The sequence below is a fragment of the Macrosteles quadrilineatus genome, unplaced genomic scaffold (assembly GCF_028750875.1).
Source record: "Macrosteles quadrilineatus isolate MER2022 unplaced genomic scaffold, UCM_ALF_1.0 Scaffold_18__1_contigs__length_3160703, whole genome shotgun sequence".
Classification (NCBI taxonomy): Eukaryota; Metazoa; Arthropoda; class Insecta; order Hemiptera; family Cicadellidae; genus Macrosteles; species Macrosteles quadrilineatus.
In genome coordinates, this window is record NW_026542611.1 from 614,790 (window position 1) to 686,878 (window position 72,089).

The 72,089-nt window shown below is 30.6% G+C and overlaps 1 long non-coding RNA gene across 3 annotated transcripts; it reads right to left on the reverse strand.

Moving 5' to 3' along the window:
- Positions 1 to 36,952: 36,952 nt before the first annotated feature.
- On the reverse strand, positions 36,953 to 47,154 carry LOC129005270 (uncharacterized). Of its 3 annotated transcripts, XR_008491806.1 has the most exons (5): positions 47,093 to 47,154; positions 45,744 to 45,922; positions 44,605 to 44,769; positions 39,688 to 39,805; positions 36,953 to 37,302 (listed from the first exon to the last, which is right to left on the reverse strand). It is a non-coding gene; the product is annotated as an uncharacterized LOC129005270 (long non-coding RNA). The 3 variants fall into 3 exon arrangements; XR_008491804.1 differs by having other exon boundaries at positions 44,605 to 45,922; XR_008491805.1 differs by lacking the exon at positions 47,093 to 47,154 and adding an exon at positions 46,911 to 47,023 and having other exon boundaries at positions 44,605 to 45,922.
- Between the last annotated feature and the right edge of the window lie 24,935 nt (positions 47,155 to 72,089).

Below are 72,089 nucleotides of genomic sequence, written 5' to 3' on the forward strand. Positions count from 1 at the left end.
AAGCTTTCTTTTGAAGATTCGTGAGCTTCGATTCGTATACAGCAATGGTTATAGAATCTCACTTATCTTACTAATATTATAAATGTGAAAGTTTGTGTGTTTGTTTGTTTGAGGTTCAATCACGCATTATCTACTGGACGGATTGGGCTGAAATTTGGCATGATGATAGTTCACATTCCCGATTAACATATAGGCATATTCTTATCTCAAAAATCTTTTCAGCTCCGCCCCAGTGGCTCTGTAGTTCGTCATGTTATCCTTATGAGTATTCATATTTAAAGGAAATTAAAGAATTTAGTCACCTGTTTCAACTAAAAAGTTGATTCTATGATATGCAAAAGCATTAAAAGTTTATAAGATTTACAAACAGAGTGCAGCACTATATATTTTTTGCATTTATAAAAACAGCTAATTTGAACTAAGCAGCAAAAAAAAAAAACAAAAAAAAAACTGTAATACACAATGAAAACTAACTGTCAAAGTAGGAAGTTATGTTTATGTTTTTAATTTAATGAATAATTTGTGATATCTTGCAAATTTTTTAATATTTATTTTTCTCTATTGTTTAGGTGAAGTGGTAGAACATTATGGCTATGGTAGATGTGTAATACTATAGAATACTGTAAATTTAAAGAAGCAAATTTTGTCAAACTGTGTCCTCCCTCATTGCAAACGCAAAGCTTGAGTTTAACTGCAATAAGCATTTTATACTTATATGCCAACCCCGTACGAAGGACGGGTACTCTGCTAGTTTCCTATAATTAATACAAAATCACACATAGTTCTATTGAATATTTTTGTAATCAACCAGCTGTTAGTTATAACAAATTATATTGCACTAAAACAAGCTAAATATTTTAAAGACTGCTAAAAAAAGTTAGAACATCTAGTATTTTACTATGTATATTTAAATAAACTCTCATCATCTTACCGAATAAATGAACGTATCGATGATTATAGCATTACACATAGTATAAATAAGTTAATTCTACGTATGTCCGTTCATTTTCAATCAAATACTGAATTTGTGTCGAAAACGCTGAATGTTTACAACTGTTAAGTTAAACAAATTGTATTATACCAAAAGATTGTCTAGAATGTTAGCGTCGGCTGCTAGACTTTTTGAAAATTAAAACTTGATGTACAAAACAAACTGAACCCCTAAACTAAAATTATGGTTTCAACATTTTCTAGTTAAAAAAAAATTATCTTTCTTTCAACACAAAAAATGATGAAAATCCGTAAAGTGGTTGATTTAGAATCGTGAAATAAAAAAAACCCTGTCACGTTTTAATACATGATAATACTTAAAAAAAAAATAAGGACGGGGACTTACGCCATTTGTACTAATCGATAATTAATTATTACAGAACAAATTAAATTGAAAACAAAAATAACTTGAATCATTACATAGTTAGAAGTGATGTGTATATAGAAAATTATGTACATTGGCATTGTGAGTATGATTTAAATAATTGAGTTTAAAAAATAAACCCAATGATTTGAATCAAGTTAAATATACCGGTGCAGTAATAACCTTATAAATTATTCATAAGCCTTCTTACATATAGTACTTATTCGTTACTTATAAACACTAAATACGTGTAACGCATACTCATTGTATTATGTTTTAACTGAAAAATTATTAATTGTCAACCACGCATTTACAATACAATAATTGGTATTTGCAAATTATGCGTAAACATATTTATTGCTGATTATTAGAGATGTGTATGATATGATGCGCATCAAACAATGCTTAGGAAGTGTCAGACGGGGTTACTCCCCTCATACATGAAATATTATCTTAACAGGTGGTTACAGTCAACACCTGCGCTGGTGGTCCCTCCGACGTTGTATCTCCACTGTCTTCGTCATATCAACATATGTGGTCTGTAGTGGTTGACTAAATCCTCACTGTTAGTTCAAGAGTTGCTCAATAGGTAGCGTTGGGACGTCTCGGTTGGAGCTGATCCAAACGTATCACACTATTCATTCATCCTTTAGCCAAGAAAGTATCACCACTGCTCGATCAACATGTCGGACCAGGAACCATTATTTACCGACCAGGAGTTAATTGATATTGCCAATACAATTGAGGCAGAATACCTCGAGAATCAGCTTCGAGGTATTAGCGAGCAGGAGCTAATTCATATCGCCAATGCGTTGGAAGCTGAAGATATGAATAAAAAATTTCAAGAGATGACAACTGAGGAGCTCAAGAACCAGCATGATGATGATTCGTGGGAGTTGAATTGTAAATGGTGTGCTCAACCGAGGTGCCCCGAGGAATGGGCACATCTAAATAAATTAATGGCAAAGCTGGTCACAGTGGAATGTCTGCTGCAACAACGGGCTGAAGCGGAAATTGTATTAAATGAAACCTAATTCCTTAGTTTTAAGATTATTTGTATACTATATAAGTTTAGATTTTTGTAAATAAATAATATAAAAAACAAAAAAAAAAACAAACAAACAAACCAATAATTATAACTATTCCATACTATCTCAGCTTAGCTAAGACAGTGATGTAATAGTGTCTGCGATGAACCCTCTCTGTTGATTCCTACGCACTACTCCACGTGTCTAGACATCATAAATTATGTTAAAACATGTGGCGAGGTTGGCGAAGGGAGGGATTGTGGAAGCATCCCCTTTTATCTTTGTGAGAAGTTCACAACACTGGTGGTGAGGGGTACCCTCCGCCACTTACGCCATGTGTATTAATTGGTAATTACACATTGTCGAAAAAAAAACAAATTGTAATTAATCATTACCACCTCGGAGGTGGAGGCGGAGGTGGAGGCGGAGGCGGAGGCGGAGGCGGAGGCGGAGGCAGAGGCGGAGGTTGAGGCGGAGGCGGAGGCATGTGTGAGGCAGAATAGATATTAATTACCTAAAAACACTGCAATTACTCATTACCTTAAAAAAAACTAATTGTAAATACTCATTAACAAAACAACTAATTGTAAATACTCATTAACAAAAAAAACTAATTGTTAATACTCATTACCCATTAAAAAAAAAAAACTAATTGTAAATACTCATTACCCATTAAAAAAAACTAATTGTAAATACTCATTACCCATTAAAAAAAAAACTCATTACCCAAAAAAAAAAACTAATTGTAAATACTCATTACAAAAAAAAAACTCATTACCCCAAAAAAAAAACTAATTGTAAATACTCATTACAAAAAAAAAAACTCATTACAAAAAACTCATTACAAAAAAAAACTCATTACAAAAAAAAACTCATTACCCAAAAAAAAACTCATTAGAAAAAAAAACTCATTACCAAAAAAAAACTAATTGTAATTACTAATTACCGGAGGGGAGGCATGTGTGAACTCGGCTATTACCTACTACTTAGGCTACTAGGATTGACCAGAGCAAAAATTTAAGCTAGCAAAAGTTACAAGCACAAACAAAATTAGAACTAGCTCAGAAACTTTTAACATGATTGGGTCCAGACCAGCTCACAATTAAACACAAAAATTACACAAAATGACTCAAAATGACACAGAAATAATATTAACGCTTTACTAACTTGATATTTTAACCTTAAACATGAAATTATGCTCAACTTGAAATATCATTTGTACTGACCAAGTTAACTCAACTACATGCATATTGTGTTATCTAGTGGACTCGAAACTCTCAGAAAACAGTACAATAAACATGAATATAACTCTGGAAAACATATCTGAACAATTGTAAAAAAGTGAAAAATGAAACAAAATGAAATAAGCGAGGACTAGGCCTGGCGAATTCAACTTACCCGTGGATGAAAACCTCTAGCTAAATAAGTGCTCCATGCTGAGCGATGTAAAAAAGGACCTATGAAAACAAATCTGCAGGGTTCACAAGAAGAAAACTCTTCCAGATGAGGGCCCCGTATTAGGAACAATCTTGAACCCAAAAATCTGAGAAACGGGAGAAACAAAAGTGAACAGACGAAACGTCCGGCAGACACAGCCAGTGAGTACCAACCACGCAACAAATTAAACTGTGCCGTTGAGCGTTGAGCACGTACACACGGCACAACTTTGTCTTTGTACAGAAAAGTCTTTATTTTCGCAAACATATGGCAACTTGTCCAATGAAATCATACCCTCAGGGATTTGGTTTCTTTCAACTTCATATGGCACTGATTTTTTATGTTTTCTTTTACCGTAAAATCTCCAATCCCACACATACCTCTGAGTATTTCCTTTTGGTAGTATTTGTCAAGTTGGAATAACGACAAAGCTAGTACTTGGAGTCTTACTTCCCTTCTGTTTAGAAATCTTTTCAACAATTCATTGAAGCTCTCTGAAGTGTTGAGAGTAATTGTGCTCCTAACTAAATACAATCCTAGACTTTGCAGGATCCATTTTCCGGAAGAACATACATCTTCCGCAAGATGTTTGTCGAAATAGGTTTTAAATTAACATGACCAATGGACGGACATATTTAGATTGATAGTCTTCAACAGAATCAGAATCCATTAGGCCCCAGACATTGTTGATTAAAACTTTGTAATCAGATTTTTCAACAAGATACCTTTTTAGCCAGTTTTTACATCCTGCTGAATATGGTTCCAACAGAACACGTGTGGGTTATCAGGCAATACTTTTGAAATAGCCTTTTAGCAACGTGTGACTAAGGCCCAGGTACTCACCTGTTTGGTTGCGCAGACAGAACTGAGCGCACTGATGTTTGTTTTGTGTCTGAGTGAGAGGCTTATAAAGAAACTGAAAGGTCAACTTTCCACTTCCGACCATGGCTCAACCCTTAAAAGTGGCCCTCCAAAACTGCAAAGGCACATTCGAGCTCCAGCAGCAAGACATCACAGCTAGACTACGAGCTTACTTGAAGACTCAACTGTATCTCGAATAGTAAGTTTCTTTTCCGTATTATTGCCAGTTAAACCTAACATTTTAAACTTTTCACATTGAAGTTGTACTTTGCAAAAAGATATAATTTTACAAGGTGCCCTACACTCTTTGAAAATAACAACTTATGTAACTACTACGTACGAAATGAATCTGTCAAAGGGTTGACGTCACTGTATTAACGTGTAACTGTAGAACTTAACTTAATTACCTAGTAGCTTCATAACTTTCACTACTAGGAACACAATCACTACTTACTAATAATGCAAAAAACTTAACACAACCATGCAAACTATATCTAGTTTAATATTATTATTTTGTGATTGGCAGTAAATCCCAAGTCTTATTATAAATTTGTATGCAATAATTATTTAGAAATATATAAATAGACGGTTAGAAAAGTGCTTTACTTAATACATTTTATCACGAAATAAAGAGTGCCGACTCTTCATGACATTACAATAATAGTCTAAATAACAATGCGTACATCGAGCATGAAAACCAAGCACATAATAAAAAACCCCTTTATCTTCTAATGTTGCCTTCTTTAATTCATTGTTTATACTGTGAATTGTTGTCTCTGAGCAACAAACTCAACACTCTGGAGAAGGGGACATATCTACCACGAGTGTAGGTGTCCTCTCTGACTGATGAAGCGGGGTACCTGGTGGTTGCTGGTAGGGTTGTAGCCACCAGGTTTGGTCAAGCGATTGTGCTTGACATAGACATCCCGGAAAAGGGCGAGCAGTTCAGCACGTTCCTGTTTAAGAGGTTTGCCGAGGCTCTGACACCTGAAAAGCTACGGGAGATCGCCAGCGAAGGGCGATTCTTAATAAATTCACCAGTAGAGTTTTATTCACCCACTGATTGGTGATGCCGCCGACTCCTCACTTGGCCCCCTTGGTCGCCATCTCCTGATGAGCTACCCCTGGGTCCCCGTTACCTGTAGCTGTAGTGTTGTCCCTGGACCAGCACCTGTTCTGACTGACTGTTATTCTATCGCCTTCTTCACACCATCGGTCAATAATCTGTCGACGAACACACTGATGTCCACACCCAATAGTTCCTTGACCTTCGTACAACCGTCCTCAGCCCCTGCATTCAGCTTCCCTCCAGACCAAGTAAATTTAACATCTGCTATTACCAAATGATCAAACACTAGCTTTATTGATCTACGTCCTAGATGTCTCTCTAACTCTTTCCTAATGGCCATCAGGTAGCTTCTTTTTGTTCTAACTTTTTTACCATAGTCTCTATTTACAAAATACCCAGTTCCTACCAGGTTTATAGTGTCGCTCATAATCCAGTTAACATCCGCATCATCAGGAAAGTGTGCTATTAGTAGTCCGGTTGTCCCTAGGGGATGTGCACGATTAATCCACAGGTTATCATTACATTGTAGTCTGTTGATACAAAAGTTCCTTATAACCGATTTACAGTCCTCACCTCGCTTACACCTTAGACCCTTGAAAATTAGATTGTTTCCCGAGATCTAAATTCTGAATCGTCCAACTTGTCGATTATGTCAGCTTCGCGAGCTCTAACGGCAATTAACTCGTTATTAATTTTGATGTTCTCCTCTTTCAACCGAGTAGTTTCCTCATTAAGTCCCAGAATATCACTTTTTGTTACCAGAGGGGCTAGTTTATTGCCCAATAAGCCTCCAATAGCATTACTGATGACTTGCGTTAGATCTGCATACGTCATGTCGCCTACCTTGTCCGCCATGTTGTCGTCAGTAGAGAGTAAATGTCTGTTCTGGAACATGAAATTTTGAGGAAAAACACTGTCTTTTCTGGAACCGAGCTTTTTGTTCCAAAAGGTGAGTGCATTTACTTGAGGTTTTCATATAGGTTTGTTGGATTATAGAGTAGTAGCAGAGCGATTGCTGCGCAACCTAGTAGAAATATAACAAACTAATTGAGAATAAAGTTCACAATATGAATAGTAGAGCGCTTGCTGTGCAACCTATTGAAAATATAATGAACTAATCGAGCAAAAAGTTCATAAAATGAGATCAAGTGAGCAGTGCCTTGGTTCCCTACCTCTTTGAGTCTAATACTTTGGCATTGAGCTAACGTGATCTCTGATAAGCGTGCTCTAAACAGTTGCTAATATATTGCATTATATGGTAATTGTCACTTATTAATGAGATTTCATTGTGAACAGACTATAATGTCTCAGCAAGACAATCAGCAGTAGCCTCAAAGAAACCCTCCTGGTCAGGATTTAAGAAGGAAGCTTTACCTGGCTTTTCCTCTCCCATATCAAAGGCAATACGAACGTCAAGCTGATTCTGGTTCAGGGTGACCTGTTCAGAGTGGGTTTGTTTCCTCAACTAGCTGGTCACCTGGTGATGCAACGATGTACAAAGCACAGACAAAGTATGCACCGTCAGAGAGGAGTAGTGAACCATTACAAGATCGTAAAGTAACATTTGTTCAGGAGGAAGATGCTAATCATTTTGTGAGAGATTTGTTAAGTGATTTTTAGTTATAAAATAAAGCTTGTTTTTGGTATAAAGGTGTGTATTATTTGCTATATCATTTAGTATTGTTCTTGACACCCATTAAGAAGGATGGAGGAAGAAAGAATGTTCAATATCTCTGAAAACTTTAGGGTTTTACTGAGAGAAGTTAATGATAAAACATATATTGCTTTTGAATCTAATGGTGATAATTTTGTTATTTATGCTCAAGCGTGTATTTATTTATTTAGATAAGCATGCATCATAAAAGTACAATGGTCAACACTCACAAAACCCATATCGTAAAAAACACGCTTCAGCTTTTTGTTTATAAAAAACGCATGCATACACAAAACCATGTGACACCTACAAATAAAACCGAGCCGCGCAGTAAACATGATAAATACCGTTTACCGCTAACTACTTACAGAATTATGGCAGTAATTGGAAAAATATAAGCCTCTTGAGCTACAACCGCCAGCACAATTTGCAAAAGAAAAATACCCAAGCAGACTGTGGCAGTTCACAAAACTACTAGTACTAATTAGTAATCTAGAGAGACAAACAACTGCTACTCACCAGCGTGTGGAAGGTTCGTTGAGTACGAGTACCAAGAGTAGAATGAGTACTCCAGTAATCCTCAACAGGTGTATATGCATACCATGAACCTCGAGGTCTAGGAAGTTAATCCACTAACATAATAGGTCGATGACACGAAAGGGGGTTAGGTTAGGTTAGGTGACACGTTCACGGCACACACTCTAACAGGTTTATATGTTTCAGAACCATGTCCGCTGATCTCCGTACAAAACTGAACAAGCTGGAGGTTGTCGAGGGATCTTCTAGAATCGCAATGACCGACCCAACCCTGCTGGGTACATAATCACTGCGGCACCGTTACACAGTCACGCACAATACGGGATTAGCTCTATTCTAGAGATACTAATGGACAACATTGTGAGGATGGTTTTTCTACCAAAACGGTTCGGTCAAACTCTGTCCCAATCGGATGTGGATACGCTGGCTAACGAGACGTACAAAGTGAAATGTACTGGCGTCACTAACCGCTCTCCAAATGTTATAATTTTTCAATGAGACAAAATATAGACACATATTAACAGAAATTTGTTACTATTCCACTACCTAATTTACCTGGTGAATAGCTGGTGACGTCTTCTACCACTTCGTCCGTCTTCGATGGTACAACCTCGGCGTCGAAGCGTCGCCATAGCTTCTCTCCCCTCGGCGATGGACTCGAACTCAAACAGGATGTTAAAGATAATTTTTGAAACTGGTGTTGAGTTTTGGAGTACTTAGTCTTACTTAGCCGCTGGGAAGGCATAATGCATGTGTTTCTTCGTTCGTGCGTTGATTTAAACTATTGAGAGTACACGTTTTAGGTATGGTATATTACATATTACAGTATATTTCATATTAAAGTATATTAAATTTGCAATAACAATACTTACCACGTTCATGAGAAGGATATGTATGCTAAATAGCTGCAGCAGTCCTACTGAAAGTCGAGGCACGTACCTTGTATAAACAAACTCTTAGCCTCCGTCGGCTGGTCCCTCATCGCAGTTATCACCTGTCGACTCCCAAACCAAAGAGTAAATTGGGTTTACATTTACAATAACATTACTTACCACGTTCATGAAAAGGACTTGTATGCGAATTAGCTGTCACAGTTCTACTGAATGGTGAGGCACGACCTTAATGTATCATGTATAACTAAACGGTTAGCCTCAATTAAACATTCTCATTTTCGGAACTCGCAAACGCAAGTAAGGTCAAGATGGATGGTGAATTGATTAGACACAATGAAGGAGAATGAAGAAGCGTATGCGCCATTTGTCAAGCCTCATTCGTGGATGAAATAAATGGATCCTCTACTACTTCATGAAATAGTTGATTTTCCTAACCTAACCTACAAGTTAAGAAGAATTGGAAGGATATCGAGACTTGATACAAGAATTGTATAAAATAGGACAAGGAGAAGAATAACCCAAACCATCTAATTCAAGAGATAATGGAGAAGAAGAATGAAAACCATCCACTTCAAGAGGCCAAGAAGAAAAAGACCCAAAATCATCCACTAAAAGACCAATTGTTATTCATTACACACCTAAACTTTCAACTTCACCATCTCTAAGGAATATGGAACTACCCGCTCATGCTCTACCAGGTAAAGTGGTAACAAATTTAAAAAATTGACAATGCCACATTAAAACTGGAGGAATGTATTTTTAGTGCAAAAGGACTAGTGATTAAAACATTGCAAAATTAATTACAAAGATTAAATTTTATAAAGTTTGGACTATTGCTGGATGCTATGTTTACCAACATGCAAAATGAAACATCGCCTAGAGGATTCCTAACAAAAAACAGAACTTAAAAGTTTGGCTCGGATATTGAATTAATTGTATATAAACGTTTTGAAGAACTTTTGACGAAATTGCAAGAACATGAAGGCATAAGATCAGGATAAAATGCAGTCCATTGAGCATATCGGGCTTGGATGTAAGAGTGTATAAACAATAAACATAGATATGTAATGAGAGGAAGTAGCTATATTCCTCCACCGAAGAAAATTGCTGATACATCTTGTGTAAATGTACAAAATGGTGATACTGAATGTTTTAAATATTCAATGTTTAGAGTGTAAATTTCTGTATATGTTTGAGAACATGATTAGCTAATAAGAAAATATAAAATAAAATTATTTATTCTCTTGAATTTGATCCTGGCTAATAGTTAGTCCACAAGATTACTATTGCTGTAGACCTACTTTTGAAGAAAGACATTTGTACATCAATTTTTATTGTTTTTGGTTGTTGAAATATCAATTACGTTTGTCACAATGAATTAAGCAAATTATATTATGTATTTATAGTTAAAATACAAGTTTACGTTTTTATAGTAGTGATCTTGGTTGTCTTTACTTATCATGGAACTAGATGCAGGAGTTCTTCAGGTAATCATGTTATAAGGTTAGTAAAATGTTGGTGGTATAAAAATGCTAAAGAATAGCCATCCTCCATATAATTGAAACCAATCAATTTAGGCCTACTACTACATTTATACATTTTTGTTCCAAAAAGTACCAGTCACCTTGGTATTCTGGCCTAGTTCATGAACAGTAATAATTTCTTTGTCAGGGAAACTTGCTAAAAACACGTGTTAATTTTAAATTAGATATTATTATATTAGGCCTACTTACCAATCTTTGTTTAAAAGATGGCTTATCTTTTAATTGTGTTTCTAGGGTCCCAAAATCCTGTTGGGTTGATGCCGGCAGCTTGGAAAATATAGAAACTGCTACTTCTTGGCCACTTTTATTTGAGCCATTGTAGCAATGATTGGACAAGGTCCATTTTGCCGTCTAGTCGCAGGGCAGTGTCCTGCAACTGCTCAATAGCCTGCCACGTGAGCTCACTATTCCCCCATTGTGGAGACTCTAAAACAGACATCAAACCACCCGATACAAACAGTGTATTTCAATTTAAAAATAATTATAATTAAATCAATTCTAATCCCTGGATTTTTCGTCCAAAACTTATACTATTTTCCTCGCACAAAAACCATTTGTGTGTCTCTTTGAACTTAAAATTGCTGAAACTACCATTTTTTCGGAATGAAAAAAAACAACTCATCATGTGGTGACCAATGAATGCTGCCTTCATAGGTGGCGACCACTGCTATAAAAATACTTGAGGGTGGGGAGGTGCAAGCTGTTGCAGCACCAGTCCACTTATCTATACCGTAGCAGTATTTGTGTGTTTTCCTGTTTCGGGTGGGTGTTTTCTATCGATCGAATGTCTCAATGGATAATGAAAACGCGGGTAATATTTCTACACAAAGAAGAGCCAATTTATGAAAGAGTAAAAACTTTGCCACCACCTTTCCAACAACAGGTATGTAAATCTTTAGATTGAGTATGTACAGTATTATAATTTATACACTATTGAAAGGCTTCAGTGGTGATAGTTATAGTGGAGAACAAGGTACTGAGTTTAACCTAGATGTGTTTGATACTAGGAATTACAATAAAACACACCCATGTTTTTCAGGAACTTGTAAAAAGCAGGTAGGTAAGATGAAAGATGAGTTTGGAGGAATTCCTCTTAAAAAGTATTTAGGATTGAGAAGCACGCTAGTAGTTATGAAAGGAGATGGTTTTATGGAGAATTGAATTGAAATTGAAAATTTTGATGTATGTGTGATTGGAGGGGTACATGTGATTGAAAGTTGAGGGGTGGGTTTTGTTATTGTAATAGAATGAGAGAATGAAAGAGAAAGAGAGAATGGATGATGAAGAGGGTAATGAAAGAGAAAGGGATAGAGAATGTTTGGGGTTGTGTGTGAGTGAGAGTGAGAGTGAAAGAGAAAATGGGGGAGGAAGAGGGGTATTGAAAAGAGAGAGAGAGAATGTGAGATGGGAGTGAGAGAGAGAGAGAGAGTGATAGAGAATATGGGGGAGGAAGAGTGGTATTGAGAGAGTGAGAGAGAGTGAGAGAGAGGGGAGATAGAGGAGTGATAGTGAGTGAGAGAGAGAGAGTGAGAGAGAGAGAGAGAGGGTGATGATGGAGGGTGTTCATGATGATGTCATTGTGTTATGTGTGTGTGTTTGTGTGTGTGTATTGGTGTGTGTATTTGGGTGTGTGTGTGTTTTTTATTACTGCTTTATTCTGTATTATTTGGTATAGTTTATTATCAATTACTCTGTTATAGGTGTTGTACATTTTAATGGACAGTAGTATGTTTTTATAGTTTGTAAAATTAAAAGATTTGGGTAAATTCTTTAGTTGTGGTATGGTATCTTTCAATGTCCTGTACCCGTATGTTTTACTTCTTACTGTAACGAATTCTAGAATGGGATTATTAGGAGATGTATCTTTGAATTTACCTAAGAGAGTATTAGAAATGAAATGTTGATCTTTTGTAAATGAAGTAGTATCAGTAGTGAATACTTGTATTGCAAATGAATCGTTGTCTGTGTATATTAAATTGAACGGTGGGAAGTACTTTTTCAAGTTATTGTAATACATGTGGTACATGTATCTCTTACTTAGATCTAGTATTGAAAATCCTACAGGTATGGGTTTCTTGCACTGGACCCTTTTCTTTTTCATGAATATTATATAATTGTTTTCATTTAGAATTAGTCTGTCTATGAACGTGGGTTGTTTTATTAAGTACATGAGTTTCTTAGTGTTGTTGTACAGGAAGTATTTGTTTAGGTTTTCAGTTACTTTTTCTATTGACTTGCCATAGATTAAGTTCGATTGCAGTTTAAAGAAATTTGAGAGGGTTTTGTCGTGTGAGTAGGTTGTTCGTAATTGGGTGTTTATGTCTATGTAGGGTTTTAACCAACATGATTGGTTAAATGAAATGACTCTATGGACTTTCTCTAGTATCATGCCCATTGACAGAGCTTGTTCTAAGGTCTTGTAATGGATCACGTAATGTTTTCTATCTTTGAAAGAAGATATTAATGTCCTACCTCCTGTACTTTCATCGTGGTAAGGGCATAGTGGATAGTCTATGTGATCGGTATTGAAAGGGTATTTTAAATCTACTTCTAGAATGTAACCTGTACCATTATTATTATTATTGATATTGTATAGGTCAAATGTTGATGGTGAAATCCATTTGAAATTGTCAAGTGGAAGTGGTTCTGTTGACATTATAGTGGCGTATAGACCTATTATATCGTAAAAGTATATAAATGAATCTGGTTCTGAGGCATTATAGTTTGGAAGAGTGTGGTGATTTGATTTTGCATAGCTTTTAATTGCAGATGTATATCCACCTCTTATTCCTTTCATTATCATGTTGTACATGTCTATGTCGTTTAAAAGTTCTATTTGGACTTTAGTGACTTTGAGCATGACGTCGAAACAGTAAGAACCTATTGTCAGGTAGTGGAATATGTCGAGGTTATAGTTCTCTATACAGATTGATCGTATAGATTCTAGTTGATGGAATGGTATATCATCGGGGATGAATTGGAAGAAATCTAAAAACTTCATTGTCGTGTTCTTGATTCTTTTTGATATGCACAAGAACTTCTCTATCTGTCCCTTGAATGGGATGAATTTTATGTTTGCATTGGATATGGTGGAAAGGAAATGCACCATTTATAACGATTACTTATAGATTCATATTTGAAGTAATTTAAAATGTTATGGTAATCCTTTTTAGAATCAGCTAGTAGTTTACCCATTAAGGCTATTTTGAAGCATATGTTGTTACTATAACATTTAGTTTTCATACTACTTGTACAAAAAGGATTTACAAGAGATTTTTTACCATTTATATAAGAGGGTTATTTGATTCTTTTGTCAAAACTGTCTGTATAAAATATGAGAAGTATCAATAGAATCTGATATTCAAATGAATGGTTGTAGAAACTGTAGGGATATTTATATAAGGTTTTATTTTAAATTTGAATATATAAAAATGGAAATTGTTAAAGTCAGTAATAATAAAACTAAATCTACAAATCTAAATTTCAAAAACTAAAAATATGATATGGAGTTAGTTTTTAAAAAGAAATAATAAGGTTAAAGTAGTCATAAAACCTAAAATATAATTTATAAATACAAATTAAAAATTGACTCCATTTATTATCACTTAAAAGTTTTTCAACCTTTGTAAGGAATAAATATAGAAAAACAAGAAACTGTTAAATATTGATTTCATGAGTTAATACTTAGCAACGTACCATATTATGGTATGATACTTACTCTTATACAGGGACATGTGTTGGAAGTTGATATGTTTGAAGGAGGTTAATTGTGATTTACTGTATTTTATCTGATGTATTGTTTGTTGTTGAAATAAATGAAAAAATTAAAACAATATTAAATTTAATCAAGATTAAACGGTTTTGTATTTAATATATTTAATTTTGAACAGACTACTGAATCATAAATTAGGAAATTTATATTTCCTTTAAATAGTATAGTGGGGTTATATTCCTATTATTTTCATTTAAACGTGTCATAGTGATGTAGTACAACCAACACCTATAATACTCTATAACTTTATTAATCATAAAAATCTGCTTTCCTAATCGTAAAACATTCTATCAGGTAATAGTTTAGAAACAAAACAGTTTTGATGTACAACCAGCTATAACTTTTATATTTCAACAAGGCCATAGTTGATCAAAACAAATTATAGTATAAAAAAATATCAAAAGATACTTATAGTTTACAATTAAATTGACTGTTTAAATACAATAAAAGAACATCTTGAACCAACCGTGCTGTGCGCCTTCAGTTCAAGTGAATGCTAGAATTAGAACATGTCTGACTCATATTCTATATATATACTGTGAGTTGTGGTATGTTAAAACATCATTTCATCGCCTCTTGACATATAGTTTTTTTGCTCAAGATTTGTTGAGACACAAACCCGAATCATATTCCATTTTTTCCCAATTCGATATGAGTAGGCATTCAAGAGATATATTGCTATAAAGTATAATTTTAAAATCACCTTTTTTCATATTATTTATCATTTGTTTTTAGAAAAAATTTCAGAAATACTTACAATTTATATACTTTATTAAAATACTTACTTATATTTACAATACTCACTTTCTTTTATCTCATATTTTACATTGAAATGACAACCATACAAAATAGTTTTTCCAAGCTAAGTTTTGAAGAATAGAGATGAGTGGTACATTTTTGTAGTTAGTTTAGTGACTAATGCAAACATCTTCCTTAGATATAGTTTTTAATTAATAGCCCATAGAGCTAATGACAACTAAACAGTTCATGGTAGAATCCAAACCAACTGTTTGCCTATGAATCTCTTTTGAGTCCAAATTGTTTTTGGGCTCAAATATAAGTCTTCACGAGGTATTTTTAAACTGATTTTTTTTTATCTAACACATTTATCTAAAATTATTGTGATTGTACTAGCAAAAGTAATTGGTTAAAGGTTAGCAGAAAAATTTTCTAGACCACTTTTGTATATTAGAACAACTTTCTCAGTTTTAAAAATGTCTAGGAAGATACTTTGAAAAATAATGTTGTTAAAAATATATAGTAATGGAAATTTAAGACAGGAAATATTGTCTTAAACTATAGAGATGGAGATACCATCCAAACCAGGGGTGGAGCCACCTCTAAGCTTTCAACAACTGCAGATACAGGTTGAAGTTTGGAAGGAGGAATTGACAAAATATTCATTAAAAGAGTCTGCAACTTTAATTAATGTCAAGAAAACTATAAATAGGAAACTTGTATCTATTACTCTTAACCCCAGTCAATTCGTAAATATTTTCCCATAGAACTTTAAAGTTTCCCCTCGCATTTTCACTTTTATCCTGGTAATTGTGTTCTTCTATAACAAGCCTGATTGAAATGTTTAAAGTATTCCTGTAAACTTTATATTTTGGTTCATTAAGTTTATATTGAAAGGATGTTCCTTAGTAATTTATAAAGTTTGTCTCTGTACCTGATGGAACAAAGTAGACAATCTGTGATCTATGGCTTAATTTAAAACATGAAGGTTTTCGAAGAGAGAGAAATAGTAATTTTTAGATCCCAAATAAGCAAATTACAACACTCATTGACATCATTACTACTCATAACATTTGCCTAATCATGAGCCTGGGCATGAAGTGAAACTAGGTTTTTATCAATATAAGACACTGATTTAGTATTTTTCTATTAAGAAACTGGATTTGGGTTTGATTTAGCTTTAATTTCTGCAACAAAAAAATAATGATCTCTGTAATTTCTAATTGAATTATACCCGACTTAACCCAACTGATATCATTTATATAAATAAATATATGATCAACATAAATTTTAGAAAATCAGTGACTCTATTGGGGGCACTTAAACAATCAACAAATCCTACCTCATAAAAAACATTAAGTAACATTGAGATAAAGGGTCTGTATTATTTGTAGGCAGGATACAACAATTAATATCACCAACAATCCAATGTGTTCCTAATCTACTTCAGCTATCGCAGTATACAATGCAAGGTCAGAGATAAACTGATCTATAGGTCACCTACCAGGACACAATACTGCAAGTATCATAAGTATCTCCTTTTAAAAGTTGGACCTATCTTTAAACTTGTAGCACCAAATAAACTTACTTCTTTAGAGCTCGCACCTAAATGTTCATTCATATACACAAACACAATCATACCATCATTCTGATTCCTACTGACATAGATCGAAAATAATACATAACCTCCCAAGTCAACTATCTTAGCACAGTCAAACTGCTAGATTTCAGTTAAAACAATTACGTCAAATCTTTTACTACAACCTCAGAGTAATAACATAAAATTTATTACTTTTGTTTAATTACTCTGAGCTACAACTATTGAGAATTATAAACAGTTTATTGATATGCCTGCTGTAGCTCTGTACATTGGCGTGCAAAATACAGAGACCGAGTTGATTACCTATTCTAACATTATCTTCACAAAAAACGTCAAATAAACTAACATCAATATAGATCCTTGGACTTAAACACCTATATTTTTTAACTTCAACCATTGCCAGCCAATAATATATCCGGCTGGCCCACATCGATGTTTTTATGTTTTAAAAATAGATTATAGAAATTACCAAATATATTTTACAAATAACTATGCTAAACAACAATTACTATCCAAATGTAACCATTACCAGAGTTATGATGTTGTCAGTTTACATTAAATTACACTAAATTGCTGAAATTAAAAGTGGAAGAAAAGGTAAATTAAAATTCCTTAACAGTGAACATAAATGTTAATGATTTACATGTTTTATCTATGTTTATACCTATCACTAACAGAGGACATATGATCCTAGGCTATTTATAGAACAGTTTTTTTTTAGTAAAACTAAAATCTAGATATTAGATTATCTGTAAAGTAATCTTTAGCAAATACCCAGTACGATAATTTATAAATTTGAAATCCAAAAATATTACAAACAAAACTCTGCAATAGAAATATGTACAACCAATCATAGTCTAGCCAGCAGAATCTTTCTTTTATATATTTCATTTCATGGTTTTTACAAACCAAACATAGGCCCTAGTTATAATATTTCATATAACCTTTTTGCATTATATATTTATGAGTTTTATGAATTATGTTGAACAGTATAGATTATATTATCTGTTGGAGGGTGAGAGTAATAACCCAAGATATATGTATATAATACAACACATGCCAGCAAAAAAAGAAGTAAACGCTAACCACAGCGTTAGACCAGAATGTCCACCACATACATTTTCTGTTAACATTCTAGTCAAATAGTTGCAGCTTTAATATAAGCATATAACAATTTATAAACATTCTTTATTGTGAGTAGTAGCTCGAAGACTGCAGTGACGTCACTGCCTCAGCCCGATAGGCGAGGGGGGAGAGGGGCAAACTCTGTCTGGCCCACCTACCTCTTGGTGTGGCCTTTTGATGGTATGTCGTAACTTCTACTCTACAGCAATGTATTCTGGAGTCGGGACCGGTTTAATTGGGTGCAATCTGTTTTTAGTGTTTGGCTCTTGAATATGTGACCTTGGCATTTTAGACGCTAACAATTCTACCTTGCAACACTCTTTCTTGCACTAAAAAAAATATAAAAATTGCAGTCACAAACATTTGCCGAGAATAGCTCAGCCTATAAAGCCTGGGTAAAGTTGAGGTCAGGGAAACCACAAGGCCAAACACTGGGTCTAACTGGTAGGGCCGAAAATGAGGTTTTGCCGGCTTGAGATAGTTTTTAAGTTCGAGACGAAGTTAACATAATAATTTGTATTACGGTTGTCAATTAATTGTTTTGTATTCAATGAGGATAACATTTGGGAATTAAATTAATTTACCTAATTGAAATTTGGTTTGCATTAAAACAGTTTTGTACCACGACAAAAAATAAAATAAATATAAATAAAACGTAAAATAAAATATAATTAATCGTATGTATATTAGTTTGTCTGTCAGTACCTTGTATTACTAAACCATCCTTACAATAATTGTAACGCACCTTTAGAGAGGTTGATCTTTGGCTACAAATGTTAATTTTAAAATATTCAATTTTACTACAATATATATACTGAGAGTTACATTTTAGCTTATAAACAGAACACTAAAAACAATGAACATATGAATACGTAATGCTGGTAGTAGGTATGTTTAAAACAGCTAATAGAAAAACTTCCATTAGAAAATGAACTGATCTCTGACAGCCTCTGGTGTAGAGCAGGGGTAAGTTTTGACACTTCTGGTATTCTGATATAATTTTCCCCACCATCCTTGGATTTTAAGCTTTAACATGAATCCTCAATAGCCTTTTACATAGATCGAGATATTTAATGAGGACTGATTCGTTTATGGAATTGACAGACTTCATATCTATAATATGTAATATGACTCAAATTAAATACAAGCATTGACTGTTGGATACTGAAGTAGGTCTATATGAACCATCTGTACCAGCATATTTTTTTTTATTAAAAAAGAACGTAGTTATGTGAGCCAGCCACAGAATGTGCTAGTGACTAAAACTATATTTTCTACTTTTTTTTATTTTTATTAATGGTCAAAGATAAAAACCAATTCTATACTTTGTAGTAAACCTATTAGCATTTACTATTGGATACAGAAGTTGTTGTATTAATAGTCAAAACTATTAGTTGAATTATGAATCAAGAAATGTGAATTCATACTGAATACTTGTACATAAATACACAACTTTCATTATGCACAAGGGATTTAATAGAATTTTTATTTTTTTATGATTACAAAGTACAGTAATACGATAACTTGTGTATTAATAATTACAAATTACAATATTATAAACCATATTACTAATCGCCTCAATCCTTATTATCAAATTACTTTCTGAAAGTATCAAACCTACCAATTTAATAACAAATATTTTGTTATCATAAAAAGCTTGCAAGAACTAAGAAATACATACCGGTAACCATATCCTAATTATAAATAAAGAAATTACATTTTTAAATTTTAGAAAGCAACAGAGTAGCCATTCAGCCATCCCATGCAACGTTGCCACTTTGAACGAGAGAGCCCGTGGGCCGAGAGAGACAGAAAATGGGACATTCAGTCAGCTGATCGGGTATCCTCTCTCATATCCCACTGCCAACTAAAGCGGTGTTCTGGGTTGGGTATTTACACTGCCATATTACCACGTCTATGATAAATATTTTTGTGAAAACTATAAATTTCATTAATAACAATAGCAATGATAAATATTTAAAGTGAATAGCTACTGAAAATTATTACCAATCTAAATAATTTTTTTGTAGGCTAATTTGTTTCATAAATTATGCCATCATTTCAAAACCATTTCAATTCATCTTCAGATTAAGCAAAACAAATATAAATTGCCATTACAGACTGTTTTATTACTACACGGTAAGTAGGCCTAAATATGATTATCACAAAATGTGACGACACAATCAAAAATTCCAAATACTTATGTTTTATGTACTTTAAAATGTAGCAAATTCCCTAATTCGATTTCATATTTTTGTGAGTATGTATTTTGGTAACACATTAATGTCCTTATTGCTCGGTGTGAAGAAGATAATTAGGACCTTTGCTAATTAAAATTTTACCAGAATAAAGTGCACAGTAATAAGGTTGAAGTAGTATTATTTTAATTTTTTTTAACTAGTGTGAAAAATAACTTTCAATTATAGGTTTGCCTTAAGGCTATGCCTCGTAGATGTATAAAACATTTTTTTATCATTTGATATAAAATATGGACTAACATGATCGGGAGATGTTTAACTGCAAAGCATTTATTTTGGCTTGAAACTGTCAAATATTGTATTTGTGAAGATTTATATGTATTCTTATACAGTAATACAGTTTTGCCGGCATATACATGACAATAATATAAACAAATATGGGAAGGGAACTTTAAAGATTTCTAGGGTAGAGCCTCATGTACGTCTTTTTTTCTTTTAATGGCACATCTACAGTCCAAGACCCTTCTTTAGACACTTCTACCAAGTTTCTATGCCCATCAAGTTCTATCAAATTAGTAAAACAAACATACCAACATTCTTTTAATTAGGTTATTGTTGTGTTGAAGGAATGTTTAACATGAAATAACCACATTGACTAAATAATTAGCAATTCAAGATTAAATGGAGAACTTTCGCTTTGTTTTAAAACATATGTTTAAGATTTAATTCAATGAGGGCAACGAATACAAACTTTTGTATTAATTGTTTAATCTACCCTTTCTTTGTAAATTTACTAACATTTTTCATTTGAGATTTATTATAGTGATTAATCAATAGCCCGTCCTACATATAGGAATTGAGTAGTCAACTAAAACTGAAGTTGTGTCAATATATTCAATTTTAATCCAAGCAAAGTTTATGCGGTTAAACATTTATCGTAAACAAAAAGTTGCCAATATGAATTAATACATGTAAGAATTTTTATTTTCCTATTCTTTTTTATAGAAGTTGAACAGAAAAATAATTTACATATCCTTTCCTTTGAAGACTCAGGGACAGATTAATTTGTCAAATGATTATAAGTGGTTAAAATCTTACTTATTTCCTATAATCAAAAACAAAATCACAGAATAATATACTAACCTGATAGTTCTATAAAATATTTGTATATTCAACCAGTTGAAGTTTTGAATTATTGAAATGTTAAACTTGTTTTATAAATCTGAAACCCTAAAATAAAATTATGACTTCGATATTCCCTAGTCCATAAAATTATCTATCTTTCAACACAAAAATCATGAAAATCCATCAAAAGTTTGATATAGAATCATGAAATAAAAAACGCTGTCACATTTTAATATATTTGAGCTGTTGGCCCTCCTATGTACAGGAGTAGAGTAGTCTATTAAAACTTTATTTACCGGTAGCATGTCTATTACTAATTCAAGCATAGTTTAAGCAGTTCAAAATGTGTAGTAAATAAAAAACTGCCAAGATGAAGTAAAACATGTTTTCATTGTTATTCTATCAACCTTTCGTTAGTCAAGTAGTAAAAAAGTTTTCATAAATTTTCTTTTGAAGATTCATGAGCTTTGATTTGTTTTACTTATCTCTGTGGTCTAATTATTTCTACTAATCTTACTTATTTCCTATAATCAATGACCAAATCAGAGTAACCTAATAGTTCTATAGAATATGTTTTATTCAACTATCTGTTAGTTAAAACAAATTATATTACACTAAAACAAATCAAAGATTGCTTTAAAAAATAATTTGAATATCCTAGTATTTTACTATTCATATTTAATTATTCTCTCATCCTCTTACAGAAGAATTGAACATATCAATGATCACCATTACACATAGTATAAATGTCAACCCTTAGTATGTCTTTTAATTTTCATCCAAATGCCAAATTTGTGTCACAAACCTGAATGTTAACAGCTGTTATGTTAAGCAAGAAATGATATCATACTAAAAGCTAGTTTAGAATTTTAGCGTCTGCTAGACTTTATAGAAATTAAAACTTAACTTCTAAAAAAACTAGGAACCTAAACTAAAAATATGGCTTCAACTTTCCCTAGTTCTCAAAATTATCTTTCTTTCAACACAAAATTCATGAAAATCAATCAACTGGTTGATTCAGAATCATAAAATAAAAAATCCTGTCATGTTTTAATATTATAGACTAGTGTACATGCTGCTCGAATTCGAGCAATTGCAAAGTATTACAGGAGTTATTTCAAAACGAATAACAGTCATATTTACAATGAGTTTAAAGAGTCAGCTCAAAGATTACCGGTGTGTAACTCATGGAGATACTCACGATGTATATAACAGTAATTAAAATTTCCTGTAAATATTGTATCATATTTCATAACCCGGTATTGCTTTTTAATGTTTTCTACAAACATTTCCTGACTTATAGCCATATAAAGTTGTCCATGTTTATCTTCGTTATTGATAAACCTAAAACATTCCGGCTGGTTTTCTCCTTCTCAAATTGCCTCGCTCCTTCTCAAATTGCTGTACAGGCAACACAGGTCATTGATAGAGGGCCAATTGAGAACGAAAAGTCGTTTTGGGGTAGTGTTAGGACACATTTGTAACCTAATAGTTGAGATTGTCCAGGGTCAGGTACTGACTGTCCCGCTCCACTGTTCTGTAGCTGCGGTCGTTATCACGATTACGCCTCCTGTCTATGTTTCGTTGTCGTCACGTCGAAAGCATTTAAAAGAAGAAAAAAAAACAACAAATAAACAAATTATAGCTACACAAAACAACGATAAATGCACAAATTTAAGTTACAGTCATGCTAACACGATCCGCCCACTGAGCTATAATTCTAACTGGAGGTAGCACTGAATGTCAAAAATACGTGTCGCCAGCCGCCATGTTTGCGTGAGGTGGGTGTCCATAAGAAGCCATATTATTGATATAACTATTATTATACTTGGCTTAAAATACCTACTTTGTATGGTCACCATTTCAAAGAAAATTATTAAAGTATTAAAAGTATTCAAGTATGACAAAAATACTCACTGCTATACCAACCTAGTTATAAGAAGCCATGTTATTGCTATGGTAAGAAAACTTACTGCTATACCAACCTAACAAAATCAGCGACTCGCTTTTGACAGACTTCTGCCATGGCAGTGCTACCTCCAGTTATAATTTTAGCTCAGTGGATCCGCCATAGCGACAAAAAACAACAATAAATACGCAAATTTAAGATACAACCATACTAACACGATCCGTCTCGGAGGTTATGTTTACACAAACTAAAATAGTAAATAAATGTACTCAATGCATTTCAATGAATTGAAAGATAAATAACAGCAATTAAATTATACAGCTGATCAAAATGTAAACAATTATGTTCTTCATAAGGATAACATGGGAACTTTCAAAGCCACTGGGGCAGAGCCCAAGGGACTTTTTCAAAAATATAAGGCCAGTTTGCAAATCTACGCGACACGCTCTTTCCAATGAGACGTCAATGGATAAAATCGGCAAAGAAATGGCGGAAGAGTTCAACCGACAAAGTTTCATGTAGCATATTAATTATATAGATGATGATTTTGTATGAAGTGATGAACATATTATAATGGTATCATTCCAAAAGCTAGCTTAGAATATTAGCGTCAGCTGTTAGACTTAAAAATTAAATTAAATTGAAACCTTAAACTGAAATTATAATTTCGATATTCCCTAGTTCTCAAAGTTATCTTTCTTTTAACAAAAACATAATGAAAATCCATCCAGTGTCTGATTTAGAATTATAAAATAAAAACATCCTGTCACGTCTTAATATTAATAAAGCCCGTCCCATGTACGAGATTTACTTACTGATAAGTACACATACCCGCCCACCTTTATCTGAATACTAATAAGGGGAGACTGCTACAAACTAGTACTTTTAATGGACTATAAATTTTCTTCTTTACACGAAACATAAAGCAACAAAATAAATTGTCTACCTTGGCATCTTGAAGATAGGATCTGCAACAAACTTGCAAATAAATAAAGCCAGACAGGACACATAAATTCAATTAAACCTTGGCATCTTGAAGATAGGATCTGCAACAAACTTGCAAATAAATAAAGCCAGACAGGACACATAAATTCAATTAAACCTTGGTTAACTACGAGTTCCCGTGGGAAGGTTTTTGACTGGGTTTGAATGGAGGGGGTACTCTTGGGGTAACGCCATTGGCTGTCTCCAATGGTAGTGGGAAATGGTGAATTTTATTGGATGGTTTATTCAATGGTGGGGGACAATATCCAAGACCCAAGTTTCAAGTTCCAAAGACCATCGTCCAGTTTTCTCGTTCAGTTGATCTTCTTCAGCACTTCCCAGAAGGTAAGATTATTTTAGCTCCTCACTTAGTCAAGACTATTTTAAAACCTTTAGGTGAATTTCACTTTAAATTTTTACTAAGTTATATACTAATACAATTGAATTTATCTGCCTGCACAATAAATAACTCGATCAAAAATGCTTGTTTGTTTGTGTGGATTTTGGATTGCGTAATTTAATTTCATGGGAGAGATTACTAGCAGCTACTATATAGCTATGATTTTAAGATAATTTAGATAATAGATAATACTTTAATTTAGATAATGATATGGGTATTTTGGTAGTACAAACATCGATGAAGCGTAAACAGTAAAACATATGATTAGGAACTATATATGACCCTAAATATAGTATTCTTGGATGTGTTTAAGTAAACATGTAAATTTAAAATGTAAAATATTTAAATACTCAAACAATACATTAAATTGTAGTTGCAACTAATTTATTCTCCAATGTGGAGTTATTTTTGGGTAGTACAAGGAATTAAGCTTTCTTCACATGAAGAGTGTCATATTTAACACGTAAAAATTAATGAACATTTACACACGACACATAATACACATACACGGACACGAAACATTTCCGGTAACTAAGCTAGTCTCGGCAATATACTATATTAAAACCAGGGATAATGTTATCTATTATGGGGACTTTTTGAAAATTTGAAAACCAAAGATTTTCGTGCCAACTGTCAATATTTGCTTCAACAACTGGGAAATGAAACCCTATGCCACACACACAGCCGAACAAATTTTTACCGCTCAGCTAGGACGCCGCCTAAAAGTCATTATTAAAGCCGATTAAAAGTCATGACTGCAATGTGGGAGATGGTCGGGTGGTGGACTTTATACTTCTCAGATCTTTGTTCATCAGCTGTTCTTGGTATGTTATTACAGTTTCATACAGAGGGTTGGACTGGAAACTGATTTTGTCGTTTAATAATGTGCTAGGTTGGGTTTTGGTAGTTTTATAAATTTCGAATACTTCTAAGGCGTCCATACCATTATCTTTATTGCAAAAATGTAGAGAGGTTAAATCTATATAAATAAAATTAGAGTTTTGCCTGTACATTGCTCAGAATCATAAATTTTTAGGTTATTTTTACTGTCTGTCTGTCTGTCTGCAACACTCAATATGGTATTTTACGCAATCTTCTTCAGGAAAACGAGAGTACCTATCAAGATCCAAGTCGTTTTAATGTATTTACTGGATTGGTGAGAGTGCTTTTAGCCATTAAAATATGGTCTCACTACTTTGTAAATAAAATTACGGACGTTCAAAAATGCAGTTTTGTGCGATTTTTTAAAGTTTTCGTCCAATTTTTATCACATAATCATCTATGAAATAACAAACAGCTGTTCGGATCAAGATTATTTTTTCTAGCTGTCACTAATATGTTTACAAATGTTGTTTACAAATACCGCAACCATTTTTGATCACATTTTGAAAGCGAATCTCAACGAAGTAAGATTAAAAACGTTTTTCTTACATAACGGATTAAATTAATCATAAGTTCAATAATATAGTGTAATAGTATAACCGTAAATGAAATTAATAACTAGGTATCATCCAGGTCAGGAACCAGAAATTCTTTAGTGTATGAAATTGTTCTTGAGTTTTGATAACAAGAAAGAAGACCTTGAATCAGTGTTGTATACGGGTGGGAAACTTAAATTTAATAACGATCGTCGCCAATAGCTTAGAAACAAGATTTCCACTCAGTGACGGCGCTTCAATGGCGGTTGTGTAAAGCATAAAGTAAAAAAATCACAACTGCAGTAGGTGATTGTAACAGAGGTTTACGGATGATGCTAAACTCGATTTTCCAATGTGTCTCTTTCTTTTCCTACCATTGACTATATATATAGTCAATAGTTCCTACTCACCGTGTGATACAATCGCTGGACCATACAGCCAATAGGCAAATAGTCCATCTCTTGGGTACGTATGCCTAGCCAATTATTCATAACAACCTTTTTGACGACGATCTTTGATGCCGGTACTTTTTCTTAAGATACACGGCCTACCTACTTAAGAAATAAAATTACAAACGTCCAAAAACCCAACGTTGTGTGATTTTTATCACATTCCCTTCTAATGTTAATGGATAGCCTATACCAATCATTGTTTAGAGAATACGTAATCTGTTAAATAACAAAACAGTTGTTTTTATAAGGTTTTTTTTTTCAAACTGACACCGATAAGTTTACATTAAACGTTGTTTATAAAAGAAGCAATTAATGGTAAATAACTTTGACTGCCAATAACCTTTTTACGAGAAAATCCAAAACCAAGAGATCGATATCCTCGGGACTTGATTAACGCATACAGTTGGTCGGATGTACTACAGTTCTTAACTGTAAACGTTGGTTTTTGGTACTGATTTCCCTTAGAACGTACTAGTTGTAATTTACAAATTAGCTATCGTTGGTGTTGCAACTTATTTATTACAGGCATATTTAATTTAACTGTATAAGTTTTGCTTTTTCTATCTGGATTCCAAAATGTTAGTTTATGCTAAGAAAACGATAGGCTAACGCATTTTAGTAAAACTCAGTAAACCATCATGAATTGTTTAAACGTTTTACGTTGTTTATGCATCAATAGTTCGTGGCCTATTTTGGTAATTTTTATTATAAATTACCAATCTAAATTGTCTATAGTAGGCCTACTTCATTTCATAAAGTAAGCCGTCATTTCAACAGCATTATGGGTCATCTTCGGTCCAAGCAAATATAAATTGTTATGATAAAATTTGATGACATTAACAAAGATTTCAAATACTAATTTTATAGGTATGTACTTTATTATGCTTAAAGCGTAACAAATTCCCTAATTAAGTTCTGGATTTGTGTGTGTATGTCTGTTGGTAACGCATTAATGTCCTTTATTTCTCAGTATTTCACGGAAAGGACAAGCACATCTTGATAATGAAAAATGTCAACCCGAATAAAGTGTTAAATTGTGAGATTAATGCAGTACCTTATATACTTTTAACCATTGTGGAAAGTAACTTTCAGGCCTACCTTAGGGCTATGCTTCATAGATCTATAAAGCATTTTTTTAGTTTAATCATTGGATTTAACATATGGACCAACATGATCCAGGTGACATTTAATTGCGAAGCATTTGTTTTGCCTTGTGCTTGAAACTGTCAGATACTGTATTTGCGAAGGTTTATCTATAATTGTTTTGCCAGCATATCTGAAAATATTCAAATCAACTGCTGTTCTTAATATAAGAAGGTTTCAACTGGCTACGATAAGATCCCCGCGCGTAGAACGGGCACACAGCTAGTTTGTGCTAAAATAACTGTAGTTATAGTTTTCATTTACAAGATGAGCTATAAAATTGGACTTAAGATGATAATATGAGATGGCAAATGTTCTTTAAATCTCATTTGAAATGCCCTGCCTGTTTGCCCAATGTAAATTTTGTTACAATCATCGCATGATAACTTGTAAATACTAATTCTGTCGGCTGTATTATTTACTCTATTTTTATCAACACTGTTGAGTAGTTTTTGCAGTTTGTTTGAAGTTTAAAAAGTGATATTGATGTTCTTTTTTCCTAATTCATTTGCTAGAATATTTAGTAACTTGTTTCCAAATTCTGAAGTTATGAAAACTTTCCTTTCTTTTGGTTTATCTTCATTCCTATTGTTCTTTTTCTTTAGTTATTTTTTAATTATCTTATCTATTATAACAGGATCGTAACCATTTTTATATGCAATATATTTAATAGTGGTTTTCTCTTTTTCAAAGTTTTCAGCACCAAATGGTATTGATATGAGCCAATGAACGAAACTGTTATATACAGCCATTTTATGCTTAACAGGATGATGTGATGTTTCATAGATTGTAGTACCTGTTAAGGTTGGCTTCCTGTAAATATTGAACATGAAACGTATGACAGTTAAATCCAGGAAATTGAGTTTATTGTCCATTTCCAGTTCTATTGTTAACTGAAGTTTAGGGTGAATGTTATTAATGTATTTATTTAACAACTGGCGTTGTCTTGTATTGCCGTCAAAAAATATTGCTACATATCGGTGGAAAAACTAAATCTTGTCTTTATAGCGGTTGTTATCTGCTCAGATATGTTTTCTCTCAAAACCATTGAGGTATATTTCGGCTAATATTCCTGATTGCTAGTCCACCTGTCTGTGTGAAAATTTATTATTAAAGATGAAATAGTTTTGTTGTAAAACAATTTTTGTTAATTTAATCGATTCACAGATATTTTTTTTCATTGAGGTGGGAGTTTTGTTTCAAATAGTTTTCTAATATTTAAATAATTTCGGGTACTGGAACATTTGTGTACAAGTTAACTATATCAAGTGAAACTAATATATATCTGCTTTTCAACCCAACTGTTTTAATTTTCTCAATAAATCGGTACTATTTATGAGTCTATAGTTATTGTTCAGTTTCACTTGTACTTTTATGATTCGTGCTAGTTTTTAAGCAATATTAGTAACCTGGAGCGGACATATAACTAACTAAAGGCTGAATAGGAACATGGTTTTATGAAGCTTTGGTAATCCTTAAAATTGTGGATTTTTAATTGTAATTACAATTCCTACTAATTTCCCAATTGATTTTGATAATAGCCTGTCAAATTTAGAACAAATTGTATAACCCCTATTGCTAAAAAAATAATTGTTCAAAATTTATTGTAACTTATGTTATTTTCTTAGACAATTTTGAAAAATCAAATTATTTTATTGATTAAAATAAATTTTGTATGGTCTATATAGTTCTAAAAAATAGTGTACCGTACCTAATTATTGTTTAAAATCTTTCACAACTTTTATGTTTCCCTACATACCATAGTTATACGTGTTATTTGCCCATAATAAAGTTTGTTGACAAGTAAATGGGAGACAGTTAGATTGTTTATACTGTGTATTAAGTTTGAAAATTCACTATAAAGTGGAATACTAAAAAACAATTTATATCAAGGTGTCATATGTCAACTGTGAAGTATTTGATTGGGCTTCAACCTGACAGATATTGTGTTTGTGGGGTTTATATCTATAATAGTTTTACCCACATATCTGGAAAAATACAATCTAACTACTGTTGATATAAATTTAACTAGGTGAACCCCATCAAGTCTACACTAATTTATCCAACTGCGATAAATAAAAAGGAATTTTACAAATTTTGATCATTTAGCAGTGTTTAATGAGTAATAAGAGTAAAAACAATGATGAATATTATGTTGATTGTTCAATGAATAAAATATTTCAAATATTATACGTCATCGGAGTTATTATTACCATGTTAACTGTTTTTTTCTTCTTTTGGAAGAACCTTTAAACAGTATTAAAATCCTATTGGTAGATCTTTTGTGGTAAACACTGCCATGATTTTATCAGTGTAATGCAGATTAAATCCATGCTTTTATTTGAGAAAATATAAACTGTTTGTTGAGAAGGCACATTCTTACTTTAAAAGAAGGTCCACCTTTAAGCTGTGCAAGTTAGATTTTTTAATTCGACACGTTATTCACCATTGCTTACTCCTGTGCTGATAAATAACCCTCAAGCATAGTTTTGAGAAATTGGTCATGGGGTTACTGTTTAAGCTAGATTTCATTGATGTGGTGGATATCAGTTGTCTTCTGCCTAATCAATTACCTACATAAAGTTGTCAATATAACCTCTCTTCGAATGTTAGGTATAGAGTGGAATATACTTGTAATGAATCTGGCTTTTATTCTTGAACTGTTATGGACCTCATTCATATAGTTGTGCAACTTTATTGGCAATAAATAATACAAATGAGAAAGCAATGCTTCATTTCCAAAAAGGAAATTCTGTAAATTGTTACATAAATGGTGATGTTTACATAGCTTATAACAGATTATGAGATCTATAGCCTTTTTGTAATTACAGTTGCTGCTTAAATGTATATGTGTGAGTATATTACTCTTTATGTAATTTTTTCACAGTCAAAGTGTAGATTTATTTTTAAATAATTTATGAGCAAGTAGGCCACAACCTGTAATAGACCACAACAAATCATCTGTCAAACATAGGCACTATTTAAGATAGAGTTTCTTTTTTGTCTTTGGATATTATTAAACACGATAAGAGCATAATGAACTTCTTCTGCAGATTAATTAATAAAATTCTTCTTTATATACATATCTATATGATGTTTTCACTATATTGAACGAATACATCAAAGTAACTTCTCTAAAAACCCTGCAGTAAATTGCAATTTTACAGCTTATGCACATATTATTTCTATGGCCATTTGTTAACACTTTAATAATCAAAATCTGTCTAAAAGTGAAAGAGTTCTGTTCACAAAAATTGACTTAGTGTATTATATATATAGATAGATAGTATTTCAACTGACCAAAATTTCCCATCCATAAAACATATATACCCACTCCCTTCTATAACTATTATTATCACCACATTCTAATGACTCATACTATATGCAATTTTAAGTAAGTCTAAATAAAAAATTACCCAAAATAAAATTATAATATTCACAATCCACACAACATAGCGTTTTATGTCTTGACATCATTAAATAAATAAACCAAAACTATCCTTTAGGTTGTGGTTGTATCATGTCATCATGACTTACACAATGGGTTTAATCATTGCAAGTATAATAATGTGTTATCAGGTCAAAAATTGAGATTCTATGTGTATAAATTTCAACTCTACACTTATGATAACTAGGAATAAATGTTGTTTGGGACTGGGAAACTTACATTTTTAAACCATCAACATTAAACTCTCATGTTTCCTATCAATAACAGCATTTGGATGGCTATTATAATTATGAAGTAAAAATAATAATCACATGTGGTAATATAGTTTTGAATTTGATAAAATTTTAGAAGATTTTGTAATTTCATTGTGATTATAACTAACAAAGGCTTATGGAAGCTTTTAAACTCGCTTATAGAATAAATAACTTTTGGTTTAGACTCACCACTCATTATACTAAAACTATTGGTCAATAAGTCCATGGTTCATCCCCTATTGATAGTGGAACTACCCAATCATCCATAACCATATTTCAAGAACAATAATCACTACCAGTACTTTTCCCCAAGAACCAGTGTTAGTAAACATCTTTTTTTAAACATTAACATATTACTATTTATATCTTAGTTATCACTGACATTCCATCTTTCTTCCAGTCATGTTATATTTTTCCTATAGTTCAGGATTTTAAAAATAAATATCCTAATAATTACAATACATGTAGATATATTTTGTTATAAGATATTCTATCTAGGTTTTAAATGCTATTTGATACTATGAAAGGTTTAACACATTTGAGTAGAGATAGGTAGTAAAGGTATACAGTGTCACAGTTAGGACAGTCAATGTATACTGTATCAGAGTTAGGACAGTAAACTTATAGTTTTTGAGCATACACTCATAAATGTCTTCACATGGTTTGTATACAAATCGGTGGTTTGTAACCTGTGTATTGTTCCCTACCTTAAACTGTTATCAAAATTACCAAAGAATGTTAATCAAAATCTACCAAAGAACTAACAACACAAATCTCACCATCAATACTTAACTATTCTTGTAAACCCCTGCTAAAATTTTACCAAATGATTTTCAAACTTAAAGAAAAAACTTTAGATAAATCAAAGGAAAAACTTATGAAGAATCAAATCAATTTTATAAAAATATTAGTCATAGAATTTATGTTTTTCATTTTAATGGTTTAAACTTTAACTAAAATCATTTTTTAAACTGAACTTATTTAAGTTTTAACTTTTAATATTTCATGTATATCAACCCTACTTTTTAGGAGTATTCTTTTAGTTTATCTACTTAAAATTAATTGTATAGAACTAAATTTTACAACTGGAAGAGTTATGAAAACTGTTGTTCAAAATTAAAGAAAAAACTTAAGATAAATCAAAGGAAAAACTTATGAAGAATCAAATCAATTTTATAAAAATATTAGTCATAGAATTTATGTTTTTTAATTTAATAGTTTAAACTTTAACTAAATTCATATTTTAAACTGAACTTATTTAAGTTTTAACTTTTAATATTTCATGTATATCAACCCTGCTTTTTAGGAGTATTTTTTTAGTTTATCTACTTACAATTAATTGTATAACACTACATTTTAAAACTGGAAGAGTTATGACTGATGGGGTACTTGATGAGAAATGGTTTTTATAGACCACTTCAACAATTTCATTCTTATTTTTAAAACTTGAGATAAGGTATATTACTTTTAAGTCTTGCTAAATTGTAAAACTGATCAACAGTAAACATGTGGTTTGATTAAATACTAAATTCTAAAATAAAATTAATATAACTAAACTGTATATAAACTTAGATAAAAAAATATTATGCAGGTATTTATAATACTGTAATGATTAATGTTTGTGCACAATGATTTCAAAAACAGCTCAAATTATTTTCTACAAATTGTTAAAATATCCTAATTTTGGCTAAAATAGTTTCTATAGTACATTTTGACCCAGAACTATTGTTTTTTATTATAAATATTTTGTTTTATTCAATGTTTAAAACCACAATGATTATAGTCTAGTATTTATGAATTGTGGTAATGTTTTGTTTAGATCAAGTCAAATCAAATCAAATAAATTTATTGTCACAAAATAAAATGTTATATTAGGTACTTATAGTAGTACTGGTATCTCGTCAATTACATAAAGCTTTATAATCTTTTCAAAATCTTTCTTATTTTTATGGACATAATTTAGGCTTTCATAAATAAACAGCCCAGGGAAAGGTAATATGGACTGATTTGTAAAATTACAGTAAACTCTAAACTCTAACTCTAAAATGTAAATAGTTTGTTACACTTACTTGAACTGCTAACATTTATTTAATCTGTTCAATCAAATTTCAAAAGGAGCTCTCGAAGAAAGTTATTATAAATATGATTAGCATTGCCACGGGTCAATTTAAATTCTATGTTAAGGATATTTTTTGAGAACTATACTATTGATTGCTTATCAAAAATCCATTTGTTTACAGTTATTAGATTTTCTTTTTCTTTTTATAGAAATAGGCTACTGTTCCACTATTTGCTAAGATAAGATGCCCAAAGTCAAAGTCCATGAAAGATCTCCTGCCTGGGTAGGCCTAAGTTACTTATAATTATAATTTCTTATGCATTTGCTGGTCTAAATAGTAGTCATGCCAAAAAGTTTGGTGTGAGATTGGCACAGTTTTTTTGGGAATGAAGGAGCGTTTGAGCTGAAAAATGTGGAATGTTATATCCAGAGAGGGACAACCGAATGTGGCACACATGTCTTACACAATCTTGAAATAGCATGCTCCTTGATAACAAGTATTGATAAGTAGTAGGTAATAAACCATCAACAAGCACAATTTTTACCAAAGATTTCTCTGTACATAAATATTATGATGGTCTAAAACTACTTTCAGGAACACTCAGCTTCTGCTCAAGCCTCACTGCAAGACACTATAAATAATCAATACACAATATAAATCAATCAATATAAATAATCAGTTCTGCTATGGAAACTATATGCAGAGTAAATGAAAATCCCACTGTAATTCATAACTGTTGTAATGAGACTGAAACTGTTAAGAAATCATCCCTCAGGACTAGGAGGCAACCTAAACTTCCCAGGAAAAAAATTCTAATACTGGCTGACAGCCATGGGAGACACCTTGCACCTAATTTGTCATCTATCTGGCAAAAAAGCAGACATGACATAAACTGCATCTTTAAGCCCAATGCAATTATGAATGAGGTTTTATCTGATGCTAAAATCCTCACAAAATCCTTTACAAAGTCTGACACACTGGTTGTGTTAGGTGGGTCCAATGATGAAGTTAGTCAGGCAGAGAGAAATTACTGTGAAACCATCAGGATATTGCTTGAAAATACAAAGCACACTAACATCATTATATCAGCAATTCCCTACAGGCATCATGTCCCAAGCCTCAACAACAGAATATGGTTCCTTAATACTAATATTGAAAAACTGGTGACCCAACATAAACATGCCTCTTTCCTGGCCATAAATAAACTGCCACGACACCTATACACACAACACGGTTTACACTTCAACAAGCAGGGTAAAAAAAACAATAGCTTTTATGATAAGAGATATTTTTTGTCCAAAACTTCAGCCATCACTCCTAAACCTAACTCAGCATATGTAAGAACAAGGAAGAGTCAAGCATGTCAGCATCTGTTTCAAACTTGCCAGTAGAAGAGAAGCCAGCACATGGAAAGACAGTCACTACTGCAAATTCTAACATCAGTGCCAACAACTTGCACCACCTCCCAACAGAGACCAGTCCTTCACCATTGTTGACTCCTGACCACCGAAAATACAGTGAAGTAGTAAATGGTGCAGTGAAAAAGCAGAGCAATAAGCAAGTGTTAAAATTTCCCCAGTGTAACAATAGCCTAAATGTAAATAGCCATAACAAAAAATAATCTGTAAACCATCAACCTTCCACACCACTTAAAACTCCAAAACCACCTAAAACTCCTTTAAACTCTCTAGTAACACCAACAACCTCACCAAGATGACAGCACCAAACCATTTCCCAGCTCTACCCATAAATAACTGTTTAGTTAGTAAGAGAAATCAAAGCTCATCAAATATTAACAAGAATAATAATGTAAGTCATAAACTTTTTTCTATCTTCCATCATAATGTGTAACACCTACTATCTCGTCTAGATCAACTTAGGTAATGTTATTGTTGATGAGCTAAAACCAGATTTCAAAATAATTTTTTAAATCATTAAAAAAGATATTTAATTGAATCAACATTTTACACCATTCAGGAATTGTTTTTGTAATTGAAAATCACTAAAAAATTAAAACATTTAAATATCTCCATTGATTTGCTCTATGTTTATTTTCTGTTACTTTAATTTTGCATTTGATGTATTAATCAGCTGGACTTATTATTATTTAAAGAAATGAAAATCAATTTGAAGGTCATTAATTGCCATATATATTCTGTTTTGACTACTGTAAAATCCCTAGTTTTAGCAATCTAGATAAGAAAACTTATGTTGACACAATTTCATGTATCAATCTGTACATTTTATAAAATAAAGAATTTGATTGATTGATGAACTTAGAAGTTGTATTTAAAATATAGTCCAAAGGTTCAATCAATCAATCAATTATTTAAGATGGGGACGCCACTATGTGCGTATTTTAACCCAAATATGAGTGAAGGATGAGTGTAGGATGAGTGGCGCGATCTTGTAGTCTTGTTAGTGACTAAGGCCGACATAAGGTCAATTTAATATTTCATATTTGAAATAAAAGAACCATAACATAAATTTAAATATATCTATTTAGAAAGAAATCTATCTATCTAAGATAAATTTCATACAAGTAGTACTAAAAACTTAAGCAGGGTCATAAAGATATATCTTATGATTGTTTAGTGTATACTTTTATATTACAAATTTATTATTATTTTAAAAATCAAATGTCTACGGTTTATACAAAAATATATAACCTATTTTATAAATTATAAAATTCACCTGCTTATAATATTTGCAACAATTTAACCAAATTAATCACAACTGAGTAAGGCTTGGTCTTTTATTACTAATAATGTAAAGAGAACATCTATACTAATTAACACTAATCCTTTAATCTTATAACTAACGAATTCATAGATTTCGTTGTTGATTTAAGAACAATTTTTTCAGGACATGATAAGGGTTATCAAGGGGAAGACAATCCAACTTAATCATGATTTTTATGACTGGTTGGATAGGCAAACTACCGATAGGATGAGAAGAAGGGTATATGATAGGCTTGTCCAAGAATACCAGAGGCCGAACCTTACACAAGAGGAGGCTGAGAGAGCTCATTACCAGGTCTCAAAGTCTTACCCTGTGGTAATGTTAAAAAGAATGGAGCCAAAAAAGGTAATCATAAGTTTTATAATACACTAGCAGAGTATGGTATGCATTCGTTGTACGACGTTGGTGTGTAAGTATAAAATGTTGTTTGCAGTTATACTTGGCTGTGTGTTTACAATGGGAGGGGACATGGTTTAAGAAAATTTGGTTCTTTTAATTTATGGATTGCTATATAGTATAACATAGCACATCTACTATAGCCATAATGTTTTACCACTGCAACTAAACAATAGATAAGGTAAAGTCCTCATTGTATATCACAGCTTTTTGTTGCTAGTTGGGTCAAATTCAAAAAAGTCTAATAATGCTGCACACTGTTGGTAAACCTTATGAATTTGAACGCTATTTATTATCATAGAACCAACTTGTGTAGTTGAAACAGCTGACTAAATTCTTTTATTCCTTTCAAATATGATTATTCATAAGGTTAACATGGACAACTTCAGAGCCACTGGGGTGGAGCCTGAAAGGACTTTTGAGACCGACCCATATCTTTCACGTTTACTTGTCACAAACATACATCTAAACTTTCTCATTTATAATATTAGTAAGATAAGATTTTAGAAATGAATTATTGCTCCTAATTATTATATGTGCATTGATTTATAATTAAATTTAAATTTTTAAATGTTATTGTAGAGTGTCTTTAAAATTGATACTTTTTAAAACTTTAAGCTAAATACTTTTCTGGTTAAAAGATCTACTTGCCACTATTTAAAATGAATATATATATATCAATTTTTACATTTTGAATAATTATATATATGTCAACTCTTATAATTTTTTTTCAAATGTTTCATGTTGATTGAACATAGGGTTTGAAATAAAAAAACACTTTGAGAATCATAAAAATCAAATTATATTCCACATTTCATATTTTAAAAACAAAAGTGTAACAAATTCCTTCAAACAAAAAATCACTATTCTGCTTGATAATTAAATAAAATAACACACAAAACAATTAGTTGAAAATAGTAATGGCCAAAGTGGTTAATTCTGAAATTTAAAAAGAACCCATTTTCAAGTTTTCTTGGACTTTATGTTCTTAAGTTTATGTTTAACCTAACACAATATAAACTGACAGACTCAGTTTATTTTATAATATATCTACCAAAGAAATACTACCTTTTTCAGTAACAACCAAAACTCAGCCAGCCCCAGCCTGTGGAGTAAAACTTTAGGTCAGGACCAAATGTTTGCCACACCACCTGCCTCTATCTGCAAATTATAAATATTTTAGCTACATGTGAGTAAGTTCTTACCAAAATAAAACTATAATTATTTCATTTAATATGGTTCTTTATTATTTGTCAGGTATTAATATTATGGTTCCAAAACATCTTACCACCTCCTACCTATAAGAAGATATTATTAATAAATTTGGTCACTCTATATTAAATATGATTGCAAATAAGAAAAATCCAATTTTTCAAGTCTTACAGTAAAAAGCTACTCAAACAAGCGAGAAGTGTTAAGTATCAACAGTTATTGATTTAAAAAATATTTGATTGTTAATCAGTTTAAAGGTTTGGTTTAATAAACTATTATTGGTAAAACTACTTCAAAACCAATTTCAAAACCTTTTATACAATACATTAATAGTATAAGATGAAAAAAATAAATTTGCCAAATTTTATCAACATATATCCATAAACAAGTAATATACAACTGTTTTCATTTTCTCCTTAAGACTAACATAAAAATTTTAGATCACACTTTTTCTTAATTTTCTCCATGGTGGTTAGGCATACAAGAATGTTTTAATATACTTCATTATTTCTTTTTTAAGCTCTAGAAAATGGTTTAGAAAGAAATAGTATTTTTTTTTGTTTTTAGGTTTAAAAATTATAAAAAACATACTGTATTTACCCCATATAACCCCCCTGTTCCCATGGCCCAATTACACTGGTTCGTGGACTTGTTTGAATAAATGTAGGTCTTCACGTTTGTACCAAATTTAATCATAACCTGATAATTTTTGCTCAAGTTATCCTGCTAAAAGGACATGCAGATCAAAAATTTAAGATAAATTTTCAGAGTTTGGTTTACATATTTAGTTTTAGCTGTATGCAATATATTTACTGACAAATTTTAATAAATTATACTCTAAAAGCTAAACAATTACATGAAAATAGAACAATAAATAATATTTTTTACAAGATCTCCAAATTATTCTCCATACTAAGAGTTACCCATGTTGGAAAACATCTAGACTCGTAGTCTTTAAAACTGTAATATTATGATATGAGTGAGTTAAGCTTAACCCTTATTTGCTTCAAATAATATATGTTTTTAAATGTAAATAGTCATAAATTATAAAAATTTCAATAGAAATTAATGAATGAAATAATGAAAATTATAGTAAAATTTGACAATTAGAATATATTTTCAAACAGTTATCTTTTTTAAGAATACCCAAAATTTTGAAATTGAAAGTATATGTAACAGTCTCAAAGTGTCAAGAGCCAGGAAATTTAAGTTTCTGTGACTTATTCCATATTCATTTCATAGTATTGTATTTAAAAGCATTTGGCTAATTTTAAGTCTTTCAAGCACAAACAAATTTCTATGACCTCTTATTAATAGATAAATATGACCTTTGAAGATTGAAATTGTGTATAATCTGTTTTAAATGATTTAAAGTATAGGAAAATATCCCCTGAACACGACTCATGAACTATTTGAACCTTAATAAAGTAATTCTAACACTGGACTGCAATTTTAGCTACATTTCATGTCTAAATGTCGAGCCTTAAAGTGAACTGATGATTGTTTTCAAATGTTAACCACATATTTGGGTTGGGATGGTTTAATTGAAGGAGAGTACATTTAAAAAAAATAAAGATTTTACCTTTTGAGATCTATTGTAAGGCAAAAACAAAAACTTTTAAGGTTAATTTCGGAGTTTAGTTGAAAAATAGCCTTTCAAACACTAAAAAATGTCCATTAACTGTTATTAATAGATACAAATGTCTTTTAAAGATTGAAATTATGTATAATCTGCTTTAATCTGCTCTTAAATGATTTAAGTACCGTATAGATAAATATCCCTTGAACACTACTCATGAACTATTTTAACTTTAACAAAATGTTTCTAACACTGGACTGCGATTTTAGCTACATTTCATGTCTAAATGTCGGGCCTCAAAGTGAACTGATGATTGTTTTCAATTGTTAACCACAAATTTGGGTTGGGATGGTTTAATTGAAGGAGTGTATATTTAAAAAAATAAAGATTTTACTTTTTGAGATGTATTGAAAGGCAAAAACAAAAACTTTTAGCGTTAATTTAGGAGTTTGGTTGATATCATCTGTAACCAATCCAAAACCCAGAATATTGAATTCTCACTCTCTTCAAGACATTTAGACAGTTCAGTTAAAATTCTAGGCTTTTGCCTTGATAGTAAATTAAAATAGAAATCTCATATCACAAATCTAAGCAAAAAATGCTTGAGAGTGTCATTTCTATTCTGGAAATTAATGCCTCTTGTTGGTATTGAATATATTTTTATACTTTTTTATTCTATTTATATCTTAATGACACTTGGTTTTAAGACTGGCCAAGTGAAACATTGGAATTTTAGACTATTGATAGGCTACTACCTGAATTTTTATATAATAACACCCTTGTGACAGTACATGGGCTATGTATGCAGCTGACAACAGCAAGGAGGGGCCAGAGAATAGCAATCATGACGAGGACAACGGCTAAGATGATCACCTATAACAACATAAAGAGGACTGAATAAATTACTTAGCCAATACAGTATATAGAAAAGGTTAGTGATGGTTATTTTGTTACTTTAATCAATAATTATGATATTATAATTTTACTAGAAACATTAAAATGACATCTATTTATATTTATGAAACAAATTAAACCTTAAAGATGTACAATTTACGAATCAATGCTCTAAGTCAATGTTTATAACATGAAAATTAGTAAAACACATTAACTCTAATACTCCCTCAACACATTTTTTAATTAGTCTAAAATCATTCTTATCAGTTTTAAAACTAATTGTTATAACCTAAGATGGATACAACTTTTACAAATTTTTTACCGAAAGTAAAAAAAAAATTAATAACCCAGAGAACAATAATTATTGTATCTTTTCATTTACAAAGTTAACATTAACTAATGCATATCAATAATTAGTTAATAAAGAATTCCAAAGAATCTTAAAGACCAAAACCTAGACCTTATTATTTAGAGAGGCCTATATAAATTGAGTAAAAACCATAAGGACCCTCACCACAGCAATCTGCCAACTAAGTGAAATTTCATTTGTATTCAATTAATCTATTTAAACATTAGGTATAACAAGTATATAGGTATGCTCCTACAAGGAAACTAATAAAAAAATTTTCAGTAAAATAGTAAAAGCTAAGAATAAAATAGATAAATTTGTAAGTTTGTTAAAAATATATCCATAAAAAGCAAACTAGAGTAAGCATTTTACAATATTCTCAATAAAAATACTATGGGAATTTTAAATTTATAATATTTTAATTTTCTAAACTATCAATAACCATACAAAAAAATTTTTATATAGGTAAATTATTTTTCAAGCTAGAAATTGGGAAATTTTTTGTTTTGAGGGTTAAGTATGAGAAAACCTAACTTTTACCCCATAAGACCCCTTTGTGCTGGTTTGTAAACTCATTTTAGTTTACCCTACCCTACACCTTCAAGCCAAATTTCATCAAAATTAGAGAAAAGTTTTATGTCGGTGGAGTCGTTACTAATACTTTGACTATCCTGATAATAATTAGGCCAATTCATTAATACCGTAGTTTAGATTCCACTATAAACTGTAGGTCCCTTAGTTTCCATTAGCTGTATGGGCTATTAATTAACAGCTGTGTCTAAGAAATATGTTGGACTTATTCACTAACAAGACTAAAAGTATTAAAGTTATTATATATGCATATCTCACTAACTATATAGGCTAGCTACAATCAGAATTTAGGTTGAAATGAAGCTGCTACCAGAACCAAAACTATTTAAGTTTTCACATCTAAAAGACATAACTAACATGATTGTTAATCAAAATTGTAATTGTCATAAATAGGTATTTTAAAATGTATATAAATTGTTTCATGTGGCGCTCCCACGTATAAGCCTATCTGGCCTCCTAATAACTACCAGCAATATACACCATAGGCTAAGTATTTGCCATCTATTTGGTTACCTCCACTTTTGCTAAACTTAGGCAACTGATCTGTTTTGAAGGCAAGTGAACAGGAATTATATCCTACCTTGAGCTCTAAGCTTCTTGTAGGCCTATAGCTACAATTTGGTTTGACGGAATGAAAGCCTCAGTTTTAACAATTTCACTTTAGGACTAGATAGATATTTATATGGCAATTCATTTAGCCAAATAGAATACTTTTCAGAATTTGAATAGTATTTGAAAAGGACTCTCAACTCCCTGCCACTTGTTTAAAATAATTAACATCTCATGATTATAATAACTATCTCGTTATGTACCAATGAGTAGGTCCTAGTAACCAGGAACCGAATAAATTTTTTAGATATCCTTCATTATTTTCTTTTATTTTTATTCAAAGTTAAATGTAGAACTCTAAAATCACACCATATACTCAAATTCATTTACAGGGAATTGAAAAATTGGTTATTTTTTAGAAAATAAAAATAATTCTTTTGGAAGATAATTCTTAGACTTGGATCCTCTTATATACAACATCACCCTTAATTTACTTTTGAGCTTACACCAAAAAGATGTTTAAGACCGATGACTAGCTAGCTACCTTGTAACTTAAAAGTTTTTTAGTGAAATTGTTTACCTATTGTTTAGAATCCTATTTCTGGATATCTCAATCAACTGACTAAAATTTAAAAAATATTTAGGCCTAAGATTAATAGTTGTGTACACTTTGACAATAATGAATAACAGAATAACCAAATAGGTCTAGCCTGTATGTTGCATAGAAAAAGTAAAGATGAAACACAAGTCAAGTGTCTGTCCAAATAGTTTGAAACAATAATATTATTTACAGGGGCGTTGGAAAATAAATGATTTAGCAACTAGGTATTATTTTTATTGCATGAATGGATTTGTGATCCTATTTTATGTATTACTTCTTCTTTTGAGTATCGAGTATTTTTGTACTGTATATACTGTATAAACATATTTAGAGCCAAAGAGAAAAATTCAAAAATCAATAATTATTAAAATGAGCATGCCACCTAAGCGGTGGGGCACACGGAAGATTTCTCAGGTGCCGTTTGATGTCACTAACTGCTGCGTCTGAAGAAACAGACAATTTTATAATTTTCTAATATTAAATTAAACTGTCATAACCTAACCAAACGTGCTGATAATGGATAAATCAAATAAAGGTTTACTAATCTAAAAAATAGTTTTGTTCAAAAAATAAAATTATAAATGCCTAAAATTTAATTTTATAATTTTTAATTGTAAAATTAAACTGTAATAACCTAACCAAACCAACCAAACTTGCTGATATGAAAAAATTGTTGATAAAAAGTTAGAGCTGCCGGCGGGATTTGAACCCGATACTTTAGATTATCAGCCTGCAACGCTATTCACTACACCATGGCTCTGAACCGTATCGTTGCGGTATTGGTGTTCCCTCAAAGTGACGTCAAACAGCATCTGAGAAATCTTCCATGTGCCGTTTCGGCAACCTAAGTGTGTATATGATTAAAAGATGAGTGCAGATTAGAGTGAGATGATCTGTGTAGGTTTTTGTAAACTAATACTTAGGGGCAGTTTACAAGTTTAGGACTACATAATACGTGACCAGACGTTAGTCCTGAACTATACAAGTGATGACCAAAAAATTGGTTGTAATGAGAAAAAAGTATAATGATGTGAAAACCAAGATCTGAGCCAGATGACATAAATCAGCAAATTGACATTTAAAATTAACTTTAAAAGTTGAATTTAGGCCTACTTCTTATATAAAGTTTAAACATCTTTGACCATCAATATTTTTGTTATTGGTGAGAAAAAACTAGAATCACGGAATTTGGTACAGTTGCGATAATTTATTTTGGTTTAATTACCAATTGTTGCGATAAAATATTAATGGATATTACTCCAAAAGTTGAATTTACCTCTCTTATATGAACTTTAAACGTTTTTGACCAGCAATAGTTTTGGTATTGGCAAGTAAAAAACCAGAATCACGGAATTTGATATAGTCTTTCACAATATTTGGTAGCCTATACCTAGTCTTTCAAAATTACTGACATGGTTACTTTTAAAATGGTTCCAGGTGGGTTAAGCCCTGAAAATTATCTCAAAATAATAATTCTATGAAATTCTACATATGTACCAGGTGTTATATCCATCCGTTCAGTAGTATCTGAGTTTATCACTGCCAAATATGTATAGGCATTCTCTTTTATAGGCCTACTTATAGATAAAACTCCTCTACCCTTTAGGAAAACTCCTCTAACTGTCCTTAGAAACTTTTTGAAAAATAATATTCCTCACGGAAATTTCACAATAAGAACACCTTTTATTCAATTGTGTAGTAGAGTCTTATTACAGTCTCAACTAAAGTATATTTTTTTTTTTAAACCCGCCTAGTGTCCATAGTACTAATAGTATTAATGTCCACCCATTTATTGCACAATTGCAGGGTTTTACCAAAATGTATCTTAGAAACTTAAAAACAATGTAAAGTATACTGTTTTATAGCCTATATCATTTTGTTTAGGAAATTATGGGCTTCAATGTAATATATAAAACATTAGAAAAAAATTTTTGTGAGGTTAACATTTCTCAAAAATTATAAAATAAATGAAAAAAAACTTATGTTTGCGCTCAATAAATTTTTATAATTTATAAGTCGACAAATATTTTAAAATAGCCACTTTGTTCTAAATTTTACAAGGATTACAAAAATATAATAATATAAGGAAGTAAATTTGCAAATAAATAAGTTATGGGTGAAAAACAGATTTTGCTCATTTAGTGTTAGGGAAGAATGCATAACTTAGCTAGGAATCTGGCTGATAATTTATATCAATATTACTACCGGTACCTACTTCTTCAGGATCATCAACCAGCACTTTAAAATCACTTACAGTAAATCTTCTTATAGTGCACCACATAATTTTTAACACTAAAACAATGATAAACGTAATAAAACACATAAGTCATCGGTGCAAGGTTAACCAAGTTGTTTTCAAATAGTTACATACGTGAGATGTCTGCTACAATATTTTCAGAACTAAAATGAAAAGCGTCTAGAAACAGACATCAGGAAAAAGCTTAGAATCTGCCAAAAACAACGATATCAATCTCGATTTAAAGTTCAATATGATTCAGTCAGTCCCAGAGCCTTTGCCGTAAACGATGTTTGTGTGTCGTGTAATCGATGCACAACACACCCACCGTGGTGTTATGCATCGATTACACGACACTTAACACTCGGAGGGTTAAACAAATACTATCACTAGAACTAAAACTAAATAATAATATATAATACTTATTTATATTGCCAAATGGCAGTACCTACCCAATTGCACCTTTCTAGGAATTGATTGATGGGCCTTGGGATAGCCTACAGTAGCTAAGTTGTCGGACGACACTTGAAGTTTGTGAGGTGTGGTCAGTGTTGAACTATTAGTAGGTCTAGATGTTCACATGCTTGTAGCTGTTGGTCAGGCTCAGGATAGGACCCCTTTAAACAAATCATAAGTTAGGACTACTTAAAGTAAAATCTAACCTTTTAAAATTCTTGAAAATTGGCACAGCCTTGTATTGGGCCTAGGCCTTGATGAATTTCCCTGAATCTAAAAATTCTAATGTCAGAACCCAGGTGTATCTCAGTCTTTGATGTACTGAAAATATCACTAGGTCCCTAATTCCAGTTAAAAATATTTGAATTGTCAAAAAATATTGCTACTTAATCAAACAAATGCACATAACTTAAATAATAAGTTCAAACAAACAAAACTTATAACTTAAAATACTAAGTTACTCGGTCAACATGGTCCTGACTTGGGTTTAAATTTTAGCGTGACAGTTACCATACGTTTAAGACAAATAACTACCTATTATTTATTATTAAAGTTTCGTGGGCCTACATAATTGACACTGAAATTGAAAGTTCTTTAGTCAATAATCGTGAACATAGGCTACTTAAAATTCAGGAAACTAAACTTTTATCACTTTTCAGACATTCAGAATATTACAACTGTCAGCTGAGTTGTGAATAAAATTTCTCTCTCTTAGCTCATGATTAATTCAAACTGAAATTTCATGTTTAAAATGTTGACTAGTAAATAAAACTACAGGCCCCATGGTTCAAGTAAACTATTTAATGTCACAAATCAAAAGAAGTTAGGCCTATTCTTACTTATCAACAAATTTTAGGTTAGGTTTTCAGGTGTAGGCCTAGGGGTCCCGGCCACTGGTCAAAAGTTTGGGGCTATAAGTATTTAGGGCCTATATAATCCATCATAACAAACATAAGTAACCCTTTACCAAACTATTATGTATATGTGGATTAGTGTCAGAGGTAGCCAGTTCTCAGTTTCTCTCCACTTTTATAAGATGAAAATTCATTTCTAAGGAGTAAAAATAAAATAAAAATTAAGTTAAAATTGCTACAGTGGATAATTTAGTAATTATCTTGATGGTACTTTGGTCTACTTGGTAACTTATCCAATCTATTCTTGGGCTCAGGACTTCCACAGTGGCAGGTGTTGGGTGCCGGTCCTCAGTTGTTTTAACGTAGTCCAAGGGTATAAAATTAGGTAGCCCACGGTGACATTAGGATCATGGTAACCTCTCCGAGGACAGCAGCCAGTTGAATCAACCCATCCAGGACCCTATCAACAAAACCAAGGTCTAACTAATATAACTTCATAAACTTTTGAGATACCCTATTTTACATCCTTTGCCTAATTCCGGCATAGTACAACCCTAATTCCAGCATAGCACAACCATAATTCCGGAATCCGTCAGCCTAATACCGGCACCCTGTATCCTTCAGTTAATAGTGGATGTAACAGCCAATAACAAATAAGATAACTAGTTCATATGTCAACGTGTCGTTAAATGACATAAGTCACCACTGCACTGCCGGTATTTGGGCCACTGCCGGTATTGGGGCTGTTTACCTTACCTAATGGTCACTCGGTTTTCAGAAATGCGCTAAGTTAGAACCTAAAATTAACTTAGGCCTACTCTTTAACTCAGCAATTGGCCAACTAAACCAAATAAATATTTCAGTTATGTCCAAGCCTAGCCCAAAAAAGTAGCTAGAGAAAATATAAAAGATTTAGTCTGAGTGACATATGCCTAGGCCTACTTACAAATACCAGAAACAAAAAAAATCTTTTACAGGAGACAAAGGGGCAAATTTTACTTTAAAAAGGGTATAAGCCACGGGTATAATTTCTTAACTAGGCTATGCTAGTGTCGATTGAAACTATCGATTTGATTAGTAAACTTTCATGCGATTTTTTTGCCATCAGCAAGTTTGGTTGGTTAGGTTAGGTCGTGATAGATTAATTTTATAGTAAATATATTTTAAAATATTGATTACCAGTACTAATCAATATTTCAATTTGATAAATCCAATTGATATTAGCATAGCCCAGTTAAGTAAGAAACTGTACCGGTACCCTAGGCCACAATAATAACACACAATTGAGCAAAATTTGGCCTTAAGCCCAATTAATTTAAGCTAAATTCCAACAAGTTAAAATTTAAAGTTTTATTGTAACCAGGCTAGGTTTAAATTGTTTTCAAAATCTTTCTTAAGAACAGCATACCTAGGCCTGGACTAAATTACTATACAATAGGACTACCTACATAAATGAAAGTTTGTCAGACTTCGACCTTACAATTTGGTATTTGTACCTATCCGAAAATATTTAATGTAACCAAATCCAAATAAACCAAGGTAAATCAAACAGAGAGTAGGCCTAAACCACAATCACGATACTAAACATTATGAAGATTACCTATCACTGATAAAATGCTTTCTTACTTACTTGATTAAACATTGAATAACTTGTTGTTGTCGTCTTGTCTTCGTCGTTGAGGATCAGACAGGTTAGCCAACATAACTGTCTGTAAACATAAGTAACTGTCTCTGCGGTGCGACACACGGGAGGGACTAAGGCTAACATATCTTGTAGGGTTAGCGTTCACCGCTAGAACCGCTAAGTTGAAAAAATTAATAACTTTTTAATTATAAAATATTGTTTTAAAATTATAAAATAAATTTTGAGTTTTTAAAATAAAACTGTCATAACATAACCTAACCAACCAGTGATAATATAAAAACTGTATAAGATAAAAATCTAATTAATGATTACTTATAATTTTTAATTAATTATTAAATTAATTTTAAAATTTAGTATCATAAAATTAAACTGTCATAACCTAACCTAACCAACCAAACTTGCTGATATAAAAATTTTTTGACAAAAAGTTAATGCTACCAGCGGGATTCGAACCCGGAACCTCTTGAACACCAAATCGATACGCTACTATCTATGCCACGAACGCCGCTGAAAACTCATTGTTTCGTTACGGTAATCGTGTTGCCTCAGGCCTCAAGAGTAGACATTAGCCACTAGAGATATGACGTCACTACACTTTTAGCCTTAGTCCCTCCCGTGTGCCCATTCCACTGTCTCTGGATTGGAATGTGTAGTTGTGCCATCTTCTGTCTGAACAGCTGTGCGTGGTAACGGCAACGGCGCAGCAGCATAGCACTTCCAACGTCTTGGGAATGAATATTGAATTGAATAGCCTCGCGTCTGCCTAGTCCCAAGAAGACATGCCAACACTATCTGTTGGATTTTTTTGGAACTAATTCAACGAAACCATCGACAGTATGTTGTCAAATAGCAGCGCAGTGCATGATTAGTGCATAGTGATGGGATAACTAAATATGGTTTATTTTAGCTAAATAGCCAATTGATAATTTTTAGTTGAATAAATCTCCAAATCAATTATAGTCATAATAATTCACTGTCCCAAAACACAACTAGTTTTTATCTCTTGGAAAACTGAATAGGTAGCATTTTGTGATTTAGCGCCATTTGGCGATTTTTAGTCGAATGAATCGCTGAATCAATTTTATTTATTAGGTACTAGTTGTTTGCCCGTTCTACGTACGGGAATATTGTAGTAAGTTGAAACCTTATATTCAGAACAGGAGTTGGTTTGCTTATTTAGGTACCGCCTTTTTTCAGATATGCTGGTAAAACTACATTAAAGTATTATATTGTCTGTGCTATTACTGTATAGGAATACATAGAAACCTTCGCAAATACAATATCTGATAGTTTCAAAGCCAAAATGAATGCTTCGCAATTAAATGTCACCCGATCGTGTTATTCTATATTTATATCTAATGATAAAAGGAATTGCTTTATAAATCTATGAGGCATAGCCCTACTAAGGTAGGCCTGTAAATGAAAATTACTTCTCACTCAAATCACACTTCAGCAAATTACAAAGAAAATAATTAAATAATTATTTGAAAGTTTTGATAGTGTCATCAAATGTAATGATAATCGTTTTTAGGTCTAATCAAACCATAAAATTGGTGTAAATCCGTTGGCAAATATATAAATAAGTAAATAAATACACAGTCCACGAAACATTTATGCATTAACAATGCCAAGCTTTAAAAATTCATATTGGTTTGCTAAAAAATCTTTCAAGAATGTTTTATAATTTCATAGCATAAACTAACATTTTAAATTCTAGACAGAAAACGCAAAAATTATACAGTAAGACATCAATTAAATTTAATAAGAAATAAGCTGCAGCACTAACGATAACTTTAGTTGTAAAGTGATGTGTTTGTACATAAAAATGATTCTTACTACTACCACCGGTTCTGAGGAAAAGTAGCAGTACCAAAAACCCATGTTTACATTTAAGAAAAGAACTATAGTACTTACGACCAATTCAAACTGTCCCTCTAATAAAACTGTATTATAGGTGTTAATCTGTTGGCAACTATAAATACACAGGCCACAAAACATGTAACATGTGACGTTAACAACGTAAAGCTTTAAACATTCATTATGGTTTGCTCAAAATAACTTTCACTTGATGTGGTCTAGTACCAAAGTTATTAATCTCCCTTGGTTTTATTTTTTTTTTTTTTAGTTTTTGAAACTCAGAGTTATTTCCCTTTAATAGCATTATTTGTAAGCAGTTTTTAATGTTAACCTATTAATGACAGTTTAAAGAAACCACCTATATTCAAACAAAGGTTTCTTATTTAAAAGATTACGTAATCTCTAAACGATAATCGGTACATATCATATCATATCGCTAGCAACATTCGGAGGAAATGTGACAAAACACACACACAAGTCTGGGGTTTTTGATGTTTAAAGTTTTACTTCATAAGTAGGAAAAGTACCAATATTGTTGTCAAAACATAAGTAGGCTAGGTAGAAACAAAAAGTTACACATTAGAAAAGCAAGTTTAGCTACACCTGTAAGTTAAACCTCTGTTACGATCACAGTGAAATCAGAAAGATCTTCCAAGATAACAGCAACATCCACGATCACCCAGTCACCCACTACAATTGTGATTTTTACTTTACACTTTACACAACTGTCCTTGAACGGCTGTCAATGAGTGGAATCCTTTTTTGTAAGCTATTGGTGACAATGATTAAAAAACTGTAAGTTTCACAGCACTAATTCACACTAATTCACTGATTCACAGTATTTTCCCCGGTTACCCAAACTAAAAAATAATCATTGCACTTGTGATTAATTAAACCGGTTAAATAAGACACAACGATTTTAATCTCACTTGGTTTGCATGTGCTAACAAAACTTGATGGGAAATGGTTGTGGTATTTGTAAACTACTTTTAATGTAAACATATCAGTGACAGCTAAAAGTGATAACTAATCCAAACAATTGATCGTTATTTCATAAAATGTAATAGTAAATATTAGGAGAAAATTTTACAACAATCTAACAAAATTGGGTTTTTGATGGTTCATTATTTTGTTTTCAAAGAAGCGAGTCCATGTTTTTATAGCCTAAGACACTCTCAACAATCCAGTAAATACAGAAAAATGATTATAACCTTGATCAGTACTCTAATTTTCTAGGAGTAGGCCGCATAAAATGTCATTTTGGCGTCACAGACGGAATTGCAGAATGGGCAAACAGACAAACAGACAGACAGACAGAAATTGAGATAAGACTTGTTCCGGCTTTTTTAGGCTATGAAACGAAAAAAATAACAACAAAATGCATGATTCTAAGCAATGTACAGACAAAACTGTTATTTTATTTATATAGATGTAATATAAAAATATACCTAACCAAAACTTATTCCACTTACTTCTTTTGTAGTTTGAATCACTTAGAACATTAAGGGAAAACATCCACTTCAAGAAACATCAACCTTTTTACTGATAAATGAGTCAGACAACATGGCACCAGCAGATGCATGGCCACCTTTAACTACAAGGCCGCGGCCTGGTAGAATTGGCAACGTTGCAAGTGGTGTTGTTTAGTGACAGACGTCCCATAAGATAACATGGCACACAGGTGATATCAGCTCATTAATTCACATTTTATTAATTTAAATTTAAATCTATGAACATAAATATAGAAAATATTGAAAATAAAACATTCAGAATTAAAAACCGAAACAATATGCATTAAAAATCTATTTCTGTATATTTTAAACAGAGTCAATATTGTCATAGTCCAGTAAACAATCGTTTTACTATTTTGAAATAGTTTTCTTATTGAGTTAACTTATATCACTATTGTACGGGTTAGTTTCTATTTTAACCACCTTTACATGTATTTTATCATACTATTCAAGACAGATAATCATAGATTCATGAGAGTGTTCTCAAGTTTTCAATCATTAGAAAAATTTCAATTGTATAATATAATACAAAATTATACAAGTAGGCTAGGGACACGTTGGCAATATGATGGTGAGCAATAAATAGCATAATAATGGTTAGCATAATAATGGCAATAAATGGTGAGCATATTTTAGCCAAATAATTATAGTGGCTTACAGCAACTGGATTGATTTTTCATTCAGTTTTTTATAGAAATGTAAATTTACATTCTTTAAAAAGTCATTAATCTGGAGAATATGAATTAACTGCTGACTTTTCAGAGAATTTACTTATGTTCAGAATAAAGTAAACATAATATTAAAATGAAATAAAATAAAAGAAAATCTTTATTTAAGAGACTAAGTTAGAACTCTACCACCTAGTCTCTAACTAAATTATAAATATACAATAAAAATGCTCTTTTGAGTGTTTTTAGGCTAAAAAAGGGGTTGACGTTGAAAAAAATCAACCACTTTATTACCTGATTGTAAAGGGTTAATACGAAGTGGAAGTTATGATTAAAGTGAAATAAAAGGATTTGAACTAATCAGACCACTCTATTCTAACTATACATGAAACATAGTCTGAAAGGATTTTAGGTTTACTAATAGGATACAATTGTGTAGACTCCAACTAATTTTAGCATCCACGGTTAATGATGGGAGCAAATATTATAAGTAGTAAATAAGTATCTTTAGACATGAAAATAGAGCTAAAATTTCAACCATTTTATACAGTCTATAAGTTACACAATCTATTAACAGCATACACAACATATTATTAACCTATACACAACCTAATTGTCCTATAATCAAGCTATCAGGAGGTCACAAATTGTGGGAATTTATAGGCATACACTGTGGATACAATGCTCCCTGGTGTGGATCCACACCAATGAGTATACCTACTACAACTATCTGCAATATTAGACCAATTATTCATTAATACCAAGGCAAAATTACACTTATCCTACACTCATCTTCATTCATACTTTGCTTAAAATACCTACTTTATTTTCTTTGTATGGTTACCATCTCAATGAAAAGTATTAGAGTATAGTTATAAAAAGACTTTATATTGTTTTAGGATTAATGTAACCACAATTTTCTTGATGATGATTTAAAATTTCCTGCCTTAGTTTTGATGGGAAGTTTACACTTTCTTTTACATGAAATAAATAAAGTTTTACATAATAGGTATCTAATAGCAAACAGAAGGTTCCAGGGCTAAGCCTTAATCAGTCCAACATTCATTTAGTGGGGATTTTTATTCATTTAAAACAAGTTTTACAATATTTACAAAGTCATAAGATGTTAAGATAATATTAAAACGTGATTGAAAGAATATTCCACGATTTAGCATGATTTCTTTTGCTTTGTTTAAAATGTTAATTCCATTTGGGACGGGGAATCGTATTAAACAAGGTACAAACCCATCACTCTTAGCCCTTTTTAGAGCTCTTCTAAAACGTCTTTTTTCTGTTCGAATACACTTATATTCATTCTCACTCCCTCCAGTTTCTCTAATCAAAATGCAGACAATATGTTGAAGATTGCCATCACGAGGAAACACAGTTACCTTAGGTGCTTGTTTCGTTAAAATTTCATTCAATGATTGATTTTTTTTACACAATAAATCATTTGTTTTTCTTAAGTCTGAATTTATTTGAGCAAACTGATGGTTGGATTCATTAGACTGATTAAGTAACTTCAACAATTTATTATTTTCAGCTACAAGTTTATATTCTCCAACCTTATGTTTAGAGGGCAACACCTTTTCAAATACCCAGTCTTGGAAAGTCTTGGCAATAGGGAGTTTCGATTTCAAAATCAAGGAATACAAACCTGGTTCATTAATATAAATCGTATGTGGTTGAGTGTTGAAAGTGGGTGGTGTTTTGTCATCCCTTATAAATTTATATTTTGTTTTATATTTATCTTTAACATGGTCTTTAAGTGCATTTCGTGATCTAGAATAACCTAAGATTGTAGCAATTTCCTTACCTTTAAACCAAGGGTTATTATCAGAGTCAAATAATACAGATACATTTTGATCATTGAACACGTAAGAAGTAAGATGAGACATTATTTCACAAGAATTAGGGTAATGTCAGAGTATGTCTGAACAGCAAAGGATCAAGACAAAGAATGAGGGTTACAGCCCCATACTTTGTAATGTAATTTATACAATAGAAAAATAACTTTTACAAATTTTTTTCAGGCAAACATTTATAATAGATGTTTATTTTGTAATTCACCCCAATAATATTTTACACAATTATCATATATACAATAACCAAAACTTTTGAATTTTCGATATGCTATCCCATCAACATGAACCAAAAGAAATACAAAACAAAAAATGTTTAACTTCATTATTTTTTAATTACTATAAGTTCAGTTCCCATAATTCTTTTATACTTTTACTTATAATGTATTTATATATGTATATTATGCAATTATTATTCACTTAACCAATGTACATAAAGGTAAATAAATTTGCTAATTGCAAAGTTAAAGAAGTATTGAAATATTTTAAAACATTATAAAAAATCTAAATTATAGGTAACACTATCCTTGGATTAAATAGTATGATAGTACACAGCAAGGCGTAATTGACTGGCAAATAAGAAATCTAATTAATTGTTAATATTGTCTACTGACTGACAATTAGCTATATTGAAGAACATGATAATCAGTTATAAATGTATTGTAATGGTATTCTAATGGTAAACAGTTAATGTTAAGGTTATATCTAAATTTGTATTTAAACTTTAGGAATTTAAAAAATTTTCTGCCACCATGGAATAGAGACTTTTAATTTCAGCTTTCATTCATTCATTTCATAGGCTAAAATAATTATATAGTTTTATGAAAAAGTATAAATTTATCATTATAAAATCTACATAAATTGTTTAATTATATTATAAGTTATATCATTTTAGACTAAATTGACAAACTACTATTGGAGAAAATAAAAATAGAATGCTACCTCTGACTATTGAAATATTGTTCTATCATTTTACATACACAAAAAATTGGTTAGATTCTTATCATTTTCAAATATTTAAGGTTATATCATTAGTTTAGTTAACAGCAAAACTTGGATTTTCTTGTATACTGTACATCGCACAATCATGACTAAAAAGAAGTAGTATTGGTTGATTTCATATGTGTACACAAATATTGGTACCATTAAGTTTAAAAATATATAAAATATTCTTTCTCAATAGTAGAACATTATAAACCAAATACAATCAAGATGGAACACATGGTATAAACAAATTTAACATTTGTTCACACCATCACATTAAACACGATCTTAAACATTTCCTAATTTCTGTCAATAAAGACAATCCTCTTGTTAATATATTTGTGATTTTAAAAGATATGGTTAGTGCCCAAGAATCTGAACATTATAGTGCTTCTGGGGTGGGTATGGTGTAGCATAAATTGATTTTAGCTTCTAGTCATAACGGTTTAAAGTTTAGAGAATAATTGTTGAACCTTTCATATTGGTAGACATTTTCATAACAACATGCAGAAAACTTTCTATACACAAACTCCTTAAAACTTAAAAGCAATAAAACACTAACATGGGTTTAAAGTTCCACAATTCATATTTACATAGATATTTAGAAGGGTTCTGTTTCTTTGTGAAAAGAAGATAGTACTCTCTGTTAAGTTTTTTTTAGTTTTATAATATTTTTATAGTACAGTATAACTAACTTTTCTAAAAACCATTGTTCAACTTTGAGCTAAATTATATTTGTGATATAAAAGTCATTTCTGGATAGTTAAAGTCTAGAATCTTATACCAGTTTTATTATTATTTTTAAATAATTTCAACTATTTATTTAGAATTTATAAAAACCTTCCCTGACCTTTTATTATTGAAAAATGAAAATATTTCATCAACACTTTTCAAATTTGTTATTTAAACTACATATATAAAACTAAAATGAATTAAACAACAATATTTAATGTACCTATATAATTTGACTTTCAACATTTTTTCAGTTTTCCATCTTTAGATGTTAGATGAGAGCTCAACATTTCATCATCAGTGGAGAGAAATATATGAATACGTTTAGCCTTGGTTTGATGTTAACCAAATCAAAGTCTTTTGAAACAAAATGGTGAGTAATTTCACTATAAGTTGGTTGTTCTTTTAATATATCTAGGTAAACCCCATCGAAATCTATAGTTATTTTCAAGCCTTACACCAATTCATCTAACAACGATAAATATTATGCAAATATACTAGGTTGACTGGTGCCTCATCTTTTATGGGAAATTTTAAATAGTATTAGATAATCCATTGTTCTGAATCGAGAAAAACTACAACGTAATAAAACAATAAAATCAAAAACATAAACAGCAAGACCTCAATCAAAAAGTCACTCCAGAGTAATTTCTATGACTGATTATAGAGCTATAAAAAATATTATGTTCTAAAAATTAAAAAAGTAATCTGCAATATTTAAATAAAGTTATCTTAATGAAAATATAAATTCTAGCTTTGCTCTGAAAGTAATAAATCACAGTTTGTAGTTTACTTAAACTATTTCAAACTATATCCATATGTTTTGTTGAAAACAAAGGGAATTGTGTTTGATCTAAAGTCAACAGATTTCCAAATTTGAGCCCTTAACCGTACTTAAGTGATGCCCATATGATTTATTAATATTCTGAGACATATTTGCCATAAATGAAAAATACCTTTAATTTGACATCTCAAACGTTATAATCCATCAATCCATTATCAAGTTATGACTGTGAAAAGAAAACTGCTTGCATATTAATATATAGATAACAAAAGAAACAAAAATATATTTTAATATTCATTTTAAGATATCAATTGCTATTATTTGATATTGAAAAAAAAATCAATCATAAAAATAACTAATAAACTTATTTATGATAACCCCATGCAGGTACATAAATAATTTTTGGATGTGTTTTAAGAATACGGAGATGTTACTCATTTTAAATTGATCTGAGTTTTTTAAGCATATCATTCATTTTGTTGAAATTCAGGCCATTTTATTTACAAGAAGATTGAAACTAAATTCATTTTTTATACAGTTAAATGTAATACAATTTTATAAAATGTAGAGAGTTTTTTGCATTGTAGAATTTTAGAATTTGGCTGAAACAATCAGCTTGTAACAATAGGTGATACCTAAATCAGTTAATCAATATCACTAGTGTATAATAATTACACACACATTATTTCTTTTTAATTATATATAATTTAATTTTGAAACATTTCTAAGGTGATACAAAATCTTTTTACTTTCAAATGTATTTTTCTTGATGTTACATAATTATAATTTTGACCATAACATTTTGCAAATAAGATGATAGATATAGTTCTCAAAATTGATAAAAAATAACAGTTAATTTTATTGAGAGTTAGTTAATATAAGATATCCAATATTTCTTTCTTACAATAAATTAAATTAACCTGATAAATATTATTTTGGTTCCTTATATTAATGTAATTCTGATGAAAAAACTAACTACATTAAAATTAATTTTCTTTATTTTAACAGTGACTTAATAATTTTTTTATGAAGGGATTAAAAGCTACAATTATATTTTAACAAGATAGATTCAAACATTTCTATTGAGGAATTTTCTTTAGAGACTTTTGCACCCTCTTTTATATAAAACTTCGGATCGAGTTGTGAAGAATAACACTGATGTTATGATTAATCTGGTACTTGTGTAACATATTTTTTTTTACTATGTTACAAAAGTGTATTTTATTTAATATGAAATAGCCTGAATACTAGAATAAGATTACACCTCAGCTTGAAAATAAATAATTTAAATATTTAAATTAGTTATCAGAAATTATTACTTGAGAAAATTACATATATGATTAGTTAATTTTATGGAGTTGGGAATTAGTACAAGTTTAGAGTGTTTGAAAAGCCCGCCAGTCCAGTTGACAGTGTTTAACGTGTAGGCCACCGACCATGCGCCGTGGACTCTTTTGGCCGGACCGGCGTGTCGATTCCTGCACACCACCGGACATGCGCACAAGCGGCTAACCTTCTCTGCGACCGCGATCGACTCCAGGGGGTCGGGCAGTTGATCTACGACTCTAAATCCGAGCAGTTCAAGTTTTAACCTTCTTAGAATCCTTTTACGGCCGGCGTGAACCCTTGGAGTAATTAGTGTCCTGGAATTCATCTGGCGAAGGTAGGAGATGGCAATCAAACATTCCCTAGTTTGTATTGATTTTCACTATTTTATCAACCTTTTTATACCGTTAGTTAATCAGCTAAACTTTCTGCTAATTCTTTGCTAATTAATTATTAATTGTCTCTTAACTGACACTAGCACTCCTCTAGCTAGTTGGTCAGCTTAATACTCCGCGAGATCCCTGTACTGACACTAACCTTCTTAAACCGTTAGTTAGTCAGCCTAACAGTTTGCTAATTATCCGCTAATTACCTACTAATTGTCTCTTAACTGACACTAGCACTCCTCTAGCTAGTTGGTCAGCTTAATACGTCTCGAGATCCCTGTACTGACGCTAACCTTCTTAAACCGTTAGTTAGTCAGCCTAACAGTTTGCTAATTATCCGCTAATTACCTACTAATTGTCTCTTAACTGACACTAGCACTCCTCTAGCTAGTTGGTCAGCTTAATACGTCTCAAGATCCCTGTACTGACGCTAACCTTCTTAAACCGTTAGTTAGTCAGCCTAACAGTTTGCTAATTATCCACTAATTACCTACTAATTGTCTCTTAACAGACACTAGCACTCCTCTAGCTAGTTGGTCAGCTTAATACGTCTCGAGATCCCTGTACTGACGCTAACCTTCTTAAACCGTTAGTTAGTCAGCCTAACCGTTTGCTAATTATCCGCTAATTACCTACTAATTGTCTCTTAACTGACACTAGCACTCCTCTAGCTAGTTGGTCAGCTTAATACGTCTCGAGATCCCTGTACTGACGCTAACCTTCTTAAACCGTTAGTTAGTCAGCCTAACAGTTTGCTAATTATCCGCTAATTACCTACTAATTGTCTCTTAACTGACACTAGCACTCCTCTAGCTAGTTGGTCAGCCTAATACTCCCCGAGATCCCTGTACTGACGCTAACCTTCTTAAACCGTTAGTTAGTCAGCCTAACAGTTTGCTAATTATCCGCTAATTACCTACTAATTGTCTCTTAACTGACACTAGCACTCCTCTAGCTAGTTGGTCAGCTTAATACTCCCCGAGATCCCTGTACTGATGCTAACCTTCTTAAACCGTTAGTTAGTCAGCCTAACAATTTGCTAATTATCCGCTAATTACCTACTTATTGTCTCTTAACTGACACTAGCACTCCTCTAGCTAGTTGGTCAGCTTAATACTCCCCGAGATCCCTGTACTGACGCTAACCTTCTTAAACCGTTAGTTAGTCAGCCTAACAGTTTGCTAATTATCCGCTAATTACCTACTAATTGTCTCTTAACTGACACTAGCACTCCTCTAGCTAGTTGGTCAGCCTAATACTCCCCGAGATCCCTGTACTGACGCTAACCTTCTTAAACCGTTAGTTAGTCAGCCTAACAGTTTGCTAATTATCCGCTAATTACCTACTAATTGTCTCTTAACTGACACTAGCACTCCTCTAGCTAGTTGGTCAGCCTAATACTCCCTGAGATCCCTGTACTGACGCTAACCTTCTTAAACCGTTAGTTAGTCAGCCTAACAGTTTGCTAATTATCCGCTAATTACCTACTAATTGTCTCTTAACTGACACTAGCACTCCTCTAGCTAGTTGGTCAGCTTAATACTCCCCGAGATCCCTGTACTGACGCTAACCTTCTTAAACCGTTAGTTAGTCAGCCTAACAGTTTGCTAATTATCCGCTAATTACCTACTAATTGTCTCTTAACTGACACTAGCACTCCTCTAGCTAGTTGGTCAGCCTAATACTCCCCGAGATCCCTGTACTGACGCTAACCTTCTTAAACCGTTAGTTAGCCAGCCTAACAGTTTGCTAATTATCCGCTAATTACCTACTAATTGTCTCTTAACTGACACTAGCACTCCTCTAGCTAGTTGGTCAGCTTAATACGTCTCGAGATCCCTGTACTGACGCTAACCTTCTTAAACCGTTAGTTAGTCAGCCTAACAGTTTGCTAATTATCCGCTAATTACCTACTAATTGTCTCTTAACTGACACTAGCACTCCTCTAGCTAGTTGGTCAGCTTAATACTCCCCGAGATCCCTGTACTGACGCTAACCTTCTTAAACCGTTAGTTAGTCAACATACAGTGTGCTAATAATCTGCTAATGACTTGCTACTTGAATCTTAACTGACGCTAGCACTCCTAAGGCTAATTGGCTTTGATATTAGAGCATAGTACAGGTATCATAGAGTACATTGCTGTATATTGCTAACCTCCACTAACAGTCCTGAGCTTATTGACACCAACCTCCTTTTGTTGGTTAGTCAATCGTGTCCTTTCTACTCGACAAACGGCCATTTCAAATTATATTAATTAAAGTATTCGAGCTGAATAGTCAAGAAATTTGTTAATTATCACCGTTCCCCAGTGTAAAGTCATTCAATTTTCCCGATCAACGTAATTGATTATGATGTTATGATGAGTGGTTAAACCACCAACACCTGTGGGCTGGTCTCGCATGAGAAATACCACACTCTGAATCAATTACGTATTTTATTTTAAATTGTCCATATCTTTCAGAAATCCTAATTTGACTTGGAAGCTTTAATCCATCTATCCCAGAGAGATTAGAAATTACCGAAAGTATTCAGTAATAAAAGGTTTGCCCCTATCTTTGTTTACATATTCGGCCTAATATTATTACAAGCTTATCTGATAACTCCCGATTAACTCTGTCCCCTGGAATTTTCTTAGATAAAGAAACCCCACACTGCTAGACTGTCTATCCGACGCTCAAATCTATTTAAATTCTAACGTACACAAAAATGTGTGTTACACTTGTTTTATTTTAGTGTTAGATCAAAAATATAAAACTATAGGATTTATAATAATGGGTTAAATCCCCCTTTACTGCCAGAGTAATTAATGAGTGACTCGTGTAGTTTTTCAAAGCTACTGGGATTAAATCTCAAAGAGAGTCATCATTAGGCCAAAGGGTTGTCAATTTATATTATTTTACCAAAAAATAACACGTGATCATTATAATATGTAAACATAGCCTAAATATTTAGCCAATTTCTTACAATATAAACATGTGGAGATATATACAACATGGCAGAATAGTCTAGAATGGGGGTTCCATTTAGGATTTATTTCACATTTATTCCACTAAACATCTACAAAATTGGAAATTTACAACTTACATAGATAGTATAAAAATAATTATAAACATTTGAAAATTAAACAAACTTTATGATTATTGAAATAGGATATATTAATAAATGTCTCCTCATTTGCATTTTTCCAATCAAGGGTATCCCTTTATATTCCTCAAAAATTTATCTTAATGTTTTTTGTTGATATCTTGGTTTGGTAATTGGTTAACAATATTTTAGGATATTGATATTAAATGTGTCATCTTAATTTATTTTTAAAATCAGTTTGTAATTTTTTTTTTTAAATATCTTTTTAACTGAAACATTTTGCTTTTTATAAAATAGATTTCCTTAAATTGAATTTTTTTATAAAATAGATTTTCTAAGCTTCTAAATTTATTTCTCTACAAATTATTTTATCAACCCCTAATTGAAAGTAGACTTTCAAATGACATCGTGGTTTAGGTTTCTGTACCAAATGTGCTAATAGAATTAGTTTTCAAATTTAAAAGAACCAGCATCCAAACAATAAATAGTATTAACAAAAAAGAATCTTTGAAATTAATAGTTTTTGTCTTACCAATATAGGATGACTCAACCAACTCAACCAAAGTTTAAACATCTTTAACCATGAATATAATAAAAATAAATAACATTATTCTTGCTATTGCTATAGTTTCAAAACAAAGTGACCATTATTATATATGGACCACATTCATCATCCACTCTAACAAAGCTGGATCACTAAAACCCTCTAGCTTTATTTCAGCAATAAAATTCAAAGATTTTGGTTGAATTCTAACAAAATGAGCAGAGTTTTTAATTAATTATTCTGTAAATATATTTATTACTAACTTAGATCAACAACTAGACCTGATATATATGCCAAACTGGGTACATTTAGTTCATATAGTTTCATAAATCTTGTAATTTTTTAAAATGTTATAAAAATCAATTTTAAAGAAATCTTTTTATAACAGTATCAGATTCTTTAACATGTTGCCATCCAAACCACTTAATCCATATTTTTATGAGGAAAACAAATTGTGACAGCATTTGGGCAAGAATCTAAACACTTGCATTAAGCCCTATCTTGATTTTGCGCAACATAAATTAAATACATTTGAGGAAAACTTGTTTAACTTTACTTGTCTATTAACTAAATTTTATTATTAACCACCATTTTAAAAGAAGGTCCAGATTGGCTTGTGTTACCAACATTTTATTTTTAATCTATAGAGTACCTCTTATTATTATGAAAATATAGGACACTATTTTTAAGAGCTTCACTTGCTATAGTAATATTTTAGGGGTTTAATTCATATATATTTTTATGCATGCAATAAATAAATCTTCATTTTAGATTATTGTGAGGAGGGTTCTAAGCAGAACTAGTGGGAGACCGTTTGGAAGATCAACAACGGCCTTACTTCAAGAGTGGATTTTGATCTAGAGTTAAAAGAATATGGATAATCCAGGACTGAGGCATGTGGTTTATTAAAATCCTTAGTTTATAGATTATAAGTAATAGAGACTAAAATGGAAATAGAGTTATATTCAGATAGCTATGGAAGGCAACTTCATAAAATAATCCTGATTCAACCACTAAAAAAATTTATTATGAGGCAACAAGAAGTAGAAGTAAAAACAAAATATTTCTCATAATATCCGGTTCAAATGACATAATTAAAAATACGACATCTAATATGTGTGAAAACCTAGAAAAATACCTGAAAAGTTTGATTGCTGGGGACAATAGTGAAATAGTAATAGTTACTACTATTCCTCATCGTAATGACATACATGCCTCAGCTCATGATCATATAACCATAATTAATAGCTATATAAAAGAAATCGCAGTAAGAACTCCTTACCTAAGGGTTATTGATCTTGATGAACTGAAAAGGTTCCATTTTACAAATCATGGACTTCATCTGAATTATCGAAGGAAGGAAAAACTTTCCTACATGATAATATAACTTGTAAATAAACTAAATATAATCAACCTCATGCAGTGTGTTTGAATGAGTATTATTTATAGAGTAATCAAATTAATTTGTTATCAAGTTAAAAAAAATAAGTTAGCAGCTTATTATTGTAGAAGCTCAATTGCAAGGGGAGGTTCATGTGTTTTTAAAGAAATATAGATTTATATTTTTATACAATAACGAAAGTATTTTTGAAGTCTTAAGTATTGAAATACCTATTTTTAGCGTTATTATTATTTCCATTTATAAAACTCCATATCCAAATTTTTTTATAATATTTATAGATAAATTAGAGCTACTACTTTCTAAGATACAACAATATGTTAAAACTTATCAGTTTTGTATAGCAGAAGATTTTAATATAGATATTTTAGAAACAAGCATCTCACCCAGCCATAAAAATGGGGTTTTAAACTTAATCAGCATATATGGTTTTCCAAATACCTTTTCCTTTCCAACTGGAATAACTGTAAATTTTCCATAATATTTCATGAACAGTTAATCAAATTTCTAAAGGTAAAATAATTATATTTCATGAACAATTACATAATATGATCACATTTCTATGATAAAGAATTTATCTTCTGTGATATATCTAATATATATATCAGAATTCTCTACGGTTCTACTGACTTTTTCTTAATATTTTCTTTTTTTTTTAACTTTTTCCCAAACTAATTCCAATATAATATTAATGAAAAATAAAATAAAGTTTTCAATTTGTAACACATATTTTTTATTTAGTTTAGAAAACTTTGACTTAACAAGAAAAAATTATAAATATCAATCAAAATTTTCTTTTCTCTTTTAGATTGTAATTTTAGGTTCATGTTTTAATCAGGGTTATTGTAATCCCAATACTAAAGTAATCCAAGATTTGTAGCCACTCATTAAATGGGATCTATTCAATGGGAGATGTTGTGTGGAACTATTAATAAAAGTTTTTTTTTTAGTGAGGAGTGGTATTGGTTGATTTGAAATATAAAAATGAAAATAAAATAAAATTTCATTAATCCAAAATCAACCAAAATCTCAACTATTTATTTTATTAAAATATTTTGTAATATAGCTATGAGATAAATTTCTAAAGGTAAAATAATCATATTTCATGATTGGTTGTATAATATGATTACATTTCTATAATAAAGAATTTATCTTCTGGGATATATATATATATATATATATATATATATATATATATATATATATATATATATATATATATATATATATATATATTAGGATTCTCTATGGTTCTACTGCCTTTTTCTTAATATATTTTCTTTTTTTTAAACCTTTCCCCAAACTAATTCTATTTCTTGTGGTGGAAAACTATTAATGAATAAATAAAATACAGTTTTCAATTTGCAACACATATTTTGGATTTATTTTAGAAAACTTTGACTTTACAAGAAAATTTTTTAAAATATCAATGACAATTTTCGTTTCTCTTTTAGATTGTCATTTTGGGTTCATGTTTTAATAAGGGTTATCGTAATCCCAATACTGAAGCAATCCAAGATTTGTAGTCACTCATAAAATGGGAACTATTCAATGGGAAATGTTGTGTGGAACTATTAATAAAAAGTATTTTTTTAAGAGGTAGTCAGGATAGGTATAAATTAATTCGAATTATAAAAATGAAAATGAAATAAAATTTTATTAATCAAAAATCAACCAAAATCTCATCTCATTATTTTATAACTTTTTTTTGTAATACAACTATGAGATACATTTTTTATTGTTTGAATCAATATTGAAATTTTTCAATTTACCTTACTAAATACTTAGTAAATTTTGTTTGATTAGTTTAAATGTTTTATAATATATTATTAAGTAGGAGTTGGGTGGATCTAGGATATATACCACTTCATCCAAGCTCACATTTAAGAGTTGAGTAGGTGTCTCCAAGATTCATTAGTATATTAAAGATTTAGTTACTAACTTTTTATCAGAAAATAATCTTTGAAGAGTTCTAACACTTAAATGAAGAATTTCTATATGGATAATATAACAAAATATCCTTGTATTTTTAGAGTCTCCAAAATTGGGTTTTATTCAGAGGAATATGATAAAAAATCTCAAATGGTTTCAATTTTTACATATTTACATAAACATTAAATCCCAATCTCCAAAGGCACATCTAAAGGAAGAGTTATTAAATTTAAAACTAATGTTTAGAACTTAATAAGTAAAGTAAAAAATATTCCAAAAGTATTTTTGAAAGAAATTTTCCCATAAGATAAACTGGAAGTTGGTTTCAAGATACCACCAGATTGAATATAAATTTTTAAAGGAATTTATAAACTTTTTAGATTTAATCAGCATGTATGGTTTTCCAATTACCTTTTCTTCTACAACTAGAATAACTGTAAATTATCTGTAATATTTTATGAACAATTAATCAAATTTCTAAAGGTAAAATAATCATATTCATGAACAGTTGTATAATATGATCACATTTCTATATTAAAGAATTTATCTTCTGGGATATATATATATTAGGATTCTCTACGGTTCTACTGACTTTTTCTTAATATATTTTCTTTTTTTTAAACTTTCCCAAACTTATTCTATTTCTTGTGGTGGAAAACTATTAATGAAAAATAAAAATAAAGTTTTCAATTTGCAACACATATTTTGGTTTTAGTTTAGAAAACTTTGACTTTACAAGAAAAATTTTTAAAATATCAATGACAATTTTCTTTTCTCTTTTAGATTGTAATTTTAGGTTCATGTTTTAATCAGGGTTATTGTAATTCCAATACTGAAGTAATCCAAGATTTGTAGTCACTCATTAAATGGGATCTATTCAATGGGAGGTGTTGTGTGGAACTATTAATAAAAGTATCTTTTTTTATGAGGTGGTCAGGATAGCTTAATTAATTCGAATTATAAAAATGAAAATGAAATAAAATTTCATTAATCCAAAATCAACCAAAATCTCATCTCATTATTTTATAACTTTTTTTGTAATACAACTATGAGATACATTTTTTATTGTTTAAATCAATATGGAAATTTTTCAATTTACCTTATTAAATACTTAGTAAATTTTGATTGATTAGGCTAGTTTAAATGTTTTAAAATATATTATTAAGTAGGAGTTGGGTGGATCTAGGATATATACCACTTCATCCCAGCCAACATTTAAGAGTTGAGGAGGTGTCTCCATGATTCTTTAGTATATTACAGATTTAGTTACTAACTCTTTATCAGAAAATAATCTTTGAAGAGTTCTAACACTTAAATGAAGAATTTCTATATGGATAATATAACAAATATCCTTGTATTTTTAGAGTCTCCACAACTGGATTTTATTCAGAGGGATATTATAAAAAATCTCAAATGGTTTCAAGTTTTTCATATTTACATAAACATTAAATCCCAATCTCCAAAGGTACATCTAAAGGAAGAGTTATTAAAATATAAAACTAATGTTTGGAGCTTAATAAGTAAAATAGAAAATATTCCAAAAGTATTTTTGTATGAATTTTCCCATAAGATAAACTGGAAATTGGTCTCAAGATACCACCAGATTGAATATAAATTTTTAAAGGAATTTATAAACTTTTTAGATTTTTACATTATAAGACAAAGATGTACGGTTCCAAGAGAAATTTTACTATACCACTTAAAGATAAATACCCCCGCCGCAGCAAACCTGCCGACTAAGCGAATTTCCATTTGTCTGAATTGATTTTCAGTTAAATATATTTTAATAACATTAGGTTTAACGAGTACCTAGGTTTGCTGTTACAAGGAAACTAATAAAGTGTTTTTTTTAATAAAATATTGATAGCTTAGTACAAAATAAATAAATTTGCCAAGTTTGATCAAAATATATCCATAAACAAGCGAACTACAACATTTGACAATATTCTCCATAAGAATAACATGGGAATTTTAAATTTACAATTTTTTAAATATTCTCCGTTATTAATAATCAAACAAAAATACTTTTATATACTAAATTATTTGTTTTTTTAAGCTCTTTAAAAAGGTCTAAAGAGAAATCGGGAAATTTTGTGTTTTGAGGGTCAAAAGTGAGAAAAACCAATTTTTACCCCATAAAACCCCCCGTAAAGCCCCGTTCCCATGGTCCGATTGTGCTGGTTCGCGAACTCATTCAAGTTTATCCCACTTTACACCTTTAAACCAAATTTCATCAAAATCGGACAAAAATTACTCAAGTTATCGCGTTCACGGACGTATATATATATATATATATATATATATATATATATATATATATATATATATATATATATATATATATATATAAGTCTATATATATATATACATATATAACAATTTGAACGAATGGTGTTTTTGGCCTCTGGGGACATCAAAATGAAAAAGTAAATCGGTCCCGGGTCTAGGTCTTACCGTGCCACCTACGGTAATAGCTACTTCCCTATAGGGAAATTCGCTAAAAGGCAAATGAAAAAGTTGAAATGAGTAAGACAATTGGAAAAAAATAAAACTCTTAGAACATCTTCAGCATCTGGTGAAATATAAACAAAATGCCTAATACCATTTCTTTATATTTTAAAATTTATCTGTTATTTGCCTTTGAAAAATCTATATATGTATAAAGTTTTATGAATATTTAAACAAAAAAACTGGAGATAAGGTTGAAGCTATGTATGAAAGGAGAATAATAAGCAAGAAATGATCCATATAACACTAATTGGTCCCCTAGTAATATATTGGTATTTTACATGTGATGGTTTAGAAACCACTTAGTCCTAACTAAGGTATATAGAATTGGAAGGGAAATATTGTTTCTATACAGTGGGAAAATGGGTGGGAATATTTACAGAATTATTGGGATTTGAATATTATTTCTACAGAGGGGGCAGGTACTATGGCCTTCCAACCACTCTTTTATACATATTTTACAGAATATATGGTAACATCGTAAGACCACATTTTTATTTGTTGTTGCTAAACAGATCGGACAATCTATACATATGCTTGATTCTGTATAAGATTTTGAGATGTTTTGTTTGACAAATTCACTTATTGGAATACCCCTCGTAAGATATATTTTAAAATCTATCCATTTACAAAATTTAATCAAATCAAGGTCAATTATGTTTTGATATAATGAAATAGTAGGCCAATGTAATCTGTTTTTAAATATTTCCAAAAGAAAAGAATCTAAATGTTGATACCTGCTTATAAGATGTCCAAATTGATTTTTATAATACTCTTCCCCTGAATCTAATCTTGAGTATATATATATAATTTGCTCTTTTGATAATTCTTGGAATTGTACTAAATTTGGCCATATTTGTTGTTGGTTTGCTTTATCATTTATTAAAATCCAACTTATAAAATCTTTGGATAATTTTTTGTTTCTCAACAATATATTAAGATTGATTTTATAGTAATGTTTCCATAAATAACGTTCAGGGACATCTTGATAGTAAATTAAAACATCCCAATCAATTTGATCTTTAAGGCGGGTTAGAATTACATCAGATAGGTTTTGGTGTTTAACCAAAAGACGAAAATCAAACTTATTGAAAAATTCAATAATATTGCAAGAATTTAGAGTTTGGAATTTTACCACTTCATTGAAGTTAATTTTATTAATAAATGTTTTCATAAACTTTTTAGAAAAACACTCATTTTTGTAAAGTTTTTTCCAATCATGTTGAGACATTTCTAATAGTCTCTGTTTTACAATATTGAATTTTTGTTGTATTAAGATTTGGAATTTTCCATCAGAAATTTCCCTTTCTAAGGTATTATACAAATCATATATATCTTTAGGGTTATTTAAACGACTAACAAAATAAATTACACCCTCCACTGTTTTTAAAATATTCATAATTTTCCAAATAATCAATCTTCTACCAATCTGTGGAGTAAATTCCAGACCTAAATTATTCGCGTAATGTTTTAAATTGTTCAAAGTAAGCCTTTCCATATTTACAATTAAATAAACAAAAGATTAAATGAAATCAATATCTTACACTTGTTAAATTTTACAAGTACACTGCTACAATTTTCAAAACTTCTCTCAACTTATTTTTACAACTTATTTGGACTGGTAACGTCTGATCTCACTAGGTACACTGCTATACTTTCTAAAATTTCCTCCGACTGACCAGAGTCAGGTTGTTTGTTTAGACTGATAAGTTAATAAAAAAGTTTCTTAATTATATTTCTCTGTGGTTTTGAATTTAAAATGTTTTAGAGAAATTTACAAAACCCCCCCCAGATTTCTCAAAGGTAAAATTTTAAACTTTTAAATAATGTAAAATAGTTTTTTTGCTAGACAACACCACATAATAAATATTTCTGACTAGGTATTGATTACACAAACTTCTTAACATATAAAATATCCTTATATATTTTATTAATTTAGTTTTAAAATAATCTATATGGTGCTTCCAGTTTTTCTTTGAGTCTAAATGCAATCCAAGATATTTAATTTCCTCTACTTGCTCAATAACAGGATAATCACAATTTGTAGATTGGCAATTTGTTTGGTGGTATTTTATCAGGGTAGTAAAATTTACATGCTTTGATAGATAAAAATTACACTTTTAGTTTTTTTAACTCATTACCATTAACTTTACTAGTATTATTAATTAAATTAGTTGTAGTGTATGAGCAAGAAATATATTTTATATTTTTGTAAATATCATAAAATGTATCATTGAGAAACTTTATTATGTTTTGTTTACAAGCTTGTATTTAGAGTTATTCTAGTTGGAGAACAAAGATTTAATTAGAAAACCATCACATGTTGATTAATTTTGAAAATTTAGTTTTATGCCTGAATGAGCTACAGGTTTTTAAAAAATCTATAGATATTAAAATCTCCTGCTATAAAAATCTGATAATATCCAACCATAAGTGTATAATTTTGAACTAATAAAGTGTTAAAAATAATTAATTTTTAAGCTGGTTTTATATTATTATTGTAATTAGTTAAAAAAATTAAAATAATCTATTTTAAAATTATTTATTAGAAATATATAGTTTGTATTGTTGGTTTGTTTTATTTACCATAGTGTCTGTCTCTCTCCTTAAACATTTAAAAGATAAAAGTAGAACCCGACATTTCCCTGTCTGTATATTTTAAAAGTGTACTTGCATTGATATATTTATTCTTTATATATTATTTTATTTATTACAATCTGTTAATTGATACTTGGAAGCTTTTCTTGTTATTTTACTTTTGTTTTTCTAAGTATTTATTTAATTTTGTATGTATAATAATTTCTTGAGCTTAGAATTTGCAAGTTTCTAATAATACTTTTTTTAAATACTCCATAGCTAAGAAAATTCTAGATGTATATGGAAATACAAATTAACTGTTGGTTTTCTGGTTACATAAATCATGCCATTCAAATTTAAACACTTATTATTGATTATCAAAATAAAACACAGCTATACACTTACAATTTATTATAAACCAATGAGAGAAGAACATTAAGTACAGTTGTAGCTATCTCTTTGTTAAAACCTTTAAATAATATTTATCTTTGATTTAAATTTAAAACAGAATAACTGATTTATAAAAAAAAACACGTACATCTTCAGAAATATAATCTTTGAAAATTAACATTTTTAAATAAGCTAAACTATAAAAATCAAATTACTCGATTTTCAACAATTTAGTTGACAAAACCAATTTAGCCTTAGGTAGAAATTGTAATTTTTAACAAAGATGCAATTGACATATTTGATCACTTTAAATATTTATTTTGGGAGTTTTTAATTGCACTATAAAAATTGGAAATCATATTTCAATACTAAGAATTTTCTATTCTTAGACCTTTTTTCAATATTAACTATTTTATTTAATAAACCCACATATCCATTACCATTTTAGAAAAACTGTAACAACAGGATGGTGTACCAACTTTATATACAAAACATTATATATAAAAAACTATTTTTATTACTTAAAAAAAAATTCAAATTTTCAGATTTAAGAATATTTGTCCTAAATCTTATTATTATCTTGTAGATGTTTTATAATATTCCCAAATAGTTTTGTAAATAGATTTGATTTTTTCAAGAAAACAATATTACGTTTATTGATTACAATAATTACCCCCCTCTACCAATTAATTGAAATAAGGATAATTGTTGCTAATGCAACATCATATAACTACCAATTATGAATATTACCTTATCAACATATCTTTACTAAAAAAGATTATATATTGATACTTTAAAGTGTAATAATTTCTTGAGCTTAGGATTTGTAAGTTTCTAATAATACTTTTTGAAAATACTCCATAGCTAAGAAAATTCTAGATGTATTTAGAAATACAAAATAACTGTTGGTTTTCTGGTTACATGAATCATCCTATTCAAATTTAAACACTTATTATTGATTATCAAAATAAAACACAGCTATATACTTACAATTTATTTTAAACCAATGAGAGAAGAACATCAAGTACAGTAGTAGCTTCCTCTTTGTTAAAACCTTTAAATAATATTATTTTTTGATTTAAATTTACAACAGAATAACTGATTTATAAACAAAAAACACGTAGATCTTCAGAAATATAATCTTTGAAAATTATAGTTTTTAAATAAGCTAAACTATAAAAATCAAATTACTCGATTATCAACAATTTAGTTGACAAAACCAATTTAGCCTTTGGTAGAAATTGTAATTTTTAATAAAGATACAATTGACATATTTGATCACTTTTAGAATTAATCTACATTTTCTTTTGAATATTTATATCCTTTTAGGAGTTTTTAATTGCACTATAAAAATTGGAAATCATATTTCAATACTAAGAATTTTCTATTTTTAGACCTTATTTTAATATTTACTATTTTATTTAATAAGCTCACATATCCATTACCAATTTAGAAAAACTGTAACAACAGGATGGTGTACCAACTTTATATACCAATCAATGTAAAAAAAACTATTTTTATTACTTAAAAAAAATTCAAATTTTCAGATTTAAGAATATTTGTCCTAAATCTAATTATTATCTTGTAGATGTTTTATAATATTCCCAAATAGTTTTGTAAATAGATTTGATTTTTTCAAGAAAACAATATTACGTTTATTGATTACAATAATTACCCCCCTCTACCAATTAATTGAAATAAGGATAATTGTTGCTAATGCAACATCATATAACTACCAATTATGAATATTACCTTATCAACATATCTTTACTTAAAAAGATTATATATTGATACTTTAAAGTGTTATAATTTCTTGAGCTTAGGATTTGTAAGTTTCTAATAATACTTTTTGAAAATACTCCATACAGGTAGTTAAGAAAATTCTAGATGTATTTAGAAATACAAAATAACTGTTGGCTTTCTGGTTACATGAATTATCCCATTCAAATTTAAACACTTATTATTGATTATCAAAATAAAACACAGCTATATACTTACAATTTATTTTAAACCAATGAGAGAAGAACATCAAGTACAGTAGTAGCTTCCTCTTTGTTAAAACCTTTAAATAATATTATTTTTTGATTTAAATTTAAAACAGAATAACTGATTTATACACAAAAAACACGTAGATCTTCAGAAATATAATCTTTGAAAATTATAGTTTTTAAATAAGCTAAACTATAAAAATCAAATTACTTGATTTTCAACAATTTAGTTGACAAAACCAATTTAGCCTTAGGTAGAAATTGTAATTTTTAATAAAGATGCAATTGACATATTTGATCACTTTTAGAATTAATCTACATTTTCCTTTGAATAGTTATTTTCTTTTAGGAGTTTTTAATTGCACTATAAAAATTGAAAATCATATTTCAATACTAAGAATTTTCTATTTTTAGACCTTATTTCAATATTAACTATTTTATTTAATAAA